The sequence below is a fragment of the Musa acuminata genome, chromosome BXJ2-8 (assembly GCF_036884655.1).
Source record: "Musa acuminata AAA Group cultivar baxijiao chromosome BXJ2-8, Cavendish_Baxijiao_AAA, whole genome shotgun sequence".
In the NCBI taxonomy this organism is placed as follows: Eukaryota; Viridiplantae; Streptophyta; class Magnoliopsida; order Zingiberales; family Musaceae; genus Musa; species Musa acuminata.
Genome location: NC_088345.1, coordinates 14,390,374 through 14,462,462, shown reverse-complemented (window position 1 = coordinate 14,462,462; position 72,089 = coordinate 14,390,374). Strand labels below are relative to the sequence as shown.

The 72,089-nt window shown below is 37.3% G+C and overlaps 1 protein-coding gene across 1 annotated transcript; it reads left to right on the top strand.

Moving 5' to 3' along the window:
• Positions 1 to 12,563: 12,563 nt before the first annotated feature.
• LOC135619291 (glutamine--fructose-6-phosphate aminotransferase [isomerizing] 1-like) lies at positions 12,564 to 41,202 on the top strand. Its single transcript, XM_065121175.1, has 11 exons — positions 12,564 to 13,067; positions 14,018 to 14,190; positions 15,646 to 15,757; positions 31,308 to 31,453; positions 33,696 to 33,860; positions 37,146 to 37,467; positions 37,553 to 37,803; positions 37,875 to 37,989; positions 38,127 to 38,382; positions 38,459 to 38,627; positions 40,922 to 41,202. Exons 1-11 carry the CDS (start codon positions 12,791 to 12,793, stop codon positions 41,003 to 41,005), a joined length of 2,070 nt encoding a protein of 689 aa, XP_064977247.1. The 5' UTR covers positions 12,564 to 12,790; the 3' UTR covers positions 41,006 to 41,202.
• Positions 41,203 to 72,089: the final 30,887 nt, after the last annotated feature.

Here is a 72,089-nt window from a genome sequence, read left to right as displayed (position 1 = left end):
GATCGGTGGACGTGTCAGCAGAAGGTGGCTTGTGCCGTGAATTTGGGTATCGGGCCGAAGGATCGGACATTACACTAAGGAGATCAAAAGTTGCGGGAGTCAACATGCCGATTGGGCAATACATCGAAGGAGAGGATGATGCGTCGAAGGATCGGATGAGCGTCGGATGAACCAATGACATGACGGACATAGGATTTATGCTTTGTAATCATTTGTTTAAGATCGAAGTAATTTAGGGGGATAATTAAGTTAGCTTTTGGTGTATAATGCTAACTCAATTAGGGGCCAATTGGGCCTTAATTGGGACTGATTTGGGCTCATTGGGAGACCTATTCAGTGACCCAAAAGTTGGGTCAACTAGTGGCACCGCCTGTGAGTTGGAAAAATTGAAAAACTCTGTCTTTAAGGTTATCAGGTGGTGGTACCATCAGACTGTACGATGGTACTGCCTAGTGATAGTGTTTCAAGCGATGGTACCACTAGACTAGCGGGTGGTACCACCCAATGTCAAGCTACAAGCGGTGGTACCGCCCAATGCAAGCAATGGTACCACCCATACCCGAAAGACTCGAAAATTTAAATTTTTAGCTCCATTTTTTAAACCATTTGGGGCCTATAAATACCCCCTTGAGCAGCAAGAAATGAGCAATAATTCTTGATGAAAAAACTAAGTAAACTCTGCCAAAACTTTGAGTTTCCTCCTCTTAGTGCTTAGAGTTAGTCCTAAGGGAGGTGTGTGAGGGAATACTTATAAAAGAGTGACTTATAAGGGTTATCTCCTAAACCCATAAAAAGGAAAAAGTACTGTAAAGAGGTGGTTGGTCTTCGCCTATTGAAGGAAGACCTTTAGTAGATGCCAGTGACTTCGACGGAGGAGGAATCAGAAGTGGATGTAGGTCATAACGACCAAACCACTATAAATTCTGGTGTGTTCATTCCTTGCTACTTAATCTCTTTACTACATTCAACTTTACTATATTACAAACTGTCCAATCCCCTCTTCTCTACTCATTCATGAAAAATGAAATGGTTTTTATCGTAATCGAATTTTATCATATGAAGATTTTCAAATCGACGTAATATTTTCGCTGCACTAATTCACCCCCCTCTTAGTGCCGCTGTTGATCCTAATAGAACTATATGCAACGGACTACACATGTTGAGGAGTACATCAAAATAGCTCCACGAAGCTCAATAGATTGAGCGAGCGATGAGGAGTCGTCGCATGATCATGCTTGAGAGAATGCATTTGTGAATGCATTGTGACATCAAGTGGGGGAGCAACCTAAAGCAACATAAATGAAGGCACGGTTGGAGTCGATATGGAGATCAGACTCAATGGAGGGCTGACCTGTGCAATGGTGGGCACGAGGGCCACCATTAACTTAATAAAAAATGAGGAACTGAACAATTTGGGTGTAACTTAGCGAGGTACCCAAGTTGCATGAAGAGAGCTGGCATAAAAGATAGAATATGGAGCGGAAGCACAGAGCTTTCCTTGGAAAGAGGTCAAGGACAGGAACTTTTACAGAGGTAAGAGTAGGATCATGTTATTCCATGGGTCCTTCATTCCGATAGAGCGGACTCAGCTTACATAGTGCCAAAGACGAAGGGAGCTTTTGAGCACATGCACCTTATCTCGAAGAAGCATTTGATGGATGAACTAAGGCGACTTAACTTATGGAGACAAATTTAGGTTTAGAATGCCTTGACACTGGGCAAGAGGACATAAAGGTAGGTACTCTTGAATAATATACCACAGTGCTACCAATCAAGTTGCCATGAAGAAAGTGGTGTGCAGCGATGATTGTGCTGGTAGGGGCAAAGACCCAAGATCCAAAAAATGATGCACTAATTTCAGCGAAGTCAGTGGACTTTGAGAGCTACTAAGCGACGGACTGTCCTAGAGTAGTGCTTTATCTAAGTGTGACTCGAGAGCAGGTAGACGAAGGTTGATTGCCAAAGGAGCAAACACAATCGAAGGTGGAAGAGGCCATACGATGTGTTAGCAGAGGCCACACATAGAGGGATCATAAACCAAGTTCATCCCATAAGGATTAGAATGCAATGGAGATGTCACCAGGAGGCGACATGGTGTAGCGGTTCATGGTGGAATAATTCGTGGAAATGTGATACATACGAATATGGTCCTGTGAGGGACTATATCATATGGAGGTATGATCAAGAGCTATTGAGAGCTCCACTTCGGTGAACAACATGACAACAAGAAAGGCTATGGATTTAAGGAGTGAAGGTCATAGTACCACAGAGGTGGGTCTTTCGTATGTGCATCGAATTTTGCATCGGATAAAAGCCTTGGTCATTAGCATATGGGGGTTGTGTACCATTGAGGAAAAAGTTCGAATGCAAGTACCAGTGAGTCCTATAGGAGGGACTTGATCATGTAGAGGTTGTTGGGGAATCTTGGGGGCAACATCACATGCGTAGCGGAAGAACAGAAAATAAAATCCCCAATTCCCAAAGATATGTTTGTCGTCGTACGAAGATTGGTACACAAAAATCTATGAAATAGAAAACCACGTGTGAGATAAATTATGTTACCTAGGGAGATTGTATATCCCTGAATCCCTACAGATCTTTAGGAGAGGGTGAACGAGGTTAAGTGCCTTCCTCTCTAGCGGTGATCAACACAACAAAGCTGCGATATTGCTCCTCAAAACTCCAAGCCTACTTTGAGGTGGAGAGGGGAGGAGAATAGGAGAAGGCAACTAAAAGGGCTCTAGCCTATGAACCACTAGTTCCCTTATATTTATAAAGGTCCCCTGTCAACTTAACCCTAATGGATTCTGCCCTATTGGGTATTTGATCTTCATCTAACTACCCAAGCCTCTTAGATTAGTATATCTCTATCAAATAATTTCTTATGGGCTCTTATTGGATCTCATTCATAGGATCCAATAATTCATGGGCTTATTAAATCTTCAATAAGATAAGGGCTCCGGCGGATATCTCATATCTGAAACTCTACTCATCATAATGCCTACCATTTGTGTGTGACCATTTAGGCCCAATATCGAGCTGGCCATAAATTATACTTGTCAGAACTCCTTTTGGCTCAGTGAATTATTATCTCCATAATAATTCACTCAACTCATCGATTGCGGACATACTAGACCACTACGCTGCAGTCCTCAGATAATACAAGGTAATCCAATCCATTGGACCTGTTTGTCCTTAGTTACCATGTACCTATAGACCCTCATCCATCTAATATCCCAAAGACCATATATCGGGCATGGTGCTATCAGACTCATACGATTTCTTCTCGAGTCTCGCTCTAATCGGATTCTCTCAGAGAACTCTTTCTCTCTCAAACCAAATAACCCTTGCTAGGGATTTGTCTGAGCAAGAACACATGAGACATTCCTCTCATAACACGAAGAGTGAATGATCCTCTATCGACACTCAATAGCCCTCGTAAGATTGACTACCACTCTCGATAATTGGTTGTGCTAGATCTGAGACATTCAAACCTATAAATCTGGTATCAAAGAATGGAGCACTCATACAGGACATCCTTGGTATCTCAAGTCTAAGGGCCAGATACACCATTGGGACTACAGAATCACTATCTAACAATAAGGCATCATTAACTATTCAGCATTCCGTAAGCGAATCAATCAGTGAACTTATTCCCTAGTTAGCACTTGTATTGTACCCCTAGTGTCCCGACATGAGCAACTATGAGATCAGTTGCATCCATCATATGGATGGGTATACAACATACTAATTTGTCCAATTATTTCGATGTCCCTCTCGAGTAAAATATAACCAGGATTATTTAGGATCTGTATTTAAAGACGAATCAATCTCATTATCGTGATCTCATCACAATCCGATTCTCATTGCACAAATCCAATGACATCACTATATATATATATATATATATATATATATATATATATATATATATATATATATATATATATATATATATATATATATATATATATATATATACAACAAATAATATAAAGTGATAAATACCAAAATATAATAAGCAGAAAGACTGCATGTCAAGTCACACGTACCATCACTCATATGATTGGCTTGTAGGGCACATCTGACTAGTAGAGGTATGATCGAAGTAGTTGGAGACTTGGACTGCTCTAGAGCCCATATTCGCTTAAGGGAGCCTAGCAAGTTAGAGAAGAAGGTCGAACGTTGCTAACAAGAGAGCTAAGGAGAATATAATCGATCCAAACCCTACAACATTATGGCAGAGGCTATGCGTGGGAGTTATAGTCTGTTTTTCCATCGAACAAGGGGAACTATTTGGAGAACACAGAAGTGTTGAATTAGGGGGCGAAAGGAGTGCGAAAGCAACGATGATCCTGAGGGACTTAGCTACCCAAAACCAAGCATCAATTAAAATAGAAGTGGACTTAGAGGAGTACTATAGAGACATATCTACTAATCGTGAAGAACAAGGATGCAGATGCGAGGTGATAGATAGTAGGGTCATGGGCATGGCAGCGCCATGGTATCACTAAGGCGAGACTTCCGTGAAGTTATCGATCCCTTGCTCTCATAGAGGGAGAGTGCTTGGTCATGAAAAGGGCCGAGTAGGTGGAGCATGCAGAGGCAAACTCCAAGTACCAAGACAAGACTGAAGGGAAAAGGCTAAAGAAGTTCGTAAGACCGGTGTCAATGAGCTTCTTATCAAGATAGTTAAAAGTGAAGGACTTCAGGTTGTGCAAGAGTGTCTGACCAAGGAACGAAGCAGGTAGTACATAGTATTGTACCTTTGCTACTCAGTGGAGTAGGCGACAAGGTTGATGGAGAAGACGGTACAATCCTAGAGGTGACCAAAGCTATTAAAGACTTACTCCAAGTTGGGGTGAAAACATCTTACATTCCAGAAGTTCAATAGCATTGAGAAGGTAAATTACAGTAGCTAACTTAACGCAAGGAGTGCAAACACTTCGAGTGCTTCAGAAGTGTGACCAAAGAGCAAGCAAAGGCTAGTAACCAGCTCGATTCATGGAGTACAACCCTCGAGGAGGCGGGCGAAGTCAAGTAACCTTTGCCTTCTCAACTCTTAAGAGAATAGGCGAAACCGAGTATCCCAATTCTCACATCGATCCAGCAAAGGGGCTTTGCTAATGTTCAAAGAACCTTCGAAGAAACCAAATATAATACAATAGTTATCAAATCCTCACCAATGGTGATCAGTGCTACTGAGAGTAGATTACACGCTTCATTTCTCAAGAGAATGTCAATCGAAAGCAAAAGTGATGTGAACCTACTTGGAAGTGACAACTAAATAAAAGAAGAGTTGATGGACAAATTTTGTAGAGGAATGACCCAAAAACTTTAAAAAGTTTACGAGGCGATGCTTGTTAAAGCTCCAACAAACATCCATCGAGTTTAAGCAGCATGAGACATTTGAGACACTAGCACAGAGTAAGGATGGTCTTTTCCTTCATTTGAAGGATTCACGAGAACTAACATGGATCAACACAACTCAACCAACTCCACACTAGAGTCAAAGTTATTTGCGAGTTGAAGCAGCATGGCAGATCAAAAGTTCGACTACTCAACAATAGCATCGGAGAGTAGTTGGGAGCCAAGAGGTGCATTGCAGCTGGAGCAGAAGATTGAAGACTCAGCAAAGGCGAGGAGTTATAGTGTTAGCAAAGGCTTTGATGAGGATATCGAAGGAATGAGTGGGGGAGAATGTCACGGATAAAATTCTAAATAGGATATTTGATGTAATCCTTATGTATATCCGTGTCTTTTGGTTTGTTTATGCTTTACACAATACGTAGAGGGACTGTCAAAGGCTTAATAAACCCATTTTAGTTGGGTTTTGTAGTCTTTTTAGGCTTATAAATAAAGATTATATCATGTGGATACTTATGAGAGATATTCGATCTGTAATGGATCATTTTGACCATTTGTTATGCAATTGTTCAGAGCTTGTAAAGCCCGCTTATAATTTGCATTGGCTATGAAGTGTTTTCTGAAATATTTGCTTATGGATCCTGAGTGAGACGCTTTCTTTAACCCGTTTTCTCTTTTGTATGTCCTAAGGGACCATGGGAGGTTTCGGGGAGGCTGACCTTTGCGAACGGACATACAAGGGTACCGTATGACTTAAGCAAAACTAGTTAAGTCTGTAACAATGTATGGTTGCCGCTTGGGTGCGGCTTATGCCCGCGTGGCCGCTTGGGCAGTTGTCTATTCTCGTGCGGTCACCGCTTGGGCACGACCAACCCTCACGCGGTTGCCGTTTGGAAGTAGCTTATGCCCGCGCATGGCTGCCACTTAGATGCGGCTCCTGCATGCCCACGGTTGTCATATGGACGCGGGTTTTACTGTGCCTGTTGTGTTGCAGTGCGCATGCTACCCAGCGTAGCAAAATCGTTGGCTGTACGCAGCAAGGTTGATAGCGACTATTGCTGCTTCACGATCATCGAAGAATAGAGGAATGACCCAAAAACTTTAAAAAGTTTATGAGGCGATGCTTGTTAAAGCTCCAACAAACATCCATCGAGTTTAAGCAGCATGAGACATTTGAGACACTAGCACAGAGTAAGGATGGTCTTTTCCTTCTTTTGAAGGATTCACGAGAACTAACATGGATTAACACAACTCAACCAACTCCACACTAGAGTCAAAGTTATTTGCGAGTTGAAGCAGCATGGCAGATCAAAAGTTCGACTACTCAACAATAGCATCGGAGAGTAGTTGGGAGCCAAGAGGCGCATTGCAGCTGGAGCAGAAGATTGAAGACTCAGCAAAGGCGAGGAGTTATAGTGTTAGCAAAGGCTTTGATGAGGATATCGAAGGAATGAGTGGGGGAGAATGTCACGGATAAAATTCTAAATAGGATATTTGATGTAATCCTTTTGTATATCCGTGTCTTTTGGTTTGTTTATGCTTTACACAATATGTAGAGGGACTGTCAAAGGCTTAATAAACCCATTTTAGTTGGGTTTTGTAGTCATTTTAGGCTTATAAATAAAGATTATATCATGTGGATACTTATGAGAGATATTCGATATGTAATGGATCATTTTGACCATTTGTTATGCAATTGTTCAGAGCTTGTAAAGCTCGCTTATAATTTGCATTGGCTATGAAGTGTTTTTTGAAATATTTGCTTATGGATCCTGAGTGAGACGCTTTCTTTAACCCGTTTGATCTTTTGTATGTCCTAAGGGACCATGGGAGGTTTCGGGGAGGTTGACCTTTGCGAACGGACATACAAGGGTACCGCATAACTTAAGCAAAACTAGTTAAGTCTGTAACAATGTACGGTTGCCGCTTGGGTGTGGCTTATGCCCGCGTGGCCGCTTGGGCAGTTGTCTATTCTCGTGCGGTCACCGCTTGGGCACGACCAACCCTCACGCGGTTGCTGTTTGGAAGCAGCTTATGCCTGCGCATGGCTGCCACTTAGATGCGGCTCCTGCATGCCCACGGTTGTCGTATGGACGCGGGTTTTACTATGCCTGTTATGTTGCAGTGCGCATGCTACCCAGCGCAGCAAAATCGTTGGCTGTACGCAGCAAGGTTGATAGCGACTATTGCTGCTTCACGATCATCGAAGAATAGAGGAATGACCCAAAAACTTTAAAAAGTTTATGAGGCGATGCTTGTTAAAGCTCCAACAAATATCCATCGAGTTTAAGCAGCATGAGACATTTGAGACACTAGCACAGAGTAAGGATGGTCTTTTCCTACATTTGAAGGATTCACGAGAACTAACATGGATCAACACAACTCAACCAACTCCACACTAGAGTCAAAGTTATTTGCGAGTTGAAGTAGCATGACAGATCAAAAGTTCGACTACTCAACAATAGCATCGGAGAGTAGTTGGGAGCCAAGAGGCGCATTGCAGCTGGAGCAGAAGATTGAAGACTCAGCAAAGGCGAGGAGTTATAGTGTTAGCAAAGGCTTTGATGAGGATATCGAAGGAATAAGTGGGGGAGAATGTCACGGATAAAATTCTAAATAGGATATTTGATGTAATCCTTATGTATATCCGTGTCTTTTGGTTTGTTTATGCTTTACACAATATGTAGAGGGACTGTCAAAGGCTTAATAAACCCATTTTAGTTGGGTTTTGTAGTCGTTTTAGGCTTATAAATAAAGATTATATCATGTGGATACTTATGAGAGATATTCGATCTGTAATGGATCATTTTGACCATTTGTTATGCAATTGTTCAGAGCTTGTAAAGCCCGCTTATAATTTGCATTGGCTATGAAGTGTTTTCTGAAATATTTGCTTATGGATCCTGAGTGAGACGCTTTCTTTAACCCGTTTTCTCTTTTGTATGTCCTAAGGGACCATGGGAGGTTTCGGGGAGGCTGACCTTTGCGAACGGACATACAAGGGTACCGTATGACTTAAGCAAAACTAGTTAAGTCTGTAACAATGTACGGTTGCCGCTTGGGTGCGGCTTATGCCCGCGTGGCCGCTTGGGCAGCTGTCTATTCTTGTGCGGTCACCGCTTGGGCACGACCAACCCTCACGCGGTTGCCGTTTGGAAGCAGCTTATGGAAGTAGCTTATGCCTGCGCATGGCTGCCACTTAGATGCGGCTCCTGCATGCCCACGGTTGTCGTATGGACGCGGGTTTTACTGTGCATGTTGTGTTGCAGTGCGCATGCTACCCAGCGCAGCAAAATCGTTGGCTGTACGCAGTAAGGTTGATAGCGACTATTGCTGCTTCACGATCATCGAAGAATAGATATCATTCATGCATCATAAATAAAATAATATATCTAATATATTTGATCTCAAGAACCTAGGCTCTGATACCAATTTGTAAGCATAAAGTCTGTAATATGCTGTATTAAATGTAGAAATAATCTTTTATGCCAAGATTGAAATCAAATAATTAGATCTGGTTTAACGATGCATACCTTTTGATGCAATCTGAAAAGAGATCTTAGTTTGATCTGCAAATGCACACCTTTAATCCAAGATAGCTATAAATCTACAAAAGGAACTAGATCCTTCTCCTCTCTTCCTATCTTTTCATAGGATCACCTAAATTGATGGTTAGAGAGAAAAGTTAAGGGAAAGGTTGTAATCCCTCAAATGAGATAACCTCTAGAGATCTTCTTGTGTTTAATCCCTAGAGATCCTGTCTATTTATAAGCGAAGCAGAGAGTCTAGGATAAGTATTTAGGAAAGTTCCTCCCATCAATGTTATATTCTAAAGAATCATACTTTAAGTGGAGTTATCTCGTAAAGAATCAAACTTTAAGTGGACTTTTTTCTATTGATAAATATATTTCATCAAAATCTAATTAGTTATATTATATATATCTTATCCAATTATAAAGGACCACAAAATCTAATAGAGTCAATATAGCATGTAAATAAACTCTTATATGCTATATTTTTAAAAATATAAGGGTTATTTTAGACATGAGTAAATCATAAAAGTTAAAATGAATTTTAACTCTTTAAAAACTTCAAATGTAAATTCTAAAATGACCTAAATATTAGAAAAACTTAATGCAAGAATCAAAAGGTTAATATCTAGAAAGACTAAAAATTATTTAATTTTTCACATAATTTTTAGAGTTTTTAATCAACTAATTGGTGATATTTTATGTAAAATAAACTCTTTTGAAATTTCTTATAAACATATATTGTTCATCATCCAATAGACCAAGTGAAATTCTAAAAGGTATAAAAATAGATTTAGTTTGATAGAAAGTCCTATCATCTAATTTATCCTTAGCACTTTAGATAGTGTTAATGTCTGCATAAACAACCAATAAATCTCAAAAACTAATTATATAAACTAAATTATTTCTACAGCAAAATTCTACATAACATCCATGGTTTCGTAGCATTCCCGTTGATGGATTGAGAGCATATGCTTAAAAGAGAGCCTCGGAGATTCCCCACCTTCCGTGCCATAGTCAAACCTCTGTATCCACCGTTTGCTATCTTGTGTTGCGTATCTTTCCCATTGTCCGGCAAAGATCAAACAAAAACCTACGACTTTCCTATTCGCAAGTGTCTCGAGAAAATTCATCAATGATAAGTTACAATTCTTTATAAGCATGGACTACATATTCCTTTTTTTGGCGCCGTTATGATTCCATGGGAAAAATGATTCATCAAAAAGGTAAATGATCAAGAGGTTGGACGCCATCTCAGCCAACATCCATGGTTAGATCTTCCTCTTGGACTTCAACTTTTTCCAACAATGTGTTAGGTCATCATTTCCTCTACGCCGATATTCTTCCCATCTAGTTGAGAAGTTTGTACCATTATAAGTTTTCATATAGTTATTTGTTATAAAAGGTATTCATGATAAAATATATATTGATGTAAAAAAAGAGATGATTTCTTTTCTCCAAAGCTGCTATGGTTGTCTCTATGGACGACTGATCTTGCAATGTATTATTGATTACATAATGGAAAAACCCCATAGTACTAAGCCTTGTATTTTGTTTTGTCAATTGGTTTCACCACTGTAGGTGTTATTCATATTGTAGGTTCCGTGGACAAGTTTTTGGAAAAAAAAAGAAGCTCATACTGGAGTCATTATATTGTTTTCAGAAAAGAGTATAAATGACTTTAGAGATCTTTGGGACCTTCAAATTAATGTATCAACTTTATTATGTACCATGTGAAATGATGTTTTCCCAAAAAGAATGATTCATTTCACGTTCAACGTTAATAACTTTAAAATTAAAAATGATATAAATACATTAGAAATTATTTTTTAAAAATAAAATTAAATAAGATTAGGCTATAACCTACAACTTAATTACATGTAATATGTAAAAGATGAGAATTAAAAGAGTTTTATCAATAATATTTTACTCTAAACTATATAATTGAATATATATATATATATATATATATATATATATATATATATATATCGAAATGTACAGAAATATCATTCATAAAAATATAAATACCTAAAGTTAATTTTGATATGTATTCTAAATTTATATATATATATATATATATTTATATTTTGATATTTTTATGTTAAGTTTTGAATTTTATTTCTCAAGACTAATTTTTTAATATTCTCTGAAAGTGTGTAATTGAAAAAAAAAAACCGGCTCAAATTTATGTAAATAAATTAAAATTTATCGAACCAAACCTATGTGAGAAACCCAGAAAAAAGATAAAATAGATGTAAAAGGCAGAAACTAAAGCCTCTGACTTTTTAAGTGGCGAAATTTGAAAGCTAAAAAGTAAACGCAAGAAGTAATAACATGGCCATATTTTGACAAAAAAAAAACGATTATATTTTTCTGAACGTCCTTAAATACGTGATCAATCTCTAAATCTTAGTGATGGAGATTATTATTATTTTTTTTCAAAATTGTCGAATACAAACCCTCCGCATCGATCTTTAGGCTCCTTATTCAATATCACATATTATAAAAAGAGACAAAAAACTTTAAATTTTCTCATGAACCATAGTTAAACCTCAAATCGTACAAGTCATTTACAGTTGATTTAGGGCTGAAATTATGATACTTAAGTCTGAAATAGTCCAATGACATACCTTTTGCATCATGCAACGTTTCACACAAGATATACGATCATAAAAACCCATCACTTGTCAATTTTTTCAAAAAACAAGGCACTCCAAAAATAATCATTTCAATGTATTGTTATGTATTTTTGTTAAATCCAAGCTAATGTTGTTATTCAAACTATGAGATTTAGCTATGAAACGTTCCAATCTAACCGTTTTATAACTATGTTAACGTTATTTTTTCAATAACCATAACACATTACACGATCAAATCTCGCTAATAGTGATCGTTATATTCACGTGGAAGTCGGGCGCGTCCAGTTGACCGGCGATCGAGAGATGGACTTTTCGGCGCGTCTAATTCTGCCAGTTCGTTCCCAGTTGTCTAGCGCAGATGCCCCCAGCTTACGTGTTTCAGCCAATTACCTGGTGCCATGTTGCATACCCGTCACGAGCTCGTCTAATCAAATGTTCGCTGCTGCACGAGATCTCTCCATCAGCACGAATCGTAGAACACTCTGAGCGGTGCCCTGGACTCGAGGTTAAGGATGTGGGTCCAACCAAATCGACGTCGTTAATGTCAACATCCCACTTATCCTCAGGCCAGTCGTCGAAGACCAAGTCCCGCATAAAAGTCAAACTCCTAATCCACTGGTCCTCGTAGCGCCAGGAAATTGCCGAGAACGGTTGGCCCTGATGCTGACAGAGACGCGAATATCTTCCGGAAACGTGATAAATGAACAGCCCACGAATCACCCGGGACCTCATCCGCCGCGTACGCTAAAGGACAAATGGCAGCGGCTTATTAGTGGATCACCATACGAATATGACCACCGGGGAGTAGCCGAACAGATCCATCTGAACTGTCCGATCGCATTGCCTACAAGACTTGCCTTATCGAACGCACGGTACTGGATATACACCTTTTTTACTCGACGACGAAAGATATACTAAAGCAGCCGCCGCTCCACGACTCGGTGGAAGATTTGGGGAATTCGTCTTCTATGCGCATAGGCGCACGATCAATTTAGTGCAATTTGGAATATCCACCGTTCACAATGTCGAGATGCATGCGAATCACGAAGCACTAAAGACGGTCGATGCGCGGAGGTGTGACCGTGAGGACACTCGCACGACCATTAACTTCGATTTCCTCCCGGTGAGAGGAGGCTTCCATTTAGTGGATTCCAAATTTGACTCCACGACCGCCTTCTCTTCGTCTCCCCAAATAATTGAAATTGCCGTCGACTCCGTTCGAGACGAGGCGTGGGTCGATCGAGAGGGAAGATGTGTGGGATTTTCGCGTTCTTGAACTACAATGTGGCGAGGGAGAGGCGGTACATCCTCGAAGTCCTCTTCAACGGGCTGCGGCGCCTCGAATACAGGGGTTACGACTCTTCCGGGATCGCGATCGATGCCGATCTCCGTTCGCCTGTGACCATCGACAAGGGGGAGGGTAATGACGGCGGAGAGGAGGCGTCCAGGCTGCCATACAATTCGGCCCCGCCCCTCGTTTTCCGGCAGGAGGGGAAGATCGAGTCCCTTGTCCGATCCGTCTACTCTGGTGCGTCGAGAATTCTTCTGGTTCTCTTCGCAGATATTACTTGTGTCTCGATAATCTTGCCCATTCCATTTTTTCGGGTTCTTTTGAGTAATTGCCGCTGGGCGTAGGTTTGTGCTTTGCGAGAAAGATCTGATTCTGATTGTTTACTTGGATAACGAGTCGGTACTTCTTCTTGTGGTGACACTTACGGGGGGGCTGTTCCCCACCTAGGGAATTACCTGGGCGAAATTCTCGAGCACCATGATTTGATACTTGTTTAATTTGTTGTTTATTAGGCGTTTGGTTGGTTTTCGTTTGCTGTTGCTGTTGCTTTTTGGGACAGTTAAATTGGTGTTGGACACTTAATTCGTTTGATCTATGGTGTCGCATGTTTGAATAGAATGGTTGCTTTCTGTTTTTTGGGAAACGTTTGATGTTTATGCTCCCTTCAGTCATTGTTCTGGATTTAATTTCTGAATTAATAAGCGGTTTCAGAAATCGGTAGTTGTTGCCCAACAATAAGCACAAATAATGATTCAGTGGTTTCAGTGGGCAGTACTGATTAGGAAATTTTGGACAAGTGTGTCAATGACTTTGATGTAACCTTTGATTAGTCTACTTGAAATATTATTGTGAGATATTGACATATTGTTGCTTATAAATCATTAACTATATTTTTCAATTTGACCCTTGGTTTGGTTTCCCTATCTGGATGATGTTCTAATGCCACAAATATGCTAATTTTACTTCGTATCATCAGAATCTAAATGTGGTTTTATTTACTTCATAGATTTGACGTTTTAGATGCATCACCCGGTCCTTAATGCCAGCTTTATTAGTATCTTCATAGCTGCACTGGGTCCTGAAACTGTTTCCTCAGAATAAGGCCCTGTATATTGCTAAATGTAGTTGGTTTACCTTTCTCTACTTTTTCCTCTTCCTAATTTCTAACAATCAGACGTTTTATATAGAGGTGGATGCAATGGACTTAAATTTGGAAAAGTCATTTTCTGTTCATGCTGGAATAGCTCACACTCGATGGGCTACTCATGGTGTGCCATCTCCAAGGAATAGTCATCCGCAATCATCGGGTGCATGCAATGAGTTCTTGGTCGTTCACAATGGAATCATAACTAATTATGAGGTTTGTTTAAATGCTTAGTTTTCTTCATATATTGTGCTGCGTTTGCATGGTTTCCCCATCGTTGCTTATTTGCATATATTTAAGGAGTCCTGAGTAATTTTAGATTAAAAGACAACTTTAATTGTATGTTACCATATTTTCTCACCTTTTAACTTGCTAGGAATATGCAAATTGTTTCTAGGGAAAACATTGAAAAGACATCTTGTCCATTTCCATGAGTTGTATGTTTGTGATAGTTAACAGCTAGTCCATTTGTTTCTCATATTCATCCAGAAAGGGGTTGGTGATACTTTTATATAATCTAGATTTGGATGATTGTAACTACATATGGAGTATGATGGAAAAAAATACTGCCAACTACTAAGAGTATTCAGTACAATTAAATTATTAAAGTGACTACAGAGAGTTGGATGCTTTGGAATATCAATCATTGATGACAGGTTTACTTGTAATTTGCTTAACGTGTGTATGATTGATGGATATTAACTATCAACAAACTGAGTAGTGTTAGGAGCGAGTAATGACATTTTATTTGTCTTTTATTTCTTTTTTGTTTCGTTTTGAGGGTTGGTTGAATTAGAAGGTCAAATATAAACATATGCTCAAGTAAAAACAATCACAGAGACTGTACTTGATTATTATGAAGATTGTAAGATCTGATTATAGTGAAAAGTTAATTATAATATGATAAATTTAAACAACAAAAAAGAGATACACTGAGCTAAATTTACTTCAACAATATCTTCTCAAACCTGTGGTTGCATATGCATTTTTCATAATCAGAATGTGGGTCCACCTATGTGCACTAAAATGCTGCTTATTGCTTTTTTTATTTTACAATCCTATAACATTACTAGTAAAGTTATTGTGGTACGTATTGGGTTGCCAGAGGACTAATAAAACCTTTTAGATCTTAATAATTTTTATTTTACTTGTCAATTGATAAGTTATTAGATAATTGCAGATATCATCTTATACATGAATATGAACTTAACCAAACTCAAACTGTTAGTAAATTATTTTTTAAGAAATGATAGAACAACAATATTTTAAGATGAATGCATTTGTGGGCACATATGTGCTTTTAACCGCATTTTAATCAAGTTGTACCTTGACCACCCGTGTATTGGTGACTGCCTTTCAAACATTGCAGACTTCATTTTGGATCAGTAGAGTTGAAATTTACTGACAAGTTTTATTTATTGCCATGTCACTTGAATACTAGTAATATATTCTTTATTGTTCGCATACTTAGACAAGGTATAGTTTTGAACTCCCATCACATTAAGTTTTGTTGGAATGAAGTTTTCTTCTCTTTTGTTTTGTTCAGATCTATAAGCTGCAGGTGCCCTCCTATTTGAAATGGGAGAAAAATACATGCATCTTTGTTCAATAGCAAATTGAGGTTTCACTGTGAATGTTTCTGAATAGTTGTTTTATATTATGCTTCTTCAGGTTTTAAAGGAGACATTAATTCGACATGGATTCACCTTTGAATCAGAAACTGATACAGAAGTTATTCCAAAACTTGCAAAGTTTGTGTTCGATAAAGCTCGTGATGAGGAAGGTGTGTTTTCTAATTCCTGGAAATTTGTTTGAACTAGTTAAACATTATTTACTGTAGCAATATAATCGTTGTTTACCTTTCGATTTGTCTGTACATGCTGTTGCATTTTGATGAATGACTATATCATTACTATGTTTCTTTAATCTATAGAGATTGACAAAGTTAGTATGCCTGAATTTCAAGAAGATTATCTTTAATAATTATGTCATGATGGATACCCATAAATTGTTTAACCTTGCATGGTTTGGGAAAATGGCAAATGTAGTAAAAATAAGTTTAGTTGACTCTCAACTTAATTAAGATAGGGCTATTTCCGAGAAAAACCCCATCTTTTTGGGCTTCTTCCAAAAGATTTCCCCCATTTTAATTTTTCTCAAATGGTGCCCCTATTTCCTATAATTCCATAAATGCCTCTCGTTGCTGTTTGCCGCCTCTGCCCTATCTCAAGGCCTCACTAAGAGGCCCCATCGCCTGCACATTGCCTGCCTTGTTGATTGCCCTTCTCTACTCGCTGTACCTCCGTCCTTTGCCTCATCCCACTCATGGGTTCCTCTCTGTTGCCACTTACACCAGCCACTAGCCTCTAAACTGCCACCTTTGTCCCTATGGTGTTGTCATGGAGCGTCCCCTTGAACACCCCCTGCCTCACTCTCTGCCTCCTGCTCCCAACGCCACCTCTGCGTTGTTGTGAGGCTCTACCACAAGGCCTCACCACCTTTGTGTCATCAACACCATGAGGCCCCATCGTCTCCACCGCGAAGCTCCGCCACAAGGCCCTTGTCACCATCCTTGCCACCTCTGCTCCGCCGCGAGGCCCTCATCGCCATCTTCATTGCTTTTGCCTAATTGCTAGGCCTTGTCGCCTCCATGTGGCTGCCTCTGCCCTACCTTCTTCTCAAGGTGAGTGCGGAGTTAGTGTTGGGAGTAGGAGGTGGAGGGTGGGGCGGGGATGTTCGAGGGGGTGCTCCATGACAGCGCCATGACTATGGAGGTGGTGGCATAGAGGCCAATGGTTGGTGCAGGCGGCAGCAGAGAGGACCTGAGGATAGGATGAGGCGGAGGTACAGTGGGTGGGGAAAGGCATTCAACAAGATGGGCGACATGGAAGTGGCAGGCAGCAGCAAGGGGCATTTATGGGATTATAGGAAATAGGGGGCACCATCTGGGAAAAATGAAAACAATGGCATCTTCTGGGAAAAGTCCAAAAGGAGGAGATTTTTCAAGGAAATCGCCCATTAAGATACCATAACTGGATTGGCCTACAGAATATACAAAATCAGTTTGGCTACACATGTTATGCTTTATATAAAATTTCAAATAGGCATGAGTAGCAATATTTATGAGGTCACACAAGGCCCTTAGATAAGAAACTATCTGCTGCATTGTAGTCATGTTAGAATGGAAGTTGGCGTGATGGATGTACCAACCTCCCAAATTCACCAAGTAACAATTCACTAGCGAGCTGAATTTATTTTGTGAAACATCCATCTACATTTTATCAAGCATTATTACAAAGTCTAACCAACTTTAATTGTTGCACATGATTTCCATATGTCTAATTTGGTATCATCCTGATCTTCACTTAGGTACAGAATGGGTTCAGCACAATTATAATGTTGGGTGAATTTGCATCATTCATGTCCAACTTAGTCTGGTTTCATTTCAAGTTTTCAATGACTTTAGTATTATTTTAGTCTTGCTTAGACAGAAACCTGCAAGTTTATTAGACCACAAATTCTATGATGGAGCAGTATAATATAGTGTGTTAAGAGGAATTGTGCAAATTTCTTTTTTTAATTATTTTTTCCTGGTTGACTCTGAAAAGAAGGTTTCTGATCCAGGATACACTCATCAGGCTCAACTGCAAGTTCTGTTTGTTCATGTTGTCAGAATATTCAGAAAAGTTTATACGACTACTTTTCTTCTGTAAAGTTACTGGATAAATCTGGAAATGGATACTAAACAATTGAAAGATTAACTTGGATACATGGTCTGCAGTACCGGACTGTACCGCCCGGTACGGGCGGTACGTACCAGTCCGACAGGCGTCCGGTACACGGACCGCCTGTTACCGGTCCGACACTGTAGCAGTACTGTAGTAGTGCTACAGTGATCGGATGCCTGAATATACCGCTCGGTACACCTGGGTGTACCGCTCGGTATACCGTACCGTACCGGTACCGAGCCCAGGTCGAAACTCCGGTACGGTACGGTATTGTGGACCTTGCTTGGATGTTCATATTTTAGTCTGGGTAGTCGAATGATTAAATAAAACTGCAGAGGAAACTAAGGGATCCAATTCTTAATGGGGGTAGTGTTTGCTGCAACAACTAATCATGTCTGGGTATATTGAGGCAGTTAATAGGAGTTCAGATTATGTTTTTTGATGTCTAGTTGATGATCATTTGTCCACTTGGGACTTAGTACTTAGCTTATTTGAGTTTGCAACTGTTCAATCAACAAGTATGCTAATCTTAGCCCCTTTCAGATAGTCACTGGATGTCTATCTCAAAACCTATGTAATTTAATTATTATTTTTCACAAGTTAGATCCAGTGAATTTGCTGAGTTCTTTGCTAAACACCTTTGTGATTTGCAAGCAAAAATTTGTAGAAAAAATAATTTTAACAATGAATATTATAATTTCTATTTTAGTTAGTAATTCTATTTAGTTAGGCATTCCATGTAAAAGAAATACAAATAACCAATCACCCATAATATCTAATAGATCATTTTCGTCTTGGTAAATTTACCACCCTTTTGTAGCTAACCATTTTTCCAAAAAAAATTAAAAAAACTTATGATATGTTTTTTAATTTAATATATTTATTTCATCATAGGTTATATTATAGGAATTCAAGGAGAGAGCTGATAAATATAAGTTGAGACAAAGAGGTTCCAACCATGGATCATCATCATATCGTGCCGATCGATGGTATTAGTCCTTGGACGAATCGATACGTACTGATAAGTATGGTACCATATGTTGGTATATGCCAATATATACGAGTTTTTAAAAATAAAGTTCAACCCTTTTTGTTATCACCCAGTTTGGTGGTACCATCGCTTGACAGCTTGGAAAAGTGTGCTCTTGACTTTTCCAGCTCATAGGCGGTTCTACCTAATATTGGGTCACTGAATGGGCCTTATACTTGGTCCAAAACAGTCCCAACTCAGGCCCAATGGGCCCCTCATTGAGTTGGCATTGTTTCACCCCAAAACCGACTCAATTAGACCTAAACTAACTCGATCTAGACACACGATTACAAGCATGAATCCTATATTGTTCGGCATGTCATTGGTTCATTCGGCACTTCGTTCGATCCTTCGGCACTTCGTCCTCTCATTCGGTGTATTGCCCAATCGGTATGTTGACTCCCGTAACTTCCGATCTCCTTCGTGCAATGTCTGATCCTTTGGCTCGATGCTTGAACTCATGGCACGAAGTCCTTCCGGTACTTCAATAATTCCTCCGGCACGACGTCCAATCTTCTGACATGTTCCACTTCGGCCCAACGTCTGATTCTTCCTGCTTTAATCGAATTGCCTTTCCTTGATCGATGTTAGTCCTGCATTACTCAAACACACATTAGATCTTAACTTCATCAATTGATTTCATCATCAAAATCCGAGATTCAACAATCTCCCTTTTTTTTGATGATGGCAACCAATTGATAACAGAGTTTAAACTAAACTCCCCTTATTAATATGTCATATTGAAATAAGGTATCATTTCAGAAAATGATAATTGTTGACTTTCACATCATTACATGCATCATAAAATTATGAGTATTGCATGCATAATTCCAAATCATAAATATTTCAAACCATCATTGTATCAAAATATCAAAGTACATTACATCCTACCATGCATGATCATAACTTCTCATTTTATGCATCATCATAATATAATGAGTATTGTATGCATCATAAAATCATCATAACTTCTCCCCCTTTGTCATCAACAAAAGGGAGAAAAGTGCAACTAACAAGTTTTTGAAAAAGAATGCAAGATAGTTGTTAGGACCATTTTTTTGTATTTCCAGATCTATGCAACGTAGAACTTGAGCTCCCATCTTGTTGAAACCTGCTAAAGTGCTCCAACAAGCTCTTTTTGAAATCATGAAGGGTTTCTTGTAGTCGATTCTCAATTTTGGTTTCCAACGCTTCCATTTGTGCTTTCACTGAGTTATCGACAGCCATTACGTATGACTACAAATCTGTAATCTCAACTCCTGTTTTTGATGTCGGTCAAGAGCATCAATCACTGCCCTACTCGGTGTTGTTGTTGTGATGCAATCGGTGGTAGCACTATTGGAATGAACGGTTGCTGCGAGGATGCGGGGATATAGCTGTGTTCGCTGCGTGGGAGGCAGCAATGCTTGTTGTGGTCGCTGCGTGGAAGGATCGCTGCTGCTGAGGACTGGGAGGCAGCGATGGTGGTGTGGCTGGGGGTAGTGTCGCCCAGGGCTTGCCGCTGTGGTGGTTGCGACGCCGCAGATGGAAGGCAGTGTTGCTCTGTCTCTACCACATTATGGAAGGAGGCGTTGGTGATGTCGAGGTAGGCAGCGTTGCTTTGTCTCTACCACACTACGAAAGGAGGCACTGGCAGTGATTTAAAAAGCGCTAGGCGCCAAGGTCCAAAAACGCCCGAGGAGCTAGGCGCTCGCCCGAGCGAAGCGAGGCGCTAAAATATAAAAATATATAATATAATTAATAAATATAATTATTTAAAATTTTAAATAAAAATATGCTATTAAATTAAGAAAATCTAAGATACAAAATCACTGTCACATTAATAAAAAGTTTCAAATTCAAAACAATAAAATTTTACATCAAAGTCATTTATGTTGAAACCTAGCAATAATTTCAAATAAATAAAAATTAACAACATTAAAATCAAAATAATATATTATTAATCTATTAACAATATTGAAAATTAATCATTTCAAAATTCAAATAAACTTAATATTAAGAGTATATTGTATACTGAGTCTGACGGAGAAACGATGAAGCAGCGGCGAGCGGCGGCAGCGGCGACAGCGGTAGCGGCAGCGGGAAAGGAAAAGGGAGCAGGAGGGCTCGCGGGAGGCGCGAGCAGTGGGAAAGGGAAAGGGAGCGGGAGGTGCGAGCAACGGGAGGGCTCGCGGGAGGCGCGAGCAACGAGATCGGGATCGGGAGCGACAGCGGGTTAGGGTTGGGTAAGGGTTATATTGGTTTAGTTGGTTCGATTGAACCAACTAACAACCGAACTAGGACCGAACCAGACCTAAAATCCTGGTTCGGTCACTTGGTTTACCCAGGCGCTCGCCCGAAGCACCCAGCGCCTGGGCTTGGGCGAGCTCCCAGGCGGCGCCTGTTTGAAGCGCGCCGCCTGGGACATTAGAGAGGCGCTCGGGCCTCGCCTTGCCTCGCCCGAGCGCCTAGGCGAGTGCCCGAGCGCCTTTTTCAATCACTGGGCACTAGTGACGCCGAGGGATCGTGTGCGGTGAGGACACGACGGTGCCATTGAAGTGGCCGAGGTTGAGAAGAGGAGTCGGTGCGTGCGTTGCCGAGGTTGAAGTGGCTGCACAAGAGCTTGCTGCGTTTCAGTTGGAGGGCGGCTGCGGTGGCGTTGCCGGGGTTGAGGTTGCAGTGGAAAATAGGAATCGATGGTGGCAGGCTGGCCGGGGGGGCAGCGGCGGCGTTGGTCGATCGGCCGGGAATCAGCGTCGACTGTGGAGAAGGAGAGGTTGGTGGCCGGGGGGCAACGGCGGTGGTTGCTGGCTGGAGAGCAGAGTCGGCGAGTGGGCTAGCCGGAAGCAGAGGCGTGGCTGCAGCTTGGGAAGTTGGGGCGTGGCTGCGGGCCTTTTTTTTTTTTTGAGATGATGAACTGCAACGAGAACGTCGAGGATCGTTGCTCTGATACCAATTGATAAGACCCTAAAGTCTTATTGTAAAATGCTCTGATACCAATTGATAAGACTCTAAAGTTTTATTGTAAAATGCTTTGATACCAAATGATAATAACGGAAAATAGGGATCCGACTAGTTGGATCTCTAGGGCGGAAATTTTTTTTCGTTTTCATAGAACCCCAGAAGAATCCAAGGTAGAAGTGGCCTCAATCCAGCTCGATGGAGATGCAATCCAGTGGTACGATTGGTATGAAACTTTCCACGAAATTCCTTTGTGGGAGCAGTTCAAAAGAGGGCTTCTTGTTCGCTTCGGCCCATTAGAATATGAGAATGTTGATGGATAGCTCGTCAAAATTCGTCAGACTTCTACAGTGTTGGAATATCAGAGCAGGTTTGAAAGATTGTCAAATTAAGCTAGAGATTGGTCGGAACGATAACTTTTGGGTACATTTATTGAAGGGCTTAATCCAGAGATTCGGTGTGAAGTTAAGGCTCGTCAACCCCGCACCATGATAGCTCGATTTCATTTGCATGCCTGCATGAGGAAAAAATCATCATGGAATACCGTCGAAATAGAGGTGTTAATAAACAAGTGAGCAACAAGCAGCCCACCCTATCTACTCCCAATCAAAATCCTATCACTCATAGACTAACCCAAGAAGAACTCGAAGAAAGATCAGCGAAGGGTTTGTACTATGATGAAAAGTGGAGTATGGAGCACTAATGTAAACAAGGGAAACTTCTGATGATTGAACCAATTGGAGAGGAACCAAAAGCAAAAGAGTTGGACTCCGATCATAAGGCGTGGAAACTGATGAAGATATTGAAGCCATTACACATACAGTGCATGTATTGGCTGGCTACGCTAACCCTCAAACTATGAAAATCGGAGGAACTTTAAAGCATCAGCCTATCACTGTTTTGATTGGTACGGATAACACTAATAATTTTATGGACAGGAAAGTTGCAGCCCGATTAGCTTATCACATTGAAGGCTGTGATAGATTCGAAGTAAGATCGCTGATGGACGGATTTTTACTTGTAATAGCAAATGTTCAAAGATAAAATTGATTATACAGGGCTAGGAGTTTCTTGCAACGATTACTACACTGAAAGACCGACTTGTTGCTTACACTATTAAAAATGGAGACCATACTTACTTGATCAACGGATTGTGATGTGTTGTAGATAGCCTATGACTGAAGTGCTGAAACAGAAGCTCCCCGAGTTTAATGCTGCTCAGCCTTGAGGACAAGGCTGATTTGAAGAGGGAGGAATTGTTTGGACCCTTTTTCTGAGCTTTTGAATAATGTTTATTGAGTCTGTTTAGTTCAGTTAGAGTTGGATAGAGGTTTATTTAATATTTAATTATTATTAAGAGTTTAAGTCCTGGTGGACTCTAGGTGAAACTCTATAAATAGTGATGTAACCCTTTCTTTGAAATCAATCAATAAATCAATGAAATATTATTCTAGTTTGTTATGACAAACCCTAGGAGGTCGATCCCCTCGAAGCGATCAAGGAGGTCGATCCCCTCGAAGTGATCAAGGAGGCCGATTGTAATGTCCCATTAGTCCCACATCGGAAGTGGGGAATGTGTATGATTAGCTTATAAGGGCTTGATGAGTGTACTACGTTAACTCCCGCTTAAGCATTTTGGTCCGCCGTTGAGGACCAAAATGGAGTTATTGGCCAGTTAGCTCATCAAACCCGGGTCGTGACATTTGGTATCAGAGCCGACCTAGCATTTGGGCAGGGTGAGAGGGCTCGAGTAGGAAAAGGCTACCCGTGGATGGAGTCAGAGAACTCATCACGGTGTGGAGTCATTACTGAGTTAAACCTCACATGCACTATGCTAGGGTTCGATCTGGGTTATGTTCGACCTTGACGAGGACGTCAAGCTAATTGAGTTGGGGATAATGTAATATCCCATTAGTCCCACATCGGAAGTGGGGAATGTGTATGATTAGCTTATAAGGGCCTGATGAGTGTATTACGTTAACTCCCGCTTAAGCATTTTGGTCCGCCGTTGAGGACCAAAATGGAGTTATTGGCCAGTTAGCTCATCAGACCCGGGTCGTGACACCGATCCCCTCGAAGTGATCATCCCCTTTTCTTCAATTTCTTTTACGATAAAACCTTAAGATTCTATCATTTGGTATCAGAGCATTTTACGATCAATTGGTATCAAAGCATTTTGCGATAAGACTTCAGAGTCTTATTAATAGTAAATTGGCATGTTTTACTTCTTTTTGAAGTATGAAGGTTAGCAAGTTTTGCTTCTCTTGAGATGTGTAAGCTAACACTTTTGTTTCTCTTTTGAGATGTATAAGCTAGCAATTCTTTGCTTTTCTTGGGATGTGCAAGATAGCAAGTTTTTGCTTCTTCTTGAATTGTGCAAGCTAGTAAATTTTGGTTCTCTTTTGAGATGTGCACGTTAGCAAGTTTTGCTTTTCTTTGCGATATGCAAGCAAACAAGTTTTTCTCTTCCTTTGTCATTGTCAAAAAGAAGGGAATAATACAATGTTGCAATTCTTTTCCCTACATTAATTTTCAAATCATAACAAATATTAATAACAAGATAAATTTATATCAATAGTTCAATCATTAAAAATGAAAAATCAAGTCATGAATACTGAAAGATCATGTGTCATTTTTGACAAATCTCTTCTTTTGTAAATAGAAGGAATGATAAGAAATGATCTTGATTCAAAATAAAAATTCAAGTTATAAAAATCGAGAAATCATGATCATGATCCGAAAAATATATAAGAAGAATTTATGCATTTGGGAGATTTAACATGCTTAAGTTTAACATTCAAGCTAGTACTTTTGGTTCTTTTGAGATGCTAGCAATTTTCTTTCTCCCTTTTGTCGTTGTAAGAAAGAAGAAAAGAGGAATAATACAATGGTGCAATTCATTTCCTTTTACATCAATTTTCAAATCATCACATGAAGAATATCAAGAAAAATTAATTTGGTGATGAGATATACATTTCATGAATACAAGAAAACAATTTTTAAGTTGTGAATCAAATATCGAAAAATCAAGAGAAAAGTTATGATTTATTTGGATAAATCAAATAACAAAAAGAAAAATCATACTAAACAATCTTGATTCATAAAAATCTCAAGTTATAATTATCAAGGAATCAAGATTATGATTTAGATAAAACTCCTCTTTTATAAAAATAAAAAAGAATCATCGGAAAAAATAATAAAATATCTCGATTCATACAAAATAAATCTCAAGTTGTCAAGATCATGATTTAAAAATAATCTCAAGTTATAATTTCGAGAATTCAAGATTATGATATAGATAAAACTTCTCTTTAGTAAAGAAACATAGGAGATCAAATAAGAAATCTTGATAAAAAAAATCTCAAGTATCAAATGAGAGGTTTGGATAACAGTCATTTAAATTTAAATCATCAAATCATTAAAATTACTTTTATAGATTCATAAAAAATAACATAAATAGAATCATTAATCTCTTTTTGAAAGATTTGATAAACTTTTAGGGATAGAGACATTTTCAAGAATAATTCATTCCCTTTTTTTTATTTCAATTTAAGCAATTGATTTTATACAAGCATGTTCTTGTTTTTTATGTCAAATTCATGTATAATTGATTAAAACCGAAAAGCAAAAAATCATCACAAAAAAATCATTAAGATTAATAAGCCATAAATCACAAAATTTGTCATGCATAATTTCAAAATATAAACTCATTAAGCATGATTTCATTAAACATAAAGCATATTTAATTAAAATCATTTTGTTTCGGCTAGTGAGCTTTGTGAAGTATATTGGATCTCCGGTCATATGTCTTGAGCATCCACTATCAAGATATCATTTTTGCTCTTAGCTTTCGATTGTAGATATTTCTACAAGAAAGATGGGTTTACTATAGGTACCCATTTGACTTTGGGTCCCTCATGTTTAGGTCTATCTATCTTGATTTTTGACATAAGGTCATTTATGGTTCCTTTAGGAACCTAAATTAATTTGTGTGGATCATACTTTTTGAATGAATATTTATATACAAAATGACCATGTCTATTACAAAAATTACACTTAACCTTAGGGGTAATATGCAATGTGGGTCCTTTAACAAATGTGGTTGGCTTTTGTTGAGTATTACTACTCACATAGCCGATTCCTTCTTTTCTATGAACATAACTCTTATTGGCAAGAATCATGTTTAAAGATTTGCTACCAATTTCAAAATTTTCTAATGTTTGTTTTAGTGACAAATTTTCCTTTTTGCTTGAATCTAATTCTTCACATTGAGTGCAAAAAGTTAACATGTAATTATCATGCTTATTTTTTAGTTTTTCAAATTCACTAGAAAGAGAGGCATTATCCTTTTTTAACAATGTATAATTTTTAACAACTAATTTAAATTCAACAAATAAATCTTGGAAAGCATTAAGCAATTTATTGTAAGGTAAAGGAGTTTCGGTTGAGTCATTTACTTCGTCGTTAAGAGCCATTAAGGCGTAGTTTGTCACTTCGTCTTTATCGGTTTGCTCATAGTCTTCGGATGCAGTTGATTCATCCAATGTCGAATTGAATACTTTCATTTTCTTTAGCATCCACTTCTTTTTAAGTTCGTTTTTATTCTTAGATTCTTGTTTTAAGAATTTTTTAAACTTTATTGTTAAGAGTTCAAAGTCATCATCACTTGAGCTTTCGCTCGAGTGGTCTTCTTTTGTTCTAAGTGCCAAATCTGTCCTCTTGTTGGGAAGATTGTTCTCATATTCGTCATGTGAAATACATGTTATTTTATAGGTCATTAAAGACCCAATAAGTTCTTCAGACAGAAAATTATTTAGGTCCTTTGCTTCTTGTATTGTTGTTATTTTAGGATCCAAATTTTTTGGAAGGGATATTAGTATTTTATTAACAAGTTCAAAATTAGAAAAAATTTTACTAAGTGCTTTTAGACTATTGACGACATCCGTAAAACGAGTGTACATGTCTCTAATGGTCTTGCTTGGTTTCATGCGAAACAATTCAAAATTATACATCAAAAGATTTATCTTAGATTCTTTTACTCTATTCGTGCCTTCATGAGTTACTTCTAGTGTGTGCCAAATCTCATGTGCAGTTTCACATAAAGAAATACGATTAAACTCATTTTTGTCTAAGGCGCAAAATAGAGCGTTCATAGCTCTGACATTTAAAGAAAAAGTCTTCTTCTCGATATCGTTCCATTCATTCATTGGTTTGGAAGACTTTTGAAAACCGCTTTCAACAATATTCCATGAACCAAAATCCATAGAAAGCAAGAAAACTCTAATTTGAGTTTTTCAATACATGTAGTTCGTCCCATTGAACATAGGAGGATGAATGATAGAGTAACCCTCTAGATTACCGATAAAAGCCATTCTCTTAGGTGTTAAACCAATTGAGAAAAACTTGGCTCTGATATAAACTGATATGATCGTTTCGACACTAAGAGGGGGGAGGGGTGAATTAGTGCTTTCGTAAAAACCTCGACGATTCGAAAACTTTCGTTTGATGAAAAACCGTATCGAAAATGTTGTAAGTGTGCTTGACTTAGAATAAGTGCAATAAGCAATTAAAGCAATATCAATGGCAATGAAAAGCAGAACATAAATGCAAACCGAGTTTTATAGTGGTTCGGTCGTCGTGACCTATGTCCACTCTCGATTCCTCTTCCGTCGAGGCCACCAACATTCACTAACGATCTTCTTTTAATGGACGAAGATCAACTATCCTCTTACAACTCTTTCTCCTTTTCATAGGCTCAGGAGAAAACCTTTACGTCTCTCTTTTAGACATCACTCTTCCCTTAGAAAACTTCTAACTTTAGGAGGAAGAGACTCTAAATCATTAGAGAGTTTTCAATTTTTTTCTCAAGTATTATTTCCCTCTTTTCTACTCAATTTCGTGCTCTACCAAGCAAAAATAACTGGGGTATTTATAGATCCCAAATGGCTTAAAAAATGGAGCCAAAAAAGATCTCGTCCCGGGTTTCCCGAGTCCTACAACACTGCCATTGGGCGGTACCACTGCCTGACACATTGACACTATGCGGTACCATAACCCAGTTTGGTAATACCACCGCCTGATAGCTTGGAAAAGTGTGTTCTTGACTTTTCTAGCTTATAGGTGGTTTTACCTAACCTTGGGTCATTGAATGAGCCTTCCACCTGGCCTAAAATAGTCCCAACTCAGGCCCAGTGGACTCCTTATTGAGTTGGCATTGTTTCACCCCAAAACTAACTCAATTAGACCTAAATTAACGTGATCTAGACACACGATTACAAGCATGAATCCTATGTTGTCCGGTATATCATTGGTTCATTCGATGTTTCGTCCGATCCTTCGGCGCTTCGTCCTCTCCTTCGACGTATTGCTCAATCGGCATATTGACTCCCGTAACTTTCGATCTTCGTGGCGCAATATCCGTTCTTTCGGCCTGATGCCCGAACTCATGGCACGAAGTCCTTCCGGCACATCGATGATTCCTTCGACACGACATCCAATCTTCTGACATGTTCCACTCCGGCCCAACGTTTGATTCTTCCTGCTTTAATTGAATTGCTTTTCCTTGATCGAGGTTAGTTCTGCGTTACTCAAATGCATATTAGATCCTAACTTTGTCAATTGATTTCATCATCAAAATCCGAGATTTAATAATAAGGATAAGAACTTGAATTTAATTTTTTTTCTTCCGTTGAGGAGCAACTTTGTTGTGCATTTCTCCATCGAAAGAAGTTACTTCCATCGATCTTGAATCATCTATGAAAATACGAGATGAGATGTTGGACTAAGTGTCGGAACTCTCAGATTTCAGTAAAATAAATTGTCGAGATGACATTTATATATACTTGCTTCTAACACCAAAATGAACGAAGGTATTCTGTGGTCGGTGAATCATGATCCTTGATCTTAAAAATTTGTATCTCAATATGGTAGGTTTGTTGGACACCATTTGGGATGTGCTCCTGCGATATTGTATTGTTAACCTTGAACTATTGATGCATTAATGTGGTAATCGTCGTTGCCTCATCATCATTAATAGCAAGTGTCCGAGGATACTCCTAAGGCAAGTATGATTGTGATATGTAGGACTGGGGAGGTTGGAGTGCATCAAAACTTTTGCCATCGCCATTGATTTGTTGTTCTATATTGTAAAAATGATCAAACTTGAAAAAAAAGACCAACTATCACCATACATGATCCTCCATAGCACAAAACTGCAAATAGAGGCTCTCGTAGAGGCTCTATAATATGCTCAAAGACATTGACTGTCTTCCTCTTCCTATATATTCCGATCATAAATAATATGCATGGATCCTCGAGCCATAATATAAATCTTGGATGGCATGTATAAAGTGCTACTCCTTAGTCCATGCTCTACTCTAAAGCTGAGTAGTTGGAACAATAGAATGGCTGGGCTGCCACTGTCGCCATCTTGGTTGAGGAACTATTATTGATGTCGCTACAGAACTCAAGCAGCAGTGATTGCAAGGGAGAATGTGTCTTGTCACCAAATTGTAAGTGTTGCTTGTCAATTCTTTCCAATAGATTGGTCGATACTATTGTTTTCCCCTTCCCTTTTGTACGCTAGGCAAAGGTCTTTGGTTACTGGGTGCCATGACCCTTACTAGGAACATTTAAGATGCTTGACACCATAAATTCTAGTCCTTGTAAAATCACATGAAAAATTAGCTCAAGAGCTGTGAACTATATCTTCCATCAGATTTTTGCATTAACCTAGTTATCAGTATTAGGGACATGATACTTTACAATGGGCTACAAGATAATATTTCACTTTGCTTCTCAATTACCCAACCATTACCACTTCTTCATGGGCTGTAATTTCTTTCCTTCCTTTACCACATTGTTGAAGGAAAAAAAAAGAAATTAAGGATATCTTTGATGAACAATAGGTTTCCACTTGCAATGGAGAGTATTCAAAGTTTCTTGTCAAATGTAAAGGATGTCTAGATTCACAAAGGAACAATTCAAACGTTTAACTCCACTTCATTATTGTTATTGGATCTAGTTTCTAAGATTGCTAAAACTTTATTTTCCAAGATCATTGAAGCAGAAGAAAAAGAAAACTAACAGTGGAAAGTGTGAAAGAAATTAAATTTAAGTTTTGATTGGAGATTACATATCTTGGTCAAAGACTGTCTTTACAAGGAAGTTTCAATGTGATTGAGGATTCTAGAAAGATGAAAGTCCATCAATCAAATATATTATCAAAACGAAAGCTGTGTTTGCTAAAACAAATAATAAATTTATCTTAAGGAAATTGCAAACAATTAATTTGTCTTGATGTAATCATATTTTTTCTCTATTTTTCATATTTCGTTTTTGTAGTTGAGGAATCCTTATAAAGGAGAGGGGATTATATTTGGAACATCAATCAACGGAAAGATGAATGGATGTGTTTTCCTACTGTGTGTGTGATTTGAGGCCACTATCTTTCTTTTGAACTGAGTTTGCAAGATTTGGAGCGAGTCCTAGAAGTTTTCTATTTTGTATCTTCTTCCCATCACTTCAATTATCATACTACTTCAGTTTCACCATGACATAATTCTCAAAAACGTCAAAGTCCCTCTTGTGCTAGACTTCTCCTTGACGATACACGACTTTTAGTGGACCATAAAGCTACTCAAGAAGGGTAAAGTCAATGTCTCAGGACTGTTATGTGTTTGAAATTGCATCACTTGTGCTTTCATTGGTTTGAATCAAATTTCCTATGGATTGAGCATGCTTTGTCATATAAGTATATAATCCCTTTCTGTTTTGCCCTTCTCTTCCTATTTTCACTAAATTTCTGTACCCCTAAGGCTTACCATGGTTTAGGATGTCCTATGCCAACAATGTTGAGTTTTATGTTTTTATCCATTAGGATGCACCATGTTGTCTTTCATGGAATAATTTTCATCATCTTTTGTTGAGGGTTCATGGTCTAGCTGTTTCAGGTTGTGTGAAATGTAGCAAACTTCATGTTCTATGTTGTGGAGCATAGATATGTAGCCATTATGTTCAACGTTTTTTAAGCCAGATGTGAAACCTCGTGCCATGTGATGCTCATATTCATGGTTTCCTTAATTTATTTTTATATCATATAATGGTGCCAGTTAACTATAATTGCTTGGTTGATGCCTTTGAATTCTTGATATTTTTTATTTTGCCTCTTATGGTTCATATTATGGTTGAATTCACTAAGAAACAATATAATCAAGGAGTCATGTATGTTTTCTTTGTGCCCTAGAAAAGGACGTCTCTCATCTTAGATATCTCAAATTTTTATCCACCTAATTGTAAGTCAATATTTAGATGATAACATAACACCTTTATTTATGAATTACTAGTAGAAGCCTATATCTTTTTTAAGCAGAATTTTACTTTTTATTATTTGAATAGCAATTCTGAACAAATTTTATATAAGCACTTTATTTATATATTTGTTGTGTTTTCTTTGCATACAGTATCTTGTTAATTTTGTTATTGTGAATATTTCTTTAGTTAAAACATAATACTGCAACTATTCATTTTATTAGTTAAAATATAATAGTTGAACTATTGATTGTAATTTATGTTGATGTTGCAAGTCAAATTGCCATATCTATCTTCACATGTTTCTCTTAATGTCAATGTTTCAGGTGAACAGACTGTCACATTTAGTCAAGTTGTCACAGAAGTCATGAGGCAACTTGAAGGAGCATATGCACTTATATTTAAAAGTGCACATTACCCAAATGAGTTAATTGCTTGCAAGCGTGGTAGCACTTTGATCCTTGGTGTCAAAGTAAGTTTCTAGTTTATGCGTTGTCTTAAGTTGGTTTCATAAGATATTTTGCATGTTTTGTCTCCAGTTCTTTTTGTTGTTTTATGTGTTACTCTGGGTAATTAAAAATGCAAGATGGTTAGTAATGTAAGAAACTAGGAGAATAAAGCTTTGTTAAATTTTTATCATCATTTTGTAGGAATCTACTGTATATGAGGTTTGTTAACAGTTTCTGCTCATTCGGATGATCTCACATTCACTTTTCAACTGATAATCCATATATGCTTCACTTGTCCTTTGCAATGTTGTCTTAGGTATTGTGATGGCCTTTTTCCTTCTTCATATAGTTTAAGAGGCCTTTTAGGAATCTACTTATTGTTTTTTATATGCTTTCACAATTAATACATGTTAAAGCAGATGGTTTGGTCGGAAGAAACTAAAATTGTGCGAGAAATTAATGTATTACACCTTCATATGATGAAAAATAGCTGTCTTTTTGAAATATACATTTTAATCCAAAAATTTGTGTGCTAAATACAAAAAACATTGTGGTTTGCTTGCACTTGCAGGTTTCAAGCATCAAAATATTATTTGGTTATTGCTTCTTTCTAGCTATTTAAAGTTCTATGAAATGTTTTGCCCTTGTTTATCAAGTTACATCCTTTTGAAAGTTATACAATTTAACTCTGTGCTTGTATTGTCATGATTGCTCGTCGTTGCGTTCTATTGGCATCTCCCACTGTCCTTCTTGTGCTCTCTCTAGTTCTTGAATAGCCATGGTTGGCCTAGCTAAAGACAGATCTTGATTGCACTGTAAATCAGAGGTGTTTTATAAAATTATTAGCTTTTTAGTTGCATCTGTCATCATGAGGACATTGAAATATTTTGAGAATAATGTAGTAGGGAAGATGGTGGATGAAGAGAACAGAGCTATGTAGAAAGGGGCAGCTGCAGTTAATGATAATAGGATACAGGGAAGTACGGGAGAAAAAAACATATGGGACAATACAATGGATGGAAATGAGAAGTAGGTGAGTGAAGAAGCTGTCTCATTACTTAACAAACATAAGAGAGATAATGGGATTATAGATATAGGGGCAAATTGATCATATAGAGTGGGTTGATGCACCTGTCATGTCACATTCAATACCAATAGTGGGGCATGAGGTACATATTGTATTCAGCAACTATTTTTTGGGTTGTAATATTATAATTAATGAGACATTTTATAATAATCAAAGTAAAAGGATAAGTGACATGCAATTTTCTATGATTATCATAATATTATTAGATAAAGGGCCAACAGAATAATTCTTATAAATGTACTGCCAAATAGTTCAATACTTGTAATGAGTAATTAACTATAGATTAGATGCAAGTAAAGGATTCAATGAACTTGATGGTCCCAATATATTGGGGCTAAAGAATTCTGTTGTTTTTTAAATCAATATAGGCTAATATATCTGGAAGTGATTGCGCACAATTCTCTTTATAATTGGATATTACTTGCAGAGAACCTCTAATTTGCTAGTGACTAAATGCTAGTATCTCTCAACTAAAGTTACAAGAACTATTCTTAACTGACTAAATGAGGATTTAGTCTTTTCTAATTGAGGAAGAGAAAACTAAATTGTCACCCTGACAACCTGACTTATTACCACTTATAATAATCTTTGATTTCCATTTCCAGTTCAAAATCTGGTTTAACGTCGTATCCCTAATCTGGTTTGACAAAATTGTTAGTTGTTATGAAGTCTAACCGTCAATAGAACATAAATACTTGACAAAGAATAAAAGGGGAGTACTAGTGATGGTAAAATTATGGAACAGTATACAAAAACTCAATGTGCATATGGTTAGAATTCTTTGTGATCGGACTCTTGTTAATTTGGGGACAAGTTAATTTTCTCTAGACTGGTGTTGCAGCCATGTGTAGAACTATGGATATTTCAAATTTACTTGTTAGTGGTTTACAACTGTAGCATTGATATGGCCTATTTCAATGATACCTTGCAGAAAGAACTTTACTACCAGATTGACTTTTCATACTATTGTGTTAGGATCATTCAAATTCTGCTTGTAGTTGAGTTTGCATTAGACTAAGCAAGTGTTGCATCTGCTGAAAGGGTGTACAGATTGTTTAATTGATATTTTATTATGTTGGATATGTGATTTCCTCTATTTTTGTCTATTAAAAAATTAAAAGCTTTTTATTGTATCATCTATTTTTAGTAGTTAATGGCAACATTCTTTTCTTTTCAAGGAATTGTCTGATGATAAAAACAGTGGAAAGTTATTTCATGATGTAAAAGCCCTCACAAAGGATGAGAAACCTAAAGAACTCTTCTTTTCAAGTGACTTGTGTGCTATTGTGGAACATACTAAGAACTACTTGGCCATTGAAGATAATGAGGTTGTGCACATTAAGGTATGTCTTACATTTACCTCTTGCATTTTCTCTTTCAATATTTTGTAACTTTTACCTAATTTTGTTTGTTGTGCCTTATGTCTTTTATTTTTTAAAATAATGATAGCAAGTTGGTGGGATTCCCCAACAAAGAAATTTGTTGCCTTATCATGAGCTTGTTGCTGCACTCTCAAACCAACATTAATGTTATACAATGCTTCTATGCTTCGAAGAAATGATACTTCTGTTTGGTCTCCAGGAAGGTTCAAATCTTGATCATACTATTCTGTATGAGCCAGAATTTTACTGTCCATTCGAGAACCAATATCAAATAAATAACTCAATAAGATTCAATGCAATTTTTATTTTATTTTATTCAGTGATATTGAATGGTACAAGTATGTATACCACTAAGTACACTGGTACCCTAATGGTCCAAAAGATTACTGAAATTGGTATTAGACTGGGAATCAAATACTTGGTCTCAAGTTCTCAATTGTATCTCTAAACTAACTTGTGATAGGTTACTGTTAATACATTGCTTAAATTATGTGCTATGAGCATGGGTCTTGAACCAAAATTATTGTGATATGTAGATGCTTGCTTTAAGATTCTTGAAGTAGTTGGAAGTATCTGCTTCCTCTGTTCTCAAGTTGATTGTGTCGGTGAATTTTCTTATGCTGTTTGATCATAGTTAATACTTATCTTTTTTTGTGTCAACAAAGTGATAGTGTGATGCTAGGGACTGAGATGAGGAACTTTCTATCATGATTAGTTCTTAACAAAGATTGATTACAAGAGGTGTACTGTTCCCACTTTATTACTGAAACCAGCCCTAACAACTCCTAGGAAATATTGAAACAAATCAAGTTGATATCTCTAACCATCAGTTGTGGTAATGGCAATTGCCAAGGCAATCGATCACTTCAAGTATTTAACGTGCCTTTTAAATTGGAGCCATAGTAGGGATTTTAACTTAGGTTGAGAGGGGTTAAGTCCATTTTCATGTTACTAGGTCAAATCATTTAAATTGTACGATTGACCAGATATCTTTCCTTCTTCGACTTTTGTCTAGCAAGTCTAAGCGTAGCCTTGAAATGCAAATGACGAATTCAAAGGAAATCTTGTGTTTCTTTGGCAATATAAAGTAATGGGATGTTGTTATACAATGTGCCTGCTGGAACCCTCCTGTTAGCCCATGGCTTAGCTAAGGTCTCCTTGGCCATAGTTCAGCCTTTGGGGCATCAAAAAAGCTAAAAAAGGCTTAGCAACGTGGTTCAGCTTCTTACAACTTGGTGCAATCCCTAGAATTAAACATGAAATAGCTCTATATAGCCTGGTACATGTCCACCGTAACTTGGTAAAATCTGTCACAGGACTCTACACTATTAGAGATCAATTTTAGATTTGGAAGAGAGTGGATATCAAGCTGTCTAGAGTAGTTATCTTAGTTCTAGTGAGAATGACGTTGCTGAGCAACTCTTGTTCATGGAAATGAATAGGGTTGACCAAGCCTCCTCACTACTATTATGAATAGACATTTTGTAAACTTTGAAGGGATTTTTGGATTGATTTATGCCATTACTATTAGAAGCTGTTTGAGGGAGTCTTTAAGGTACTATTTTGAGTTGATCTAGTGTCTAATTATCCTGTTAGGTCAGTTGTTCAGCTCTGAGGAGCCATAGTCAGAGTTTTAGAGTTCCTTTACAGTGTAGTTTTTTTGTTATAAAGAGATTTTCTTCCATAACTCGTATATAAAGAGTACTTGTAAGCCTGAAAGACAAGCTTGAGATCTAATTTCTTTTTTTTTTAGCAATTTACTATTTTTTCCCCTAGTATAAATTTCTTGGACGATTTCATTCCCCAAGCATAATAGCCCTAGCTATGATGAGTTTTTCCTACCAGGCATGTGCTAGTAGTTTTAGATGGAAGGTTTATTTATTCAAATTGTTTTGTCTGCATTGGAAATTGCTTAATTGTCATGCTTTGGACCTCTATTCATTTCTCATCTTATGCACATCTCTAGTCCTTGCTGTTCCAGCTTGACATGTGTAAAGTGCTTGTTCTCTTCTTTTTATTGAATTTATATTTTCAAATATACACAAAAAGGATGTATCAGTGAATGGTGCATGCACCATGAGGCATCTAGAGGAGGGTGTATGTACTTAGTATTATCTCTGCAAGTAGGGATTGTGTTTGTGGATTCAAACCCTAATCACCTAGATCACAAAGGAGCATACCTCTGGATTTTCCATATCAGTAAGGAAATCCTGTGCTTTATATTTCTACAATTGTGTTGTTCCTAAATGTAGTATGCTGCTGCATATGCAACACATATGATAGTATATGCAGGATCCAACTTCTAGAAGAGATACCAACTTGGATTCGAGATGATCAGCTCCTATACATGTCTAGCCAGAATCAGTCCATGTTGGATGGGGTTTCTGGCTTAATAGTTGGCACCAAGCATTTCCTGAAGGGCTGCTGACCTTCCTAAGGCATCAAATAGGGACCAACCAGCGCAACTACAATAAAGAGTGGCAGCAATAAGGATATTTTAAGCATTTTTTAGTAATTATAGCTTGTTTTTCTATATAATAAAGAATTCCTTAGACATTGAGTTGTTTTAGTAGTAGCAAGCACTAGTAGCCCTATTAGTATGTGAACTTACAAGCCCAGTGCTCATTCTTAAAACGTTATTACTTTCTTTTATGTGATAAGAGTTCTCTTGATTTGGTAGTCTCTTCTTCTCCCTCTTGTAATCTCTTTTGGAGGCTCTGCTTTCTTTTGATGTGATACAGCACCTATTAGGTGTAATTTTTAACTTATTACTGTATAGCACTGATTATGTAGTTTGTTAAACAATAGAACCATTGATGATTGCAACCATGAAGTCCTTTAGATTGCATCAGCTATGTTTCTGGTTGACAACCTTTATTTGTTTTTTTATGACTCATTATTTAAATACCTTTTTAGTTGAGTATAAATATCATTGCATAATCTCTTGATTTGGCTGTAGCATATGCATAATGTATTTATTTATTACTTAAATAGATTTTGTATTGCTTTTTTTAACTTAAATACTTATTAAAATGCTTTTATGTGAACTATATATGTACTTACATGTGACATATGTACTAACTAATTGGTGTGGCTGTTTCTACGAATATTGACTAGTCATATTGTTTTCATATTGGTTTAGCCTGTCAAACTGATTTTTTTTATTGAATTGTGATGTAGTCCAAGATGTTCATGCTCTACCTGAATTGGAACAGTAACTATTCTGATTTTCTTTTATTTATTCAGGATGGTTGTGTATCAATTTTGAAGTTCGATTATGGCAGAGAGAAGCCTGCATCAGTGCAACGAGCATTATCTGTGCTTGAAATGGAGGTTGAGCAAATAAAGAAGGGAAACTATGATCACTTCATGCAGAAAGAGATACATGAACAACCACATTCTTTAACTACCACGATGAGAGGCAGACTCAAAGATAGTAGTGTTGTTCTGGGTGGACTCAAGGACCACCTGAAAACAATCAGGCATAGCAGAAGGATCATTTTCATTGGTTGTGGTACAAGTTACAATGCAGCTTTAGCTGCAAGACCATTTTTAGAAGAGCTCTCTGGTAAAACTGGGTTGGCTTGATATTTTAATTTTTAACTGCAAGATAAATACTTATTAATTGAATGTGGTTTTACTTCTAAAATAAGGTATCCCTGTCACCATGGAGCTGGCAAGCGACTTGCTGGATAGACAAGGTCCAATTTACAGAGAAGATACAGCAGTTTTTGTCAGTCAGTCTGGGGAAACTGCTGATACCCTACTAGCACTTGAGTATGCTTTGGGAAATGGGGCATTATGTGTTGGTGTGACAAATACTGTTGGTAGTACATTAGCTAGAAGAACACACTGTGGTGTTCACATTAATGCAGGATGTGAGATAGGAGTTGCTAGTACGAAGGTAAGAACAATCAATTTTCTTTTTCTTCTCCACTGTACCATATTTTGCATTTCTTGTTCTCTTTGTGTCAGGCATACACAAGTCAGATAGTGGTCATGGCTATGATGGCATTGGCTATTGGAGCTGACAAAATATCAACTCAAGCTAGAAGAGAGGCTATTATAAATGGTCTTTCAGACCTACCAAGTATGATTGTTGCTGATGTTTATATCCTACAGGAATGATAGATGTCCGGCACAGTTATTAATGAAAATATATTTTCATCATAAAGGCTGTATAAGTACATTGAATTATTATCAATTTTTTTATCATTTTGCTTGCAGAAAAAGTCTCTGAGGTTCTGAAACTTGATGGTGAAATGAGAGATCTTGCCAAGTCTTTGATAGACACTCAGTCTCTCCTTGTATTTGGCAGAGGATACAACTATGCCACTGCTTTGGAGGGTGCTCTAAAAGTGAAAGAAGTTGCACTCATGCACAGTGAGGGTATGCTTGCTGGTGAAATGAAACATGGTCCATTAGCTTTGGTGGATGAGACTCTTCCAATCATTGTTATTGCTACACATGATGCTTGCTTCAGGTCAGTCTCTGTTTGATAATTTTTCTTTTATAGAAAGCACCTGTTTTCTGAACATTGATTTACATGTTGCCAACAGTAAGCAACAGTCAGTTATTCAACAGCTTCATGCACGGAAAGGGCGTTTGATAGTGATGTGCTCAGAAGGAGATGCAACATCTGTTTGCCCCATGGGATCTTGCAGAGTTATTGAAGTTCCTCAGGTTGCAGATTGCCTTCAGCCAGTGATTAACATTATTCCAATGCAGGTATGCCTATGGGTTAAATCTTACATATTTCTTGTATAATATTGGATTTATTGATATAAAAGATGCCTTGGACAATTACTCGAAACTAGGAATTACTTGTGCATTTTTAAGAATGCCATTGCCATAGTAAGTTCATTTCTTATATCAATTATTTCTATATGCTGGGTCAAGATTTGGTTGCTTTATCTCTAGGCCTACCCATGTCTCTCTTTTCTACTCATCAAACTTCAAAGTAAATTTTTGAGAAAGCTAAATAGCAGTATTCAGTTTCTTAGCATTTCATTTAACAAATCAGGTGCTCTTTCATCTCTATTACATTTCCTTCCCAAAACCCTCTGGTCATATCCTCTCTTTGATTTCCATTGTCTGTGTGATGGTTAAGGTAATAAAGGATTGACCCATGTTCAGCATAAATTTAGTTATCTAATTTCAGTTCCCCTTGCTATTCGTACATTAAAAGCAGGTGAAATTACCAATATAAGAAGGCAAGAAGCAAGAGAACTTTTAGATTTTCTTCTGGATATATTTTCACTGGGAAAAAGCTTTATGAACTAGAGAAATAGGAGGAAATTATAATAAATAGAAGACAGATAAGAAAATGGTTTGCCTAGGACAACTCTCCGGGAAACATCATCTTTCAATCATGTTAAATAAAGAAGAATGCCTGATTTTTATGGTAATATTCTCCCATGTATACAAACCTGGCCAGACTCAAATTCCAAGTAAACAAGGTGTTGAAATCCTTATTTTATTAAAGGTTATATTTTTCTTGTTGCTGCTTGATTTGGACATGTTTAACCCCCTTCCCATTTTCTAGTTACCCTATACTTCTTTCATGATGATCAGAACCTGCCGGAATAATGCATTGTATCGTGTGTCTGTATGGTGGTATACACCGTACTCATACCATACCGATTCGACCAACGACCAGTACGAGGTACAAGGTCTACTACCGAGATCTAAAACTATGGTTTAGAGAAAACCATATAAACCAAAATATTACTGTAAGTTAAAACTTTTAAAATCATTGCTAAAGCAAAGCAGTCCAGTGACTCCAGTCCGTAACAGTTTGAAGCTAGTTTGGTCCAAAGAATCAAACCACTTGGCATCAAGGCCCACATTTGCAGGTCTCCTTTGTACTTTGTCTTGAGATTGCTTGGGTATTACATCCAATTACTTTCAAACCTAACTGATAGCCATTACCAAAAATTTTAATAGTCAATCTTTGAAATGGAATCCTAGAAGCTGGCTTTTCTCTTGGGCAGCACGTCGGTCAAATTGGGAATCCAGGCCTAAACCAATTTCATATTGGGCATTGAATTATACCTAAAGAATCACTTCATCTTTCCATTTTGCTATGGATGTTTTCGTGTAATCAATTTTACGTCATCTATGCCTGGAAGATATTATAGAAGCCATTTATTCATCTAAACAATTAGTGAAAAGATATAGTGAAAAGAAAATTTTGCATGTGATTTTTATTGACTTACAGAAAACCTTTGATAGAGAGTTAATATAAATTTATTATGAGACTGGAAAAAAATGAGGAGCATCTAGTAATTATATGATTTACATAAAGATCTAGATTATTAAGTGTTAATACTGCAGGAAATTCATTTAGTTAGTATTTTATGATCATGAGGTTATACATAGAAATGAATTTTATTTTTTACCTTTTCACTTTGCAATTGAATGATCATACTAATACAGGATACACCGTATTTATTAGTAGGATAGCCTGCCAGGATTTCTTTATACTCATATGGCTTAGATTTGGTTACTCGTGGAGCACTATCAAATGTGAAACATATCAGTGTAATCTGCTTGCAACCCTAGGTTTTTTACATCCTAGACTGGTCCGAGATGATTTAGCAGTGTATAAAGTTAGGTATGTACCTAACACAGCAACCTGTGGTCCATATAAAATGTATTATAGGGTATATACTATTGGTGGCAACCAATGAATTGGGCAGGACACGTGCACATTAATGCCTAATCTTTCTGGTCCTGAAGGTTCATAAGAAATCCATTTTTTACTCGTTAAGTTTCAGTAAAGAGTACTCCATTGATAAGATTGTGTTTCTGTCAGATCTCCTGTCGGATCTGATTTGACCAGGCAGTTCTGTAAATGAATGTTCGTCATCTTGTATGTGTTAGCAGCATATACTATGCAGTGCTTGTGTTTTGTCGGTTTAATTGCTGTTCGTATCCTATCCTTGCAGAGTGTTCTACTTCGGTGTAGTTTAAACAGATTGTGTTTAGCATTTTGCTTATGAAATTATTCTGTGTTGCAGTTACTAGCATACCATCTGACAGTTCTACGAGGGTACGACGTAGACCAACCAAGGAATCTTGCAAAAAGTGTGACCACCGAGTGAATGAAATTAAGTAGTTGTTTCTGCATCTTTCTCAACATTAATGTGAATTCATTTTAATATAGGGATGAGTTTCTTTATTTTTGAAGTCTTAATTTAACTCCTCTTCCTGCTACTGTGTTATCTGACTGTATAAATTCTTGTGCTACCAGTTTCTATTGTTTTTTAGATGATTAATTCATTTCTTTTTTTTTTGGTTACTTTTTGCCTATACCTTTGTTTCTCTTATGTGTATCCTTTAAAAAATAGAATAAAAATCTATTTACATAATTTATAATATAGAATTTAATCATATATAAGCTCGATAAATTTTCATCTAATTTTTTTTTTATCATTTTAAGGAATTGTTGAAACTATGTTATTGGTTCTCGAATAATCACATGGTCGTACGCATGCGATCTGTTGATGCGTGATCTAGTGAATTTTGATGTGATTTAATCAAAGTTTAAGTTGCATACCAACAGGGGGATATGATAGAGGGCGACAGATAGTGGGCGATAGAGAGAGAAGCTTGGGAATCCCCCATAGATTACGGATCCTTCTCTTCGTTTAGGGCTTCATCCTGCAAGACTCCTGTCGCTAACTCCTCTCTCGTTCGAGGGCGGTCCTCTATTGTGACTCCATCTTCTTCCAGATCCCACATAGCATTGGCATCTACTTTGGTTGTGGGACCTATGATGACCAAAACAAGGTTTCCGGTGTCTTATGCGTAACATCGTCTTTTGGGCAGTGCTACTCTTGTCGTGCAAGTGAGAAGGATTTAAGTTCTTTCTTTTCTTTTGACTCCGTTGCATATTTGGTGTGATTTTGTGGCTAAGAATTGAAAGGTTTCATATGATCCTTTAATTATATGGATATGCTGAATGGATTTTTTCTGTTTTGCTTCCAATTGGAGGAAGATATGGTGTTTGTCCTTACTTTTGGACCTTGGTCCTTGAGAGGCCAGCTTTTGATGCGTACCCTTAGTGGCCGAATTTTAATCCTTTGATTGAGACGCTTAAAACTTGTTAGGTGTGAATTCAACTTCATGGATTGTCATTTGAATATTATGCGTGCTTTTCAAATATTATGCATGCTTTGGGGTGACCCATTAAAATTGGTGATTGGTCTATCAAGTTTGGCCATGGTCGTTTTTGCTAATGTGCGTTCAAATAGATTTGTTTGTTCCGTTCAGGAAGGGGTGTGGATTGTGGCTCCTCAATTTGGATTTTTTCAATTTTACTTTTATGAGAATCTTCCATCCATATGTTTTTGATGTGGGTGCATAGGTCATAAATGGTTTGATTGCTCTTTTAAGATGGATGATGGAAATGATTTGGCTCCTCTGAAATTTGCCATCTCTGTTGGTGGGGATACCCTTCAAGGAATCATCGGATTGTCAACCCTTGGGGAGAGTCTAGACCTACCAAGAAAGGGGATCTATATGACTATTGGATCAAGGCCCAAAGGCACAAAAAAGATAAAAGTCGATGATCGCCTATGATGCTGAAGAAGATGAAAGAAGCAATCGAGTGATGCGTAGGTGAATGCCTCAAGGTGAGGAGACTTATGACAATAGAGTTAATATTTTATAAGTTTTTAAGACATGTGGCGAGGTTACAATGGATCCGAATTTTGAATTGGATGAGGCACTACTTGTTATAGAAAGGCAACCTACCTCTCTTGATAGAGATCTTGAGGAGTCAAATGTGAGCTCGATATAAGCTGGCATGACATAGTATGATGAGATTATGATGAGGGCCCAATGGGTTTACCTCCTCTCTCTATCTCATAGTAATGGTTGGGGATGAGGGGGGACCTGTAAACTATGACATCTAATATTCACACCTCTTAGATGCCTATCTCCTCTCCATTTACTTCTCCTAGGGTTGTTTTAGAAGGGGATAAATTTGAGAAATGGTGGTTGATGTTCAGTAGATCTTTGATGAGGTTCCTATGGATTTGTTTCTAACTCATATGATAATTAAAGTAGAAAAGGGACCATTTGGGTCATCTTCTACTCTTGAAAAGGGAGGAACTTGAGGACGACGTTAGGCAAAGGGCAGAGTGAGCATTTTGGTTGAGTGGTTAAAGTCTTTGAGAGGATGGTGCCGCTCATACTCCTCATGCAATGGTGCCTTGATCAGGTGTCACCTTTCTATAGGGATGTGCTCGTTCTCCTTTCTTTTTTTTTTTATGAATATTATAAATTAGAATTGTCTGGTCTAAGGCATAGGGCATTAGTAGATTATCTTTTGTATAGTGTTAGGATTAATCGAATTTCTGTAATCTTTTAACAGGAGACCCACTCGAATGAGGGGGGAGTCAGGAGCTTAGCTAAGAAGTTAGGGCATCTATGGTCAACTTCCATATTCCTGACGATGCCTTGTTGTGGAATACTTACCTGATATGGGCCCAAGTGATATTTATCCAAGCTCACTGTTTGCATGCTGTAGTTCAGTACAAGAATTCTGATCCATGGTTGTTTTCGAAAATTTATGCTAGTGTTTTTGTTCTGAATCATCATCTTATATGCGGTGCTTTAGCCTCTATTAATCTTAGTGATGATCTATGATTGCTGGTGGGAGGTTTTAATTGTAGGGATAAATTGGGAGGGGTTTCATTTTTCTATTGTTCTTCGATTAGGCACTTCAATCATTTTTTTTTACCGTAGCAGCCTTATGTGATTTGGGTTTCATTCGTGCTAAGTATCCTTGGAGCAATAATCGTAAGGGTAATGCAAATATATTAGTTCATTTGGACAGTTTTTGCAAACTTTAAATGGTTGAATCTTTTTAGCAAGATTGTTGTTCGATATTTACCTCAACTGTGTTTTGATCATTGTTCTATTTTATTAGAATATTTTGGAGGGCAATAAAGCTACTGTTTTTTAATTTAAACTTTATCATTTTTGGACGGAGTATAGGGAAGTTAGATATATAATTCATAATGCTTGGAATTCTGATCATTCTAATGATTCTCCTATCGAATTATTTTCTTCTTCGCTTTATGCTCTCTTTCTTTTTGGAATAAATATTATTTGGGTAAAATTGAGGATGCATTAGCTCGAACCCAATAGAAGATATCTTTTTTAGAGGTTAAAGAAGTTAATTTTAGGCTCTTAGATATTGATAATTTTAACTTATCCTGTCTTTATAAGAAGCATGTTGCTCTTCTTAGGTAAATAAACTTGAAATGGTGGTCCCAAGCCAAGTTTAAGTTGATCAATAAGGGTGTGCCAATACAAAGTATTACTAGGCTTTAGTATCCAATCGTAAGAGGAATAATTTTATTCATTATCTCTACTTGGGTCTATACTCATTACTGATTGTATTGATATTAGGAATGAATTTGTGTCCTTTTACTTGAACATGTGAAAGTCAAATTGTGACCATGTGAGATTTGGGATGCGATTGCCTGGTGTGAGATTGTTGAGTTGACCTGGTGTGAGATTTGGGATGCCATTGCCTTACTAGGGTTAGGAAAGGGTCAGGGTTCTAAGGATTTACAGTTGAGTTCTATCATTTCTACTGGGACATCATATTTGATTCTTTAATTTAAGCTTTTCAATTCTTTTTTAAAATAAAATACCCCTTATGAGAGTCGGGATTTTCGTCTAATCTCCCTTTACAATGTTAAATTATCGTATCTCAATTAAGGTATTGGCTAATTATATAAAGCCTCTTTTAGATTTTTTTAGTTAACATGAGCAATTTGCTCTTATTCCTAAGAGGTCTATTCGTGATAGTATTTTGGTTGTCTAAGAAATCGTATACTCCATGTGTTAGGATCGAAATCGGTACTAAGAAGAGAGGGTGAATTAGTAGTTACGATAAAAACATCGATGATTTAGAAAAATCATTTTGATAAAGCCTATATAAAAAATGATATCGAAAGTGTGCTAAATGTAATAAATAATTAAAATAGAAAATAATAGTAACGAAGAGCAGAAAGAGAGTGCATACCAAATTTATAGTGGTTCAGTCATCGTGACCTATGGTCACTCTCGATTCCTCATTCGTTGAGGCCACTGGTGTACACTAACAGTCTTCCTTTAATAGGTGAAGACCAACTACCATCTTACAACTATTTTTCCTTTTCACATATTTAGGAGACAACCTTTACGAGCTTCACACCTTTCTTATAATGATCACAAAACTAAAGGAGGAGGACACTTAGTACTTTTTCAACATAAAATATCAAGACTTTTGTTCACACTTTTATTGTTCTTTTATACAGAAAAGAGTGGGATATTTATATGCCCTAATAGCTTCAAAATTGGAGCAAAAAAAGTCTCATCTCGGGTTTTCGGGGTACTAGTGGTATCACCGCTTGTAGAGTGACACTAGGTGGTACCACTACCTTATAAGGTGATACCATCACTTGACAGCATTAACTGTATTGGAAAATCTAGGGGCAACATCACATGCACAGCGGAAGAACATAAAACAACAAACCCAAAATTTTCTTATATGGTGTTCATCGTCGTGCGAAGATTGGTGCGCAAAACCCGTGACACAGAAAACCACGTGTGAGATAGTTGAGTTACCTAGGGAGATCGTATATTCTTGAATCCCTGTAGATCTATAGGAGTGGATGAAGGAGGTCAAGCATCATCCTCTCTAGTGGTTATCCACACAATAGGGCTGTAATGACGCTCCTCAAATCTCCTGGCCTGTTATTTGAGGAGGAGAAAGGGAGAGGAGAATAGGAGGTGGCCACTAAGAAGTCCTAGCCTATAGACCTTTAGTTCCCTCTCATTTATAGAGGTCCTTAGTTAACCCTAATGGATCCTACCATATTGGGTATTGGATCTCCATTCATTTACCCAAGCCTCTTAAATTAGTGGGTCTCTACCCAATAATCTCTTATTAACTCTTATTAGATCTCATTCATAGGATCCAATAATTCAGGGGCTTATTGGATATCCAAAAAGATAGGAGCTTCAACGAATATCTCATATCCGAACCTCTACTCATTGCAACACCTACCATATGTGTATGACCCTCTAGGCCCAATATCGAGCTAGCTATGAGTTATACCTGTCAGAACTCATTCTAGCTTAGTGAATTATTATCTCCATAATAATTCACTCGACTCATCGACTACGAACGTACTAAGCCACTACGCCGTAGTCTCCAGACGATATAGGGGAATCCAATCCTTTGGACCTATCTGTCCTTAGTTACCGTGTACCTATAGTCTCTTATCCATCTAATATTCCAAAGACTATATATCGGACATGGTGTTATTAGGCCCATACGGTTTCTCCTCGAGTCTCGCTCTAATCGGATTCTCCCGGAGAACACTTTCTCTCTCAATCTGAATGACCTTAGCTAAGGATTTATTTGAGCAAAAACACATGAGATGTTCCTCTCATGATACCGAGAGCGGATGATCCTCTATCGACACTCAATAGGCCTCGTAAGGTTGGTTGCCACTCCCAATTACCGGCTGTACTAGATCTGGAACTTTCGAACCTATAAATCTAGTATCCAAGAGTGGAGTACTCATACAGGACATCCTTGGTGTCTCAAGTTTAAGAACCAGATACACTACTAGGACTACGGAATCGCTATCTGATAATAAGACATCATTAACCATCTAGTATTCCGTGAGCGGATCAATCAGTGAACTCATTCTCCAATGAGTACCTACACTATATCCTTAGTGTTCCTACACTAGCAGCTATGAGACTAGCTACCTCTATCATATGGATGGTATACATCACATTAGTCTATTCAATTATCTCGATGTTACTCTCGAGTAACTTATGACCAGGATTATTTATGGTCTATATTTAAAGGCAAATCGATCTCATTATCATGATCTCATCACGATCTGATTCTTATTGTATCAATCTATGGGCATCACAACACACACACACACACACATATATATATATATATATATAATAATAATAATAATAATAATAATAATAATAATAATTAATATAAAATGATAAAATACTAAAACTATAATAAGAAAAAAAAGATTGCGTGTCAAGTCACACGTGCCAGCATTCACATGATTGGCTTGCAAGGCACCTATGACTAGTAATTTCTCACTTGACCTAAAGCTAATCATCTATATGTTTGATCCCCATCAGACCCATCTGATGCTCAAAGACAATATAAGACAATGGCTTTGTCAATGGACCTGTGATGTTATCTTCGGATAGAACTCTTTCCACTACTACATCTCCTCGGGCCACGATCTCTCTAATAAGCTGGAATCTCCTCAGAACATTTCTAATGAGACCCAGGTTCCCTCATTTGAGCAATCGCCCTGTAATTGTCACAATATAAAGGAATCGGCTCCTCGCTGCTTGGCACGACTCCTAGATCTATGATGAACTTTTTATCCAGACTCCCTCCTTTGCCGCCTCTACTACAGCAATGTACTTGGCCTCTGTGATCGAGTCAATAGTAGTATCTCGCTTGGAACTCTTTCCAGCATACTGCTCCTCCATTCAAGGTATATATATATCTTGAATTCAACTTGCTATCATCGACATCGGACTGGAAACTCGAGTCAGTGTAGCCTTCAACCCGAAAGCAACTACCTTCATATTCTAGTATACACTTTACTGGTTTCTAGTGCTCCAAGTTTGGATCCGCCTGATAGGTGCTCATGACACTTAAAGCATGCACTATATCAGGCCTAGTACATAGCATGACATACATGATAGACGCTATTGCTGAGGCATAGGCTATCCTATCTATGTTCGCCCTTTCTTCAGGAGTCTTTGGGGATATACTCCTAGAAAGCGATATCCTATATCTCATCGGTATGAGGCATCTCTTAGAATTTTTCATGTCAAAACTTTTGATAATGGTGTTTATATACTTGGATTGGGACAAGCTAAGCATCCCCTTGGATCTATCTCTATAGATCCGAATCCCTAAGATATAGGATGCTTCTCCTAAGTCCTTCATAGAGAAGTGTTTAGATAACCAAGTCTTCACTATAGATAACATTCCTACATCATTCAAAATGATCAGGATGTCATCCATATATAACACTAAGAAGGTGATAGCACTTCCAGTTACCTTTCTGTATACACAAGGCTCATCTTTATTTTTAACGAAGTCATAAGATTTGATCGCCTCATCAAATCTTATGTTCCAATTTCGGAAAACTTGCTTTAGTCCATAGATGGACCTAAACAACCTGCATACTTTATATGAACTATCCTTGAACACGAATCCCTCAGGCTATATCATATACACCTCCTCATCGAGGTGGCCAATGAGGAACATGGTTTTCACGTCCATATATGAGATCTCATAATTATAGTGTGCTATAATAGCCAATAGAATTTGGATGGATTTTAGCATGACTACAAGTGAGAAGGTTTCGTTATAGTCAACATATTGCCTTTGATGATACCCCTTAGCCACTAGTCCAGCTTTATTGGTCTTTACCTTTTCATCTACTATGATCTTCTTCTTAAAGATTCACTTGCAACCAATGGGTACAATACTCTTGGGTGTATCAACTAGGTTCCAAATCTTTTTGGAGTATATGGAATCCATCTCAGAATTCATTACTTCTTGTCACTTCCCAGAGTCTATACTCATAATAACCTCCTCGTAGGTCTAAGGATCAATATCCTCAACATCCTCTCCTCTAATATGTCTCACATATCTCTCAGGAGGATGGGATACTCTATTGGACCTACGGAAAGTCAGAACTTATGTGTGTTAGGTACATTGAACAGACTCAGGTTGTGAAGTGGTGCTTGAGTTAGGTTCTCCAACATCGCTCATACTCTATCATGCTCCCATTGTCTCTACCAAGAATATGTTTTTTTTTTAAGAAACACTACTCTTTTGGCTACAAAAACCTTTTGGTCCTTAGGATGATAGATATAATACCCATTAGTTTCCATGGGGTATCCCATGAATATGCATTGTTCCATCCTGGATTCCAATTTGTCGAGGTAGTATCTTTTTGACGTGGGCAAGGTAGTCTCAAATCTTAACAACCTTAAGATCATACTTCTTCCCTTTCCATATCTCATATAGAGTAGACACCACCGATGTAGTTGGAATTCTATTTAGAAGGTAAGCTACAATCTCTAGGGCGTATCCCCAGAATAAGACAGGGAGGTCAACGAAACTCATCATGGACCCCACAATGTCTAACAGTGTGCGATTCCTCCTTTCGAATACACCATTGAGCTGGGGTGTATAAGGAGGTGTCCATTAGGACAGAATCTCATGGTCCTTAAGGAATTTGGTGAACTCTGTACTCAAGTACTCACTTCCTCGATCTGATCGAAGTGTCTTGATACTCTTTCTAGTCTGATTCCTTATTTCATTCTTATAGTCCCTGAATTTCTCGAAGGCCTCAGACTTATATTTTATCAAGTACACATGTCCAAACCATGAGAAATCATCAGTAAAAGTAATGAAGTAGGAGTAACCACTTATGACATGAGTTGGCATGGGACCACATACATCACTATGTATGAGTTCCAACAACTCAACGACTCTCTCTCTCTAGTTCCACTAAATGGAGAGTTGGTTATTATTTCATGAAGGCAAAGCTCACAAGTTGCATATGACTTATAGTCGAATAGATCTAAATATCCATTTTATAGCAACTTTTGAATCCTTCCCTCATAGATATGACCTAGCCTATAATGCCACAGGTATGCATTGTTCACCTCATCTCGTTTTCTCTTGAACTCACTTACATATATGATATGGGGAGCAGTGTCTATCATAAATAAATTATTATGTAAAGATCCTTATGCTAATTTCTTATGCTTTACTAGAATTTACAACAAATTACAGATGTGATAAGCACTACCAGTATCTAATACTATGCACTATCACAAAAATCTAACAAATCAAGAATGTACTTGAAGTTTCTCTAAGCTTCTATTTTGCCCTCTTTGTAAGGCACTTTTTGTAGTTCCTCTTTCAATGCCCATCTTTGCTACATTGGAAGTACTGACTTTTGTCCTTTGTTGGCTCTTTCTTAGCTTTACCCGGTCTACCCTTGCCCTTACCCTTCTTAAGAGACTTTTCTACCTACCTTTTCTTTCTGGTTTCACTAGCATAGAGAATTGGCTTCTCTTTCTTGATGATGCTCTCTGCCTCCTTCAATATATTAAGGAGCTCAAGGAGAGTTACCTCGAGCTTGTTCATATTAAAATTCATTATGAACTGAGAAAAGGAATCAGGTAGGGACTAAAGTACAAGGTCTACACACAAGTTATCCTCTAGGACCATTCCTAAACCTGTGAGTTTCTTGATCCACTCAATGATCTTAAGGACATGGTTATGAACCTGTGTCCTCTTAGCCATCTTGGAACATAAGAGACTCTTGGATATCTCATATCGTTGAGTCCTTCCCTGTTTCTCAAATAATTTTTAGAGATGCAGGAGAATGGATCTGGCATCCATCTTTTCATGCTGTCTTTATAACTCAGGAGTCATGAAGCCCAACATATAACACTAAGCAAGATTGGAGTCATCTATATACTTCAGGTAGCGAGCAATCTCATCCTCGCTTGCCCCTTCTTCAGGCGTAGGCACCAATGTATCAAGGACATACGCTATTTTTTTCACCGTGAGAATGATTCTCAAGTTGTAGAACCAATCAGTATAATTTGGACCAGTGAGGTGGTTGACATCAAGTATTACCACGTAAGGGACTTAAATGTGACATATTTATAAAAATGAAGATGTAGTATAAATAAATAATATGCAGATTTTATAAAAAAATAAATAATTAAGATAAGGACTTCTATCTTAATCTACTCCGACTATTTTCTCGTGAATCATACAACTCCCTCTGGTATGTGAATCGGAGACCTCCAGTAGATCTCTAGTAGGGATCGAGATCCAATTGACGTCTTAATGTAATCTCGAGTGACTTGACTAATTACGCTAAACTCATAAAGATAGGCAACTCTTGCCAATCACAACTCCTTATGATTCCCATCCTGTTCGGCCTCCGAACTACCGTGGCCTCGAGTGACTCAACCAACCATTATGTTCGGTTAAGTCATCACCACCATTATAAGATGAGTCTGATTCGATAATATGCTCTCGAGTGACTCGACCAAACATACCATGTCCTTAGGTCACCGGTGACATCTTTATGTCATAGGTAAGATAGCGAATCGTGAAATAGGTGAGTCTCGAGTGACTCGACCAACTCAACCTATGTCAGGAATCGGTCCCAACCTATAACGATGGAAGGCCACGTGGGTTAATCTAATTGCCTTACGTTTACCGACTTAAGATTATAAAGAGAGAGGATTTTTGATTTGGTCTCCTAATATGACGTATCACATACATACATATTTAATATATATCTACATCGCATGTAAATAAATAAATAAATAAATATATATATATATATATATATATATATATATATATATATATATATATATATATATATATATATATATATATCTCGTAGGTGTATAAATAATCACATATCAAATGAGCAATCACACTAGATGATCATGGACCACATCCTAATGTGATCAGGCCCGAGCTAGTGAGCCTAATCACTCATATCAAGATCTATGTGTGTAGTGGTGCATCTCTATATCTTGTGATCATCCATCTTATCCTCGTCGATTTTGTCGACCTCTTGACGCATTTCTATGCATCGCGATCGTCCGTCTCGTGGGTCCTATAATCACTTCCATACTCCCGCTACATCTCGTCGTGTGATTACAACTTAATCATAGGCACGTAGGCCAGATAATAAATGAGAAATAAAATGGAGACTCTTAGGCCTCAATAATAATAATCACAAGTACACAAATCACACTGTCCATGATCATCCATTTATATCTCATACATCATATATACACATCATCGTAATGTAGGACTACTCGATAATAATAATAATAATCAATTAAATATTTTAATTAATTAATATTTTTTGAAATCAGGGACGTAGAAATTTTTTTGAATTGTAAGGGCTATTTTCATAATTTGGACAAAAGGACAGAACTAGAATTTCTCAATTTTATAGGGGAAAAACTATCTTTTTTCACCCAAAACCCTAACCCTCATCTCCCTACTATCTTGTCACTGCCACTTCCACCAGTAGCCCTCTACGGCAAGGGCGAACGTCATTGCCCCATGGCAGCTCTATGGGCCTTACTACCCCTATGGGCGGTTTTGCCCACGGGCATAATGCTTGCAGGCGCTGCTCCTTGCTGGGGCAATGCCAGTAGGAGCCGCCCCTTGCGGGCGGCTCACCTACGGGCGAGCTTCGCCCCAACAAGTGGGTCATCCGTAGGCTATGCTGCCTATGTGGGCATTGTGCCCATAGGCAACGCCCGCGGGTGGGGCACCCGCGGGCTGCAACCCCCCGTCGGTCGTAAGCAGGCCGCCGACTAGTTGCTACAGGCACAACACCTACGCGTGAACCGATGCTATGCTGCTTGCCTGCGGTTGCCAATGTAGGCGATTACACGCATTCAGATGGTAGCAATAGTTGTTGCCCTTTCTTGCCTTTGCGTTAACGATTTTGACATCAAAAGCTTCTCCAAAATACAACACACATAGTTCAAAATCAATCTTTCGCACGAATAACATATCTTTGATACCACTATTGGGAAATCTAGGGGCAACATCACATATATAGTGGAAGAATATAAAACAAAAACCCAAAATTTCCTAATACTATGTTCATCGTCGAGCGAAGATTGGTGTGCAAAACCCTCGACACAGAAAACCACGTGTGAGATAGTTGTGTTACCTAGGGAGATCGTATATCCCTAAATCCCTATAGATCTGTAGGAGTGGATGAAGGAGGTTAAGCATCCTCCTCTCTAACGGTAATTCACATAGTAGGGCTACAATGATGCTCCTCAAATCTCCAGGACTACTATTTGAGGAAGAGAAGGGGAGAGGAGAATAGGAGGTGGCTACTAAGAAGCCCCAACCTATGGGCCTTTATTCTCTCATTTTTATAGAGGCCCCGAGTTAACCCTAATGGATCCTGCCCTATTAGGTACTATATCTCCATCCATTTACCCAAGCCTCTTAAATTAGTGGGTCTCTACTCAATAATCTCTTATTAGCTCTTATTGGATTTTATTTATGAGATCCAATAATTCAGGGGCTTATTGGATATCCAATAAGATATGTGCTCTAGCGGATATCGCATATCCGAATCTCTACTCGTCGTAACACCAACCATATGTGTGTGACCCTCTAGGCCTAATATCGAGCTAGCCGTCAATCATACTTATCAGAACTCCTTAACTTAGTGAATTATTATCTCCATAATAATTCACTCGACACATAGATTGCGGACATACTAGGCCACTACGTCGTAGTCCTCAAATGATACAAAGGAATACAATCCTTTGGACTTATGTATCCTCAGTTATCGTGTATCTATAGTTCCTCATCCATCTGACATCCCAGAGACCATATACCAAACATGGTATTGTTAGGCCCATACGGTTTCTCCTCGAGTCTCGCTATAATCAGATTCTCCCGGAGAACTCGTTCTCTCTCAATCCGAATGACCTTGGCTAAGGATTTGTTTGAGCAAGAACACATGAGATATTTCTTTCCTGATATCGAGAGTGGATGATCCTCTATCGATACTCAATAGGCCTCGTAAAGTTGGTTGCCACTCCCAATAACTTGCTGTACTAGATATGAAACTTTCAAACCTATAAGTCCGGTATCAAAGAGTGGAGTACTCATATAGGACATCCTTGGTGTCTTAAGTCTAAGGACTAGATACACTACTAAGACTACGGAATTGCTGTATGATAATAAGACATCATTAACTATCCAGTATTTCATGAGCAAATCAATTAGTGAACTCATTCTCCAATGAGCACTTGCATTGTATCCTTAGTATCATCTCACGAGCAGCTATGAGACCAGCTGCCTCCATCATATGGATGGGTATACAACACACTAGTCTATCCGGTTATCTCGATGTCCCTCTCGAGTAACCTATGACCAGAATTATTTAGGGTCTATTTTTAAAGGCGAATCGGTCTCATTATCATGATCTCATCACGATCCGATTCTTATTGCACAGATCCATAAACATCATAATATATATATATATGTATATATATAATAATTAATATAAAATAATAAAATATTAAAAATATAATAAGCGAAAAAAATATTGCATGTCAAATCACATGTACTATCACTCAAGTGATTGGCTTACAGGGCACCTAAACTAGCAAACTGTCGACGGTACCACTACCTAGTTTAGGCGGTACCACCACCTAGACCACCTTGGAGGTCGAGCCTCAAGTGGTTCTATCGCCTAGTCTGGTTGGTGCCACCGCCTGATGTGGCTCCAAGTGGTTGAATGAGCCATCTAACTAGCTCAATTTAACTCTATTTTGGGCCTAGTTGGCCCCTAATTGAGTTAATAGGATTTCTCCCAAAATTAACTCAAATTAAAATCTTAACTATAATAGTTAAGGCTAAAACAATTATGATACAAGCAATCTAAGTTATCTAGCATATCAATTGTTCAACCGAACTCTCGATGAACTTCCGACGAACTTCTAGTGAGCTTTCGGTGAACTCCTAGTGAACTTCCGACAAGCTTTCAATGAACTTTCACTACATTGTCCAATCCTTTAGTGTATCCCACGATTCATCCGGCCCGATGCTAGATCATTGACTCCGTCCCAACATTCGATTCTTCTTTTATTGTTTTACCTTTTCCATGATCGTAGTTAGCCCTGCATCACTTATCGTAACATATTGATTAGATCATTAATTCATCAATTGATTTCATCATCAAAATCTAAGATTCAACAATCTCCCACTTTTTTATGATGAAAACCAATCGATGATAGAATTAACCTTAACTTCTCCTATTTATATGTTATATTGAGATAATGCAAACTTGAATTCAAAAGGAATAATAACATTTGAATTCAAGTGAAACAATTTCGATTATAGTGATCAAATGTAATATATCAAAACTTCATACATTGTGCATCATTATAGTTTTAAGTCATCAAAGTATAACATGCACAATTTTATCACTTCATGCATGATAACAAATCAACATCACTTTAGTCATAACTTATATGATACTAAAGTATTTATATTTTCAATCATTTTGGGTGTAACATGCATGATACTAGAGTATTTTTTAATAATTTATCACTTCATGCATGATACCAAGTTCTACTAGTCATAGGTGCCCTACAAGCCAATCATGTGAGTGATGATAAGTGTGATATGATACACATTTTTTTTGCTTATTATAGTTTGATATTTTATCACTTTATATTGCTTGTTGCATATATGCATATATATTGTGATGTCCATGGATCTGTGCAATGGGAATCAGATCATGATAAGATCATGATAATGAGATTGATTCACCTTTAAATATAGACTAAAAATAATCTTGGTCATAGGTTACTATAAAGGAACATCGAGATAATCGGATAGACTGATGTGCTATATATCTATCCATATGATGGAGTCAACTTGATATGAACTATCAAGTTGATCATAATTCTACCAAAGATCCTTTTACTATTCATGGAGGACCAATGATAAGAGCTAAAGGTAAAAGGATGAAAGAAGTCTTAACTTATTTATTGGATGACATTTGGAAGGAGTAAGTTGGTCAAGACTCGGTCAAGGTTCTATGGATGCAAGAAGAGCATAAAATGGTCAACATGATTCAAATAAATTCAAACCATGAAGAGAAAGTCCAGATTTGAGATAAGGATGAATTTTTAGCCTATTTTGAAGAATAAAGGTCATTCAGCCAAAATGGATCATATTAAAAATTGTGGGCTTATTCATGAATAATTATTCAAATCAATTCAAGGTAGTTTAATGAGTGAGATATATTCATGAATTAGGAATATGAATACCATTTAATATATTTTACGGATTCATTCCGTTTGTACTTTGTACTATATAAACAAGGTTGTCTCCCTTTATAAGGAGGTAATTGAGAAGTATATTCAACTTTCAATATTGGTGAGTGTTTTATTTTTAAGTTCTTGCATAAACTTTGGAACTTATCAAGCTTTTCTACTTGTGATGTTCAAAACCCAAGAATCTTTGCTTTTCCTTTCAACTTATTAAACTTCTTAGTTTGTGACATTTTATTGGAATTAAAGTGTTATTCTAATTACTTCATCAAATTTTCATTGATAAAATAATTAGAATAGTTTCCCTAACTTCAATCTTGAACAATCCGTCTTATTTCAATTCGTTGGAGTGGGTCAATTTTATATTTCATATGTATCATAGCTCTTTAGTTATCAGGGTGTATAGTTGCTAAGTTGATAATTTCCATCATTTGGTATCAGAGCTCGGCTTAAGTTTTAGGTTTGCATATCCATTTATTTGCTATCTTTATATTTCCCTTTTCTCTTCTTCTTCTTTTTTTTGCACCATATCTATAATTGCTATTCTTCCTTCGTATTCATTGTTATGCTTCTTGTGTTATTACTATTCTTCTTTTTATATTCACACTTTATAATATAAAAAAAAGAAAATCAAAGTAAAAGAAAAGGAAAGAGATCAGAATTGAAAAAAAAAAATTTACGGATTCAAGAAATTCTTGCAAATTATAAAATTCTATCTTTATTCATTTGAATTCTTGTTTCAATTTAGAAATCTTTCTTCATTCTATAAAAAAATTTCTTTGTTCAATTGATATTTGAATTCTAATATTTGCTTATGATTGAAGTGCATTACACACCTTACAATTGGCCTACCTTTTACTTGCTTTTAAACCTACCAAATTTTACTACCTTTAAATTGCCATAATCTAAATTATTTATTTAGGTACCTTTGTTAATCTAAGAACTTAAAGAACAAAACAAGATAGGCAAAAGCCAATAGTGTAGTGAGATCAGTATCGAGAAAAGTCAAAAATTATGTAAAACACGAGTGGAGTGAATCTAATCTAGAGTGAAACACATGAGGGAGTATTGGTGAGGCTATTCTAACTTTGTTTTTTAGGTTATAAACATGTTTAAAGATAAAGAAGCAAGTTCTTCTTCGAATGATCTTTTGGTTCAAGCAATACAACATCAATTTGAACGTATGTTCAAAGTGATGGGAGATGTAAGATATCATCTAGAAAGGCATGATGATGCAATTAATAGATTGCAAGCAATTAATAGATTGCAAAGTGAACCACAACATTAGAGACGACCAACCTATGTCAATGATGAATATGATAGTAGTGATAACATAAATGATGACCAAGTTACACTAATTGGTCAAGATGTTAATCCTAGGAGACAAAATAGGAGAGGACATTTTGATGGTGTGGATAGAAACATAGGCAGCATTAAAATGAAAATTTCTCATTTTCAAGTGTAGAATAATCCAGATGCATATTTGGAGTGGGAACAAAAAGTGAAGCTGATATTTGAATATCTCAACTACTCTGAAAAGAAAAAGGTAAAATTAGTCGTTATTGAATTTTTGTGATTATGCTATTATTTGATAGGATCAATTATGTAAAGACAAGTGTAGAAACGGTGAAAGGCTCGTGGAGACTTGGTTGGAGATGAAACAAATCATAAGGAGGAGATTTGTCCCTAGCCGTTACTATAGGGATTTGTAGCCATGAAGATTGAGAGGCCACTCAAAAGAAAAGGCATAAGATATGATTTGAAACCGTATTCGGGTTCTTCATCTTATTGGAAATCAAATTAGAGTAAAAAGGATGATAAAACCACTGTTAAGTCTAAAATTGATGAAACTAAAGGTAGAAGTGAATCAGGCAGCAAGGATAAATGTGAGAATCAATATAATCAAACTAGAAGCATTAAGTATTTTAAGTGTCTTAGGCATGAACATGTCACACGTGAATACCCTAATAAGAAAGTTATGATCATGAGAGATAGAATTGTGGAATCTAAAAGTGAAAGAGAAGAAGATAATGACATTTCAGAGGATGCTATTTATGTAGAGTATGCTAAAGGTGAAAATCTAGTTGTTCAATGCACACTTAGTTTGCAAAATAAAAATAATGAACATGGCGAACAACGTGAAAATCTATTTCATACTCATTGTTTGATTGCTAACAAATTATGCAATATGATTGTTGATAGTGGAAGTTGTACAAATGTGGCAAGCACTTTGCTTATGGAGAAGTTGAAATTACCTACAATCAAACATTCAAAACCTTACAAGTTACAATGGTTGAATGATAGTAGTGTAGTCAAGGTAAATAAGCAAGTGTTAGTTTCTTTTTTAATTGGTAGATATAAGGATGAAGTTCGGTCTGATGTGGTACCTATATATGCTTGTCATATGTTGTTGGGGAGACCTTAGCAATATGATTGAAGGGTAATACATGATGGGTTCAAGAAATATTATTCTTTGATCATGGATGGACAAAAATATTAGCTTGGACCTTTGCCTCTAAAGATAATTTTTGAAGACCAAATGCACGTAAAACAATAATATGAGGAGCTTGAGTCTTCACTGACCAAAACTTTGGAGAGGGAGCAAGAAAGAGAGAAAAAAGAAAAAGGTGAGTTGAGTGGTAAAAATGAGAGTATTGGGTAACATAAGGAGAGAGAAAACAAGGAAATGTTGAGTGAAAGAAAAAGCTTATGCCAAAATAAGTAATATGAAGAAAGCCTTAATCATGAGGTAGCCCTTACTTGTACTTATGTACAAGGACGTTTTGGTTACTTCTAACAAAATTGACAAGAGTTTGCCTAGTATTATTGTTGATCTTTTATAGGAAAATGAGGATCTCTTTTTCGAAAAAATTCCTAATTGTTTGCCACCAATTAGAGGAATTAAGCATTAAATTGATTTCATTCCAAGCGCAAGTATACCAAATAAGCTAGTATATAGATGCAACCCAGAAGAGACCAAGGAAATCCAAAAGCAAGTAAGTGAGCTTTTGGAAAAGGGGTATGTGCGAGAAAGCATGAGTCCATGTGCAGTTCTTATTCTGTTGGTGCCTAAAAAAGATGGATCTTGGAGAATGTGTGTTGATTGCAGAGCCATCAGTAAAATCATTGTAAAGTATAGACATCCTATTCCTAGGCTAGATGACATGTTGGATGAATTGCATGGTTCTTGTGTGTTTTCAAAAATTGATTTAAAATCTGGATATTATCAAATAAGAATGCGTGAGGGTAATGAATGGAAATTCACTTTCCAAACTAAATATGGTTTAAGATGGATCTTGGAGAATGTGTGTTGATTGCAGAGCCATCAGTAAAATCATTGTAAAGTATAGACATCCTATTCCTAGGCTAGATGACATGTTGGATGAATTGCATGGTTCTTGTGTGTTTTCAAAAATTGATTTAAAATCTGGATATTATCAAATAAGAATGCGTGAGGGTAATGAATGGAAATTCACTTTCCAAACTAAATATGGTTTATATGAATGGTTGGTGATGCCTTTTTGCCTAACTAATGCACTTAGTACTTTCATGAGATTGATAAACCATATTTTGCATGCTTACATTAGAAAGTTTGTAGTGGTTTATTTTGATAATATACTGTTAGGATCGGAGCGGCACTAAGAGGGGGGGTGAATTAGTGCAACGAATTAAAACTTTGGTTTCGACAAATCTTTTGATACGATAAAAACCGAACTTGAAAAGCTTAACTTGAACGTGTGTTCGTAAAGGTATGTAGCAAAGGTAATGAGGAAATAAAGCACGTAAGAAGGTTTGCAGTAATGTAAATAACGATAATAAAATGCAAACTAGAGATCACGCCAATTTTAAAGTGGTTCGGTCAGATGACTTACATCCACTTGCAAGGCCCTCTTCGATGAGGCTCCCACCTTCCACTAGCAAATCTCTTGAAGGGGAAGGGCAAATACCCCTCTTACAACTTTTTACAAGCGGTTCACACTCTTACAAATTTTTAGTAAGAAAGAAGGAGGTGAACACTCTAGCAAATTGAAAACAAGACTTGCTAAGATTTTTCTAAGACCTTTCTCTCAATCAATTGCTTCATAAAAAGTTATTCTCAGTTGAGAATTGAGGGGTATTTATAGGCCTCAAGAGGATTCAAATTTGGGCTCCAAAATTTGAATTCTCTTTGGTTCCCGATGTTGGCGGTGCCACCGCCTGTCAGTGTCTGACACTGATAGTGGACTGGCGGTGCCATCGCCCAGCCAAGCGGTGCCACCGCCCGGCTCTCGGATGCTGGGCGGTGCCACCACCTAGTTTGGCGGTGCCACTACCATACCCTTCGGTTCATTGGTTTGGCTTTAAATTTAGCCCAAACCAAGTCTAATTTTGGGCCCAGTTGGCCCCTAACTAGGATATAGGATTATCTTTTAATCCTAATCCTAATTAATATCCTAACTACGAATTTAAAGATATTTCCTAAGCTATTACAAAGTCCACAACTCAAGACTTCTTCCGGTGAGCTTCCGGCGAACTTTCGACGGTCTTCCGATAAACTCTCGGAAATCGTTCTGCGGACTCCCGGTAAGCTCCTAGACTTCACAATTTGATCTTGGCGAGTTCCAACGAGCTTCTTCGGCAAGCTTCGATCTTTCTCGGTGAGCTCTGCGAACTTCCAATGAACTTTCCGATGAGCTTCCGAGAAACCCTTCGGCAAGTTCCCTTACTCATTCTCGGCTAGTTCCGGCAGCATTCCCGACGAACCTTTGGACTTCCGTCGAACTCTCGAACTTGCAACAAATCCTTCATGCTTGACTTCAACACTTTGTTTTGCTTTATGTCTTCGTCGTTATCATAGTTAATCATGAACACACAAGCCAAAACTCTACTCCGATCTAGACAATTATTACAACGTGAATTGACATTATGTTGCCCAGCACATCATTGGTTGGCGGTTCGTCCGATTCTTCAGCGCATCGTTCTCTCTTGCGGCTTGTTGCCCAATTGGCGGTTGACCTCCATAACCCCAATATCCTTGGTGCAATCCCGCTCTCCTTGGCCCGATGCCCGACGTCCGAAGCCTTCTGCCGTCCAATATCCTGACGTGATCTCCTCCGACGCAACGTCAATTCCTCCTGCGTCAACTGTCTAATCCTGTTCAAGTAGACTTGCATCACTCATAATGGAGTTAAATATTTAAACACAATCAATTAGTTTCATCATCAAAATCTGAGATTCAACAATCTCCCCATTTTTGATAATGATAACTAATTGATGACTAACGGAGTTAACCTTAACTCCCCCTATCAATATGCCATTGATAGAACACTTGGATTATCCCAAATCCAAGTAACATTCATCACATTTTATGAAAAATATTTAAACCATCATGCAAATATATATAAAATATTCAATTCAATGCATGAAGTCATCAATATACTTCTCCCCCTTTGTCATCAACAAAAAGGAGAAGTTCCTACTCTTATGTGTTTAGAGATAAAAAGTTCCATACATTGCATGAAAAACATAGTATCAAACTTTATCATCATGTAATCTAGCAATTAAAGATGTGTAAGTTTAGCATGTTTGCTTTTTTTTTTGAGATAACTAATTGCTTCTCTTTAAACTACAAGCTAGCAATTTTCATGATATGTAAGTTGCAAGCTAGCAAATTTTTGCTTCCTTTGCAATATTTGAGCTAGCAATTTTGCTTCCGTAACAAGTTAGCATGTTTTGTATTTTGAGATAGGCAAGATAGCACATTTGCTTTTTTTTTTTTTTTTTTTTTTTGAGATAGCAACTCTTTTGAGATAGTGATCTTAGCAAATTTTTCATCATGCAAGGTAGCAAATATTTGTGATGTTCAAGATAGTAAGTTCTTTCTTCTCTTTTGAGAAGTGCTATTTTCGCTTCCTTTACAAAGTGCAAGCTAGCAAAGTGTTTGAAAAAGTGATCAAGTTTTGCAATATACAAGCTAGCAAAAATTTCGAAAGCAAATACAAGATAGCTTTCTTGTTGAAGTGTGTAAGCTATTGATTCTTGCTTCCTATTATAATGTGCAGATTGCAAGTCTTGCTTCTTGAGATAGGCAAGATAGTGATGTTCAAGACGACAACTTTTGCTTCTTGAAATAAGCAAGTTAGCAATATTTGCTACTTAAGATAGGCAAGCTAGCAATCAATTTTGCATCTTCTTGACTTGTGCAAGCTAGCTATCTCCCCCTTTGTCATTGTCAAAAAGAAGAGAAGACCCTTTACATCAATTATGACAAAGGTAAGTATCAATCTTATTTGTGCATCATCATATTTTCAAATTAGAATATGCACATTTTCAAAAACCTTATATTCATTCATGCACGATATTGAATAAATCGATCAACATTATGAGTATATCATACATGATACTAAAATTTTTAACTATTTATCAACATTTTGATCATGATACCAAACATTCATCATTTAGAGTATTCATGATACAAAACATTAAATCAATATTTATAATACATCATTTTAGCAACAACTCATAATATTTTAAATCATGATTTACATCATATGTAATACATCACATCATAATTAGAAAGCACAAGTATTGCATACATCATTGTAAATCATAAATGTTTCATATCATCATGGTATCAATTTGTCAAATTATATCCTATCATGCATGATCAAAACTTCTCCCCATTTGTATTGCATGCAAAATTTCACTTCATCACATTAGGAGTATCAAGAGGAATTAATTGGGTGATGAGATAAATATTTCACGAATACATGAAATTGTATAAAAAGTCATATCATAAGTGTTTCATACATTCATATCATCACATGAAGGAATATAAACAAAAATTAGTGATGAGATATTACTTCATGAATACAATAAAATTCACATAGCATATCATGGTTTATTAGAATTAGTCTTCCTTTTGGTGAATAGGAAAAAGAATAGTAGGAGAGCAAGATCTCAATTCATGTACATCAAATATTCAATCATCAAAATCATGATTCATCTAGAACATTCTCCTCTTTAAATATTCAAAGAGAGAATCATGATGAATATTCTTGGTTTACATAAAGTTTCAAAACATAATTATCAAGATCATGAATGCTAAAAGACTATGAAACATTTCGACAAATCTCCTTTTAAATAGAAAACAATCTTGATTCATAAAGGATTTCATGTTATAAATTTCAAGAGATCAAGATCGTGATTTCGATAAAAAATTATTCAAATTTAAATCATCAAAATCATTATCAAAATCCAAGAGATTCACAAAGATGATACAAATGGATTCATCAAAATCAATAAGATTGAGCAAAATAATTTTCAAGAATATTTTTCTCTTTTCGATTGTTTCAAAACATATGATTTTGTTTCATTTATGCCAAATAAAAATATGTATCATGTTTAAAACCGAAAGAGTTTTATTTCAACAAAGATCAATAAGGTACTTTCATTATGGTAAAAATCAATAATCCATAAATCGTAAGATTCATCATGCATAATTTCGAGATTTATTAAGCTTGATCAATATGCATGACACTAAAACATGGTTTCAAAATGTTTAATATTTTTATTACATAATTTCATCATTATGCATCATTATATATAACTTTACAATGTCATTCATAAAATCATCAAATCATAGTATTAAAATATTAATATTTTTATTACAACTTTATGCATCATTAAGTATACAATTGTCAAGCATGACACTTCACTATTTCATATAAGCATGCCTATTTCATTTATGTCAAATCATACATCATTTTTTAAAGTCACTTTTATGTTAAATCAAAAAATACATCATTAAGCATGATCATTATGCATGACTTCAAATCAAATATGATTTAATTTATTTTCAAAATATTTATCATGATAGAGCATATAAGCCAAAGAAACTATTAAATATAAAGCATATTCATCGATGATGGTTTCATCGAGTATAAAGTATTTTTAACCAAAATCATTTGTTATTTGTTATAGTCATACATTTTTCTTTTTAGGTGAATGTATTTTTTCATGCTTAGTTTGCATACAAAAGCCATGCATCATTTTCGAAAGCAACTTTCATCATGATATAAATCGATAATCCATAAATTATAAAAGATCATTGTGGAAATCATCAATAATCAATAAACTATAAATTACCCAAAACTCATCATCATCATGCATAGCTAAAAAAAAAATAAATTTATTAGGCATGATATCATATTTCATAAGGTATTTTTAATCAAAATCATTTTGTTTATCATAAACATACAATTTTCATGATTATTTTCAAAATTACTAGAATGATAAGCATGATTTCTAATTTTTTTGTTTTCATATAATTAATCCTAAACTAAATTAAAAATAACTCATGAAAAATATTATGTAATTTTAAAATAATTCAGGAGAGTTGAGTTACTTACCTTATAGTCGAAGCTCGTCAAAGCCCAATTCGCTGTTTCAACTTTGGAAGTTTTTGATTTATCCTTGGTTGCCTTCCTCTTCTTTGGCATCTTCCTCTGTTCAAGTTCATTGTTTATTTTAGATTTTTGTTTAATAAACTTATTAAGATTTAGTGTTCGAAGTTCAAGTTCATCATTGTCCTCATCACTTGAGTCATTGCTCAAGTGGTATTCATTTGTCTGGAGTTCCAAATTCTTCCTATTCTTTGAAAGGTGATTTTGTTCATCATGTGCATTGTGCACCATTTCATATGTAATCAACGAACCAATTAGTTCTTCAAGTGAAAAAATATTTAAATCTTTTGTTTCTTGTATTGCGGTTATTTTAGGATCCCACCTTTTTGGAAGGGATCTTAAGATCTTGCTTACGAGATCAAAATTTGAAAAAGATTTACCAAGTACTCTTAGATTATTAATGACATCCGTGAAACGGGTGTACATGTCGCCTATAGTCTCGCTTGGTTACATTCGAAAAAGCTCAAAATCATGCAATAAATTATTAACTTTCGAGTCTTTGACTCTACTAGTTCCCTCGTGCGTGATTTCAAGTGTTCGCCAAATATCAAAACCCATTTCGTACATAGAAATTCGATTGAACTCATTTTTGTCTAAAGCGCAAAATAAGGCATTCATAGTCTTTGCGTTTAAAGAAAAATACTTCTTCTCTAAATCCGACCATTCGTTCATCAGATTAGAGGGAAGTTGAAAACCGTTTTCAACGATATTCCATAAATCCAAATTCATAGAAATCAAGAAAACTCTCATTCGAGTTTTCCAATAAGTGTAGTCCAATCCGTTAAGCAAAGGTGGACGAAAAATCGATAAGCGCTCTTGAAAGCCATGAAGAGCCATTTCTCTCGGGTGTAAATCCGAAATGAGAAATACCAGGCTCTGATACCAATTGTTAGGATCGGAGTGGCACTAAGAGGGGGGGTGAATTAATGCTGCGGATTAAAACTTTGGTTTCGACAAATCTTTTGATATGATAAAAACTGAACTTGAAAAGCTTAACTTGAACGTGTGTTCGTAAAGGTATGCAGCAAAGGTAATGAGGAAATAAAGCACGTAAGAAGATTTGTAGTAATGTAAATAGCGATAATAAAATACAAACCAGAGATCACACTGATTTTAAGGTGGTTCGGTCAAATGACCTACATCCACTTGCGAGGCCCTCTTCGATGAGGCTCCCATCTTCCACTAGCAAATCTCTTGAAGGGGAAGGGCAAATACCCCTCTTACAACTTTTTACAAGCGGTTTACATTTTTACAAATTTTCAGTAAGAAAGAAGGAGGTGAACACTCTAGCAAATTGAAAATAAGACTTGCTAAGACTTTTCTAAGTCCTTTCTCTCAATCAATTGCTTCACAAAAAGTTGTTCTCTCAACTGAGAATTGAGGGGTATTTATAGGCCTTAAGAGGATTCAAATTTGGGCTCCAAAATTTGAATTCTCTTTGGTACCCGATGCTGGCGGTGCCACCGCCTGTCAGTGTCTGACGCTGACAATGGACTGGCGGTGCCACCGCCCAGCCAAGCGGTGCCACCGCCTGGCACTCGGGTGCTGGGCGGTACCACCGCCCAGTCCAAGCAGTGCCATCGCCTGGCTCTCGGGTGCTGGGCGGTGCCACCGCCCAATCTGGCGGTGTCACTGCCAGACCCTTTAGTTCACTAGTTGGGCTTTAAATTTAGCCCAAACCAAGTCTAATTTTGGGCCCAATTGGCCCCCAACCAGGATATAGGATTATATTTTAATCCTAATCCTAATTAATGTGCTAACTATGAATTTAAAGATATTTCCTAAGCTATTACATGTTAGGATCGAGAGCACTAAGAGGGGGGGGGTGAATTAGTGCAGCGGAAATCTTACAGCAATTTAAAAGCTAAAGCTGCGTTCGTCCGATAAAAAATGATTTCGATATAAAAGCAGAATCACAGTGCAGTTTGCGTCTAAGCGCAGTTTTGCGTCTAAGCGCAGTTTGCGTCTAAACACAGTTTGCGTCTAAGCGCAGTTTGCGTCTAAGCACAGTTTGCGTCTAAGCGCAGTTTGCGTCTAAACTCAGTTTTACGTCCAAACGCAGTTTTACGTCAAAACGTAGTTTTATGTCTAAACGCAGTTTTACGTCTAAACGCAGTTTTGCGTCTAAACGCAGTTTTACGTCTAAACGCAATTTTACGTCTAAACGCAGTTTTGCGTCTAAACGCAGTTTTACGTCTAAACGTAATTTTACGTCTAAATGTAGTTTTGCGTCTAAAAGCAGTTTTGAACCTTGAAAAGCGTTTTACGTAGAAAGCAATTTGCAGTTATAAATGGAATCCGAATGTAAGCGTAAACTGCAGTGTGAAGATCGTACGAAAACACGATTTACGTTTGAATGCAGATTCTGAAAGATCAGAGCTTAGAAACTCGTTCGTAAAGGCGCAGAGGGCAGTAGCAATGTAGGAGGTTTACAGTAATGATAAAGTGCTCAAGGTAAAAGCAAACCAGAGATTTAGAGTGGTTCGGTCAGTCTTGACCTACTCCACTTTTGGCTTCCTCCTCCGACGAGGTCACCGACGTCAACTAGCTGCCTTCCTTCAATGGGCGAAGGCTAACTGCCCTTTTACAGTTTCTCTCCTTTTGACAGGCTCAGGAGACAACCTTTACAAATCCTTTCTCTCCTCTCTTTACAACTCAAGACTTGAAGAACAGAAGGAGGAGAACTTTAGGACTTTACACAAATTTGAGCTCTTAGAATCACTGAAAAGATCAAGAATTCGGTGTGGATCTGTTGTCAATTCAGTGTTGAATGGGTGGGGTATTTATAGGCCCCAACCCAATTCAAATTTGGAGCTCAAAACGATCACATCCCGTAATTCCGGGATCAGGCGGTTGCACCGCCTGACTGGAGAGGTGGCACCGCTTGGCAGAGCTCGAAGACTGAGCTCAGGCGATTGCACCTCTCTGCCAGAGCTCGAAGACTGAGCTCAGTGGTTGCATCGCCTGGCAGAGCTCGAAGTCTGAGCTCGGTGGTTGCATCACCTGGCAGAGCTCGAAACTGAGCTCAGGCTGATGCACCTCTCTGCCAGAGGTGGTTGCACCTCTCTGCCAGAGCTCGAAGACCGAGCTCAGGCGATGCATCACCTGTCCAAAGAGGTTGCACCTCTCTGCCAGAGCTTGAAGACCGAGCTCGGTGGTTGCACCTCTTGGCAGAGCTCGAAACTTGAGCTCTGGCGGTGCTACCTCTTGACAGAGGAGGTTGCACCGCCCAGTCTCGCTTGGAGACTGAGCCCTGGGCGGTTGCACCTCTTGGCTGGGGCGGTTGCACCGCCCAGTCCCGCTGGAAGACATGGCCTGGGCGGTTGCACCGCCTGGCTGGGGCGGTTGCACCGCCCAGTCCCGCAGCCCAGGCGGTTGCACCTCCTGTCCTAGGCGGTTGCACCGCCTGGTGCAATCAGGGTCCGAATGGTTCGCTCCATTCGGCCCAATTTGAATCTTTTCAGGGGCCCAATTGCCCCAAGATTAAGCTAATGGGATCACCTCCCATTTTCAAGCTTAATCATCGTGCTAACTACGATTAACTCTAAGACAACTTCTGCAGCTATGCTCCGATGCGTCAATCGCTTCTTCCGGCGAGTTTCCGGTGAACTTCTGTCGATCATCCGATAAACCCTCGGTGATCCTTCTGCGGACATCCGGCATACTCCTGGACTTTGCGACGATCCACTTGGCGAGTTCCGACGAGCTTCGCTTGGCAAGCTTCTGGACTTCTCGGATCTGTTCTCGCTGAACCTCCGACGACCGTCCGAACTTCCGTCGAACTCTCGAACTCCCAACGTGATCATGATCTTGACTCCGGCGCAACACCTGCTGCTTGTCTTACTCTTATCGTAGTTAATCCTGCACAACAAATCAAAACTTCGATCGAGACAATTAATCCTAAGCAATTAACCAAGTTGTCCGACATGTCATTGGTCCCTCGACGCTTCGTCCGATTCTTCGGCGCATCGTCCTCTCGTGCAGCCTATTGCCCAATCGGCCAGTTGACTCCGCAACTCCGATATCCTTGGCACAATACCCGCTCTTCTTAGCCCGATGCCCGAGTTCACGGCCCGAAGCCTTCTGTCGATACGTCGACCGATCCACCGGCCCGACGTCCAATCTTCTGACATGTTCCTTCGGCACAACATGATTATCCTGCTTTAATTGTCTCATCCTGATCGAAGCATCCTGCGTCACTCAAAACGCAGATTAAATCATAAACATATATCAAGTAGTTTCATCATCAAAATACGAGATTCAACAATCTCCCCCTTTTTGATGATGACAACCACTTGATGACGGAGTTAAACTTAACTCCCGGAGTTTAAACAGACTCCCCCTATCAATATGCCATATTGATAGAACCTTGAATTCAAACTGAATTCAAGTCATTGCAATATTCATCATGAATACTTGCAATACGTCAACATGAACATATGCATAAACTTTATGCATCACATGTCATGTCATCAACATACTTCTCCCCCTTTGTCATCAACAAAAAGGAGAAGTATCACAATCAAGTGTTTGTGTGTGATATTGGTTCAACTCTTTGCATGAAAATCATAATATCAAGTTTTATCATCATGCAATCTTGGAGCTAGAAGATTTAGCAAGTGTTATATCATGCTTAGAACATTCATGCTATCAAGTTTTAGATATTCAAGTTTTATAACATATAAGATAGCACTTTTGGTAATGTTCAAGATAGCAAGTTCTATATCATGCAAGCTAGCAAATTAGAGATGTTCAAGAAGGCAACTCTTGCTTCTTGAAAATTTTGCTCACTTTGCTAGATGCGCAAGTTAGCATTTTTGCCTCTTTTGAGATAGCAACTTTTTGCTTCTCTTTAGACCAACAAGCTAGCAATTTTTATGATATACAAGTTTCACAATATATAAGCTAGCAAAAATTTCGAAAGCAAATGCAAGATAAATTTCTTGTGTAAGCTCATGATTCTTGCTTCCTATTGCAATGTGCAAATTGCAAGTTTTGCTTCTTGAGATATTCAAGATAGTGATGTTCAAGAAGACAATTTTTCTTCTTGAAATAAGCAAGTTAGCAATCTTTGCTTCTTAAAATAGGCAAGCTCGCAATCAAGTTTTTGCATCTTCTTGACTTGTACAAGCTAGCTATCTCCCCCTTTGTCATTGTAAAAATGAAAGAGAGAATACAGTTTTGTAGTTCTCTTTTCCTTTTAGAACGATTTCAAAATCATGACAAATGATGGATAATCAAGTTATGAATGTCAAGACAATTTTTCATCATGAATATTTTATCATTGCATGCATCATTATCATAAGTTGAAGTATTACATGCATGATATCATATCACCATTCATAATTACATTAATGTTTCATATCATGATGGTATCAATTTTGTCAAATTATATCCTACCATGCATGATCAAAACTTCTCCCCATTTTATCATTGAAAACAAGAAGAAGGTAGGGGGTAGAGCATAAAAGTGTTAAATATTTCAATCATTTCAAGGCATTTATATCATAGATCAAGTCATGATTCGTAATTCATCATAAAGCAGATTAGTTTTCAATCATCACATAAGGCATTTAAGGAATTTTTGAAACATAGGAGAATGATTAAATTAAGCATACAATGTTTCAATCCAATTCAAGTCATGAATATCAATGCTTTCATATTGTGAGTATCAATTCATGAATACTACAAGATATTATTTGTGACTTCAATTTTGCAAGATCAAGATTATGATTTAGATAAAACTTATTCAAATCAAATTATTAATTTGAAATTCATAATCTAGTCATTAAAATTAATTTCGAGATTCACAAAATATCATGAAATCATTAATCTCGATCAGATGGGAAAAGCATTTTTTAAGAGATTCTTTTCCACCTAAGCATGCCTTAGTCTTTATATGCCAAATTAAGATAAGCATTAAAGTTCAAGACATAAGGCAAAGAAATCTTGTATTATGAAATATATGATATCAAGGCTCATGATTCATTCGAAAAGATATAGTACAAAGAGCAACTTGAAACATTCTTATCAAGATCACATTTTAAAATATTCCAAGTTTCAAGATATCAATAGGACACTTCATTGAATTGCATTTCATTTGAAGAACTCCTTTTTTGATAAATGTAGGGAGCATAATGAACGATCTTGATTTATAAAGAGCTCCATGTTATAATTACCAAGATCATGATTTTAATAATTATTCTCTTTAGCAAAGAATCACAAAAGCACTTTATTTTTGCATAAGAAATCTCATTGTATTATGATTTATAAATTCTTTTTCTGCACATGAATCATAGGAGATATGAACGTGAAACAAATCTTTGTAAGCAAAAACACTATCATTCATATTTCAAGATGGAATTTATAAGCAGGAATCATTTCATCAAATCCATTTTAGAAAAATATTTTTCATAAGTGTATGAGAGAATCTGATTGTTAGGATACCAATTGTTAAGTGAATCCAAAAATGAAATTAACACTTTCATATATTCAGACATGATTTTTGCTATAGATCTTAAAATTAAGTCAAGAAGATCAAACAAGCTCATGATCATGGATAACTTAAAATCACATGCATAAAATTGTTAATAACCATTTCATATTACATCTTTATGCATTACTTTAAATCAAATGTGATTTCATTCAACAATGTTAATCAAACATGATACACATTATTACTTCTTAACCATGATCAAAATCATTTTGTTTGTTTATCATAAAATATGCAATATTATTTTCGAAATTATCAACATGATCATAATTTTTGTATTTTTATTTTTAAACATGTAATTTTCAAGAAAATTAATTCTAAACTAAAAAAGAAAATATATCATGAAAGCATCAAGTAATTTCAAAATAAACCAAAGGCATTTTAATTACCTCAACGTCGTAGGCTGGTAAGGCGTATTTTGTCGCCTCGCTTTTGTTGACTTTCTCGTCTTCAGATGAGCTCGATTCATCCCAATTTTTGTTCTTCTTCTTGCGTTTAAAGCAAGTAGTTCCATTCTTTTTGCTTTTTAATTTTCGTTTCATTTGTAGTTTAAGTTCACCATCACTTGAGCTTACGCTCGAGTGGTTTTCAAATGTTCTATGTCCCAAATCCTTCCTGTTCTTTGGAAGGTTGGTTTGTTCATCATTGTCCTCATCGCTTGAGTCATCGCTCAAGTGGCATTCATTTGTCCAGAGTTCCAAATCCTTCCTGTTCTTTGGAAGGTGATTGTGTTCAACATGTTCATCATGTGCATTGTGCACCATTTCATATGTCATCAATGAACCAATTAGTTCTTCAAGTGGTAAGTTGTTTAGATTTTTAGCTTCTTGTATTGCAGTTACTTTTGAATCCCACTTTTTAGAAAGAGAACGCAAAATCTTGTTTACGAGTTCAAAATCCGAAAAACATTTTCCATGAGCTCTTAAACTATTGACGACATCCGTGAAACGGGTGTACATGTCGCCTATAGTCTCGCTTGGTTGCATTTGAAAAAACTCAAAATCATGCAATAAAAAGTTAACTTTCGAGTGTTTGACTCTACTAGTTCCCTCGTGCGCGATTTCAAGAATTCGCCAAATGTCAAAAGCCGTTTCACACGTAGAAATCCGATTGAACTCATTTTTGTCCAATGCGCAAAATAAGGCATTCATAGCCTTTGCGTTTAAAGAAAAATTCTTCTTCTCCAAAACCGACCATTCGTTCATCGGTTTGGAGGGAAGTTGAAAACCGTTTTCAATGATACTCCATAAGTCTAAATTTGTAGAAATCAAGAAAACTCTCATTCGAGTT

Coding starts and splice junctions, on each gene's coding strand:
- LOC135619291 (XM_065121175.1), top strand. CDS start 12,791: ATGTGTGGGATTTTCGCGTTCTTGAACTACAATGTGGCGAGGGAGAGG. Junction 37,804..37,874: donor TAGGAGTTGCTAGTACGAAG/GTAAGAACAATC, acceptor TCTTTGTGTCAG/GCATACACAAGTCAGATAGT. Junction 37,990..38,126: donor TGGTCTTTCAGACCTACCAA/GTATGATTGTTG, acceptor TTTTGCTTGCAG/AAAAAGTCTCTGAGGTTCTG.